Source organism: Saccostrea cucullata, unplaced genomic scaffold, assembly GCF_032062105.1.
Source record: "Saccostrea cucullata isolate Sc308-1 unplaced genomic scaffold, CSIRO_AGI_Scuc_v1 ctg217, whole genome shotgun sequence".
NCBI classification, from domain to species: Eukaryota; Metazoa; Mollusca; class Bivalvia; order Ostreida; family Ostreidae; genus Saccostrea; species Saccostrea cuccullata.
The window spans coordinates 511,834-583,922 of NW_026936638.1; the positions used below are offsets into that span (position 1 = coordinate 511,834).

Genomic DNA, 72,089 nt, shown 5'->3' on the forward strand with positions numbered 1-72,089 from the left:
TTTGACTAAGGATCATAGTTTCGTCTACCTGATCAATATATAGGACTCACGACGGAGTTGACTGGTCAACTGGGGATGCCTACTCCTCTATGGCACCTGATCCCACCTCTGAAATTTCCAGGAGTCCGTGTTTTGTGCCCTATTCACATATTCTTATTGTTTATGGATTTTTTTGCCCCCGTAAACGAAGTTTTGGGGGTATATAGTTTTTGTCGTGTCCGTCTGTCTGTCTGTCTAGCTGTCTCTCTGTCTGTCTGTTTGTCCGCAAAAACTTTAACCTTGCCCATAACTTTTGATTTAGTGGAGCTATGACTTTCATATTTCACATGTGTCTTCCTTGTGACAAAAAAAAGGTCTGTGGTCTCGTTGTCATCACTTCAGTGCTCTGTGATTGATGACAATTAAGGAGACCACAGGCCCTTTTCCTGTGATAACTGGTGTCAAACAAGGATGCTGCACGTCAAGCTTCTTGTTCCTCCTAGTGATAGACTGGGTGATGCAACAGACTGTCAGAGGAAAGAGAACAGGAATTAGATGGGACTTCACCACTATGCTTGATGACCTCGACTTTGCGGACGACATTGACCTCATCAGCAATGGACCATCTTCAGTCTAAGACATCAAAACTGGAAGAAAACTCCGCAAAAGTTGGGTTGAAGCTGAATGCCAAGAAGTGCAAAGTGATGAAGAGTAATAGCAAGAGTGAAAGCAGCCTGATAGTTGGAAACGGCAAAGCCGACGAGGTGGACAGCTTCACATACCTCGGCGCTAATTTCACTAAGGATGGAGGAGGAACTGCTGATATCAGGAAGAGGATAGCACTGGCCGGTGCATCCTTCAGGAGGCTAGCCAACATCTGAAATGCTACAGACATCAACAGAAAGATAAAAATCTCCCTCTTTAAGAGCCTGGTCCTCTCTGTATTATTATACGGATGTGAGACCTGGAAGCTTACCAAGACAGAGGAAAAGGAGATTGACGTCTTTCAGACCAAGTGCCTCAGAAGGATCCTTAAGGTCAGATGGCAGCAGCACATACCTTGAACAAGAAAGTTCTGGAGATGGCAGAAGCAGAAAGTATCAGTGGCGAGGTGAGGTGGAGGAGATGGAACTGGATCGGCCATGTGCTAAGGAAGGATCCCATGGATGACTGTGTTGTGGCCCTCGGGTGGACGCCTGAAGGGAGAAGGAAGCGAGGCCGCCCCAAGAAAACATGGCGACGGATGGTGGAGGTGGAGAGAAGCAATGCTGTCTGGAAATCCTGGAACACGGCATGCTGTGCAGCTTCAGACCGACCCAGTGGAAGTGAATTGTCCAGGCCTTGTGTGCCTCCTGGCACGAAGAGAATTAAGATAAAGTAAGGATTCCTTGTGACAAGACCTTTCTTTGGGTACCTCCAAGTTTGACCTTTTGACCTTGACCCTGGAGTTTGACCCACTTTTGGACAAAAATTCCAAACTTTAACTTTGGTCTTTGGCCATATCTTTTGAACAGTAGATACCAGGACATTTATACTTCACATATGTATTCTTTGTTAAAAGACCTTTCATTAAATACTAACAACAATGACCTTTTGACCCTGGAGATTTCTGTACTTGTGAAAAAACTTTAACCTTAGCCATAACTTTTGACCGGTAAGGGTTAGGGCTTTCATACTTCACATTTATATAATCCTTGTGAAAAGACCCTTCATTAGATACCTAGAACTTTGACCTTTGACCTTAACCTTGGAGTTTAACCTACTTTTAAAAAGCAAACATTGACCATTACTTTTAAAGAGTTAGAGCTAGTGTTTTCATATTTTACGTAAATAACGTATCTTGTGACAAGACTTTTCATTTATTAGCAAGACCCTTGACCTTGACCTTGGAGTTTGACCTACTTTTAAAAATTGTTTTTAACCTTGGCCATAACTTCTGAACGGTTAGGGCTAGGGCTTCCATACTTTACATGTGTACTTTTTGTGGCAAGGCCTTTCATTGGATACCAATGACCTTGGCCTTGAAGATTTTTTCTGTACTTATGAAAAAACTTTAACCTTGGCCTACTTTCGTATTTCACAATTGTATTTCCAGTGAGAATACCCTTCTTTTGGTACCAATATATTAAATTTGCATTTAAGAAAAGTTTAATCTTTGCTATGTTGCCACACGGGGGCATCAGTGTTTCACAAACACATCTTGTTTAAAAGTTAGATCACTGTTCATGTTCTTTGCCTTTTACATTATAGTAAGTTTGGTTGAAATTGACCCTCTGTTTTTAATAAAAAGAAGTCAAAGGTATGAAAAGCTAATAATGTTAATAGATAAACGACAGACGAAAGTAATCAAAGAAGCTCACATGAACCATCATTGTAGGTGAGTTAATAATTTATTTAGTCATAGCAATTCTATTTGTTTACCTTTGTCCTGCACTGAGAAATAGCGACTATATTTATCGACACTATTACAGATAAAAATCTTTTGTAAAATTTTTCAAAATCAACTTCACAAAAACGCACGACTTTTTAACGCTTAATAATATTACTAATGATATATGAAAGAACAGGATTTTTCACATAAAAAAATCAATGATTTCTTCAATAGAAAACAAATACGAAGAATTTCATATCTTGTGTCTGGACAACTTTTAAATACCTTGTTGGAATCATTCCGATGTATACACAGTCTTTCTGAAGTTGAAACTGAACATGTGCTGGAGTCTCTTTGCAATATCTATGTATAAAGGCTTTAGAAATACTGTATTTCAACAACTTGTTGGAATTCCAATGGGCACTAATCACGCACCTTTTTTAAACTAACTGGATTTATATTCTTTTAGTCTAAAACTTATTCAAACACTTCTTCAAGAGAGGAAGAAGACTCTTTGCAACTTTTTCCAATTTGTGAAACACTGATGCCACCATATGGCAGCTTTTGACGAAAGTTTTCGAAGGTTTTGAAGAACAAGAATGTTTTTACACAAAGAAAGGATTGTCTAAATAAATACACTGTATACAGTACCCGTAAGATATGGGAACACTGCAATAATCAACCATTCAAAAATTATGACCAAGGATAATTTTTTTTAAAGTAGATCAAAATCCAAGGTCAAGTTCAAAAAGTTAAAATTGTTGGTATCTTTAAGGGTACTGTAATCTTTGAAAATGTGAAAGCATCAACTGTTCCAAAGACATCAATTTTGCACTAACACGTATTATTTCATCTCTATAAATATGTACTAAACAATTAATCTAGCAATTTTCCAGGTTTTTGAGCGGTCCAAAAATATTGATTTTGGACCGCTGACTGGGATTTTGGACCTCTTGATAAGATGTTGGACCGCCACTAAATTGACATTTTTACGTCACACTGTAGGTTGCAAATGGGTCACCTACTGATATATTATATCAATTATGACAAACTTGGAAGTCAGCGCAAAATATGCTAAAAGAAGGGCACCGCAAAGGAAACATCCCCTCTTAAAAAGAATATATATAAATCAAGGCAGCATTCGACATCAAATTAGGTCACTTCCATTTGGCACAGCAGTCACTCATTCTCCCACAAACAAACACACAATTTTGTTGCTACATCCCCACCAATTCAGTTGTGATGGGTCAGATGGGATAATAATAGGAAAGAGGTATAATAAAACATTAATGACTGTGTTCTCAGTTAAAAAACACCCTGTCAACCCCTCCAATAACGGCCTAATTAATGTTTGGTTCTTGCGTCCGAGCAAACGCACGTTGCTCTCGAACCCAGTCAGTAAAATATTCCCGTATAGCGTACATGAAATTTGCATCAAAATGTCGTAATCTGCATTGCAACATTTAAGTCAACGCAAAATTTAACAGAAAACATTTTTAAAGATTATTGACTGGGTTAGATTCTCGGGCAGAATTTGTTTTACCGAACCCTCGAACCAAACCTTTGCCTAACGGTTCCAGGCAATTATGACTCAAAAGGCACTTGATAATATATAACACAATCAATTAATTTACATTACCTTTGTTAAGCATTTTTACTATTGGTAGTATTTATGAAATATTATTACAATGTATAGTGCTGCTGATAAAAACTAAATCTAGTAATTTCTATTGAAGGAGTTCTTAATTAGCCATTGCGCAGGTGCAGTGTTCTACTGGCAGTTCTCACATGGTCAATGTCTTTGCAAGACAAAGTCTGCTGATGTTCAAGATTATATCTTATCAATTAAATTTGTCGATGATGTCTAGCAAGAGAAACAACAACTACGGTGGGTGTAAAGGTTTATTCACCTTTGGTAAAATAATTGTAAGGTGGTATAAACAAACATACAATTTATGTATGATAATCCTTACTTGTGTAGACGAACAAATTGTTCAACGACAATAAATCGGTGACATATTTTCATTTAAGAAATATATTATAATGATGTACTTGAGGCAAATATTTAAAAAAATGTCTCAATAAATTAATTTATAAAAATGATCATTTTATTTTAGCATATGGTCAATATCATTTAAATTCCAAACGACATCTCAAGTAAATCGTTGGAACGCATAAATAAACTAGGCCATTTACGATAGATTTATTAGTGAATATTTCCATTTCTAATTATTTCCTCTGTGAAAACTCTTTTAAAGTTAGCAGAGTTGATTTCTTGATAATTCTACCGAAATGTAAATTAGGCAGGTCGATAGGTCTTGGGCTAAGGAAGCCTAATATGCATACAAATCTCGTGCGCATCTGTCTCTGATGCTAAGGAGGCCAAATATGCATGTAAATCTCGTGCGGCTGCCCTTGTGTTTAACTGGCGTCAGTGGTCGAGGGTTTTTGAAACTGGCATGGGAGTCCCCCGTGTAATTTAAATCTATTTCTACATTTTTAAAGTCTAAATCTACAATTTTATTTCACAATGAAATGGAAATGGAAATATAAGGAATCACTGTCAAGTTGTATAGTTTGCCAGGAACATCAAATACATGTAGTGGGAAACATGGGATAATTTATGCATAACGGGCTTTGCTGATGCCCCCGTATGACAGCTAATGAAATATTTTCCCAAATGCAAGTAAAGCTCTGGACAATGTCAAGAGATTAAATGAAATATTGGAACACAAAGAAAGTGTATTGTCGAAAGGAATACACTTGTGAAAAATGAAACCCTGTGCGAAAAGTTGTTAATACTAAAGGAAAGATCTTTTCACAATAAATACATGTATACATGTGAGGTATTAAAACCTTAGAACCCACTGCTAAAAAGACTTGACCAAGGTGTAAATTTTACAAAATCAGACCAAACTTCAAGTTAAAGAGATAAAAATATTTGTACCCAAGGAAGGGCCTTCTCAATGGAATATATATAACATATCCATGAATGCCATAGGTCCAACCATTTAAAAGCTATGACCAAGGTTAAAGTTTTTTAAAGGTATACATGTATGAAACATATGAAGATAACGAACAGTATTCAAGATCAAAAGTCCATAGAACAATACAAAATATGAGCAGAGCAAACACGGACCTCCAAAACATCAGAAGTTGAATCAGGTGTCATGGAGGAGTAAGCATCCCAACCGGGATATAACGGAAAAATCCGTCGTCATGCAATTCAGTGTATAAATAATTGACTAACAATTTGTATGAAAATTCTCAGTCAAAATTTGACTCGATGATAAATTGTATATTTGCTGACAAGGTCATTGTATCGACCATAAAACTTACGAAATGATGACTTTAAACGAGACTGCTGAAATTCTTCTTTCATCAACTTGTTTGTCAATAATTTACCTCGCTTTAGAAATTGTTCTTACGTAAAGCATGCTCTTGCGTATCGAATCAACTGAGAGATATAAACTCCACATGCAAGTGAAGAAAATATATTGCTGCATAAGTAAGGAAAGTTGACGATGGAAAAGTTAAAGTCATCACGTTTATCATAAAGCTTGGTTGTTAGATTACCATTAACGTCTCTTTCAAGTAAAATATCCAAATATGAAACAGATGTGTCAGACTCTGTGGTATCTTTTATCTCAAGCTCATTAGGATATATTATATCGACATTAGAATGGAAATTACCATTGTTAATTGAAAATACGAAGCCGATATATCTTAATGTCGAGTTGAAGACCACAGCAAGTGTTTTCTTCTTTTTACGCATAAGATTTTGCACGAATTCTTCTTCATAGGAGTACAAAAATAGGTCTGCTAATAACGGGGCGCACTTGGTACCTACAGGAATTCCAATAGATTGTTGGACGACCTGGTCTCCAAAACAACATAGATATTGTCAATCAGAAACTCAAGTTAAGCAACTTTTTGATGTCGACTTCAGAGTACTTGTGTGTACAATCAGAATGTGTTTTAACAAAATAATTCTGCAAATGAACAATGACAAGGAAAGTAAATTTACGAGTTCCGTTTTTAGTGAAAAAGCAGCTGTCGATGATATCGAAAAGCCTGGACTTTAATGTATAGTGGGGAATGGTTGTATATAAAGTTGAAAAGTCGTAAGTTTTTAAGCTGTTGAAATCTTGTGATTTCAAATTGTATCAAACGTCAAGCCCAAAAGCTTTATATAGATTATTGATAACCAAAGAAATGCCTTTTCAAAAGAAATACATACATGTTCAAATATAGAAATTCTAGCATCCACTGATCCAGAGATATAGCAAATGTTTTTCAATATTAGGCCAAACTCAAGAGATTGAAAATATTTGTACCAAGGTAATGTCATGTCACAAGGAAAACGCATGTGACATATATGAAAGCCCTAGCATCAACCAAAAATTGTGGACAGAGTCAAAGGTCAAAGTTAGAGATACCCCTATAAATCTTATCACAAGCAATGTACAAATGAAGCATGAAAGATCAATCACTAACCGTTCAAAAGTTATGATCAAGATTAAAGTCTGGTAAAAATTTGCAAAAGTGGGACAAATTCCAGGGTCAAAAGGTCAAATATGTCGGTACTAAAGTAAAGATCTTGTCACAAAAAAAAAATACAAATCTGAACTTCGAAGAGTCGACGTCCCGTGTCGCAACTTAGGTGCAGGCACGAAAAAGGATCCCTCAGTGCTACTGAGGGCATACATGGAGGTCAACATTTGCAGCTCTCTGGTGGCGTCTCCATTTGAGTTGAGGCAAACAGAGATTGTCTTCATTGACACATCTTTGAAATACGTGGATCAATAACAGCGAAGAAACTATGCATATTTCTTGGAATTGATAAAAAGTTATTGGTCATCAGTAAAATTATCATTTAAAACTTTCCGATTCTACTCTCAAGTACCTCGAGGATGTTACTAGTGTTTTAAAGATTCCCGATTTACTTGTTGACAATAGTTTCTATGTGGTCTTGGAAGACATGTTGGAATTCCCATGGGTACTAACTGTGTCTTGTAATTTGCAGACCTGTTTTTGTTTTCATATGAGGATCTCACAGTTTTATTTCTATTTCTGATATCCGATTGAACTCAAAATAAAAGAAACCACAGAGTCCGACACATCTGTTTCATATTTGGGTGTGTTATTAGAGAAAACATTGATGGCAAACTGACAACTTAACTTTATGAATAACTTGATGACTTGAAATTTCAATAGTCTTTTCTTCCCTCATTTATGTCCAATAAACCACTATCATTTGCACATGGGGTTAATGTCTCCCAATAGATTTGATAAGCGACAGCATATTCTTAATACGAATAATTTCTAAAACAAGACAGGATATTAACAAATGTGTTGATGATATAAGGATATCAAGAATCTCTTTTAAAGTCAACATTTCAAAAATTCTATGGTCGATCTAATGACTATCTAATGCTATCTGCTGTTAGAATGCTGTTCATCTTAAATTCTTAATGTAATGAGATATATGTCAATAACGAACAATATTCAAGCTCAGAAGTCCATAAAACAATATAGAATAGGAGCAGAGCAAACACGGACCTCCCGAACATCAGAGGTGGGATCAGGTGCCATGGAGGAGTGAGCACACCTGCAGTGTGCTCCTTGTCATGATCGGGAAATAACGGGAAAATTTGTCGTCAATTCAGTGTGTAAATAACGTCCAAACAATCAGTATGAAAAAAGTCAGTAAGCATTTGATTTAATGATAAATTCTATTTGCTGACAAGGTCATTGTGTCGACCATAAAACTTACAAAATGATGACTTTCAACGAGACTGCTGATATTCTTGTTTCATCAACTTGTTTGTAAGTATTTCTCGTTTTAGAAATTAAACATACATAGAGCATGCTCTTGCATATCGAATCAACAGAGAGATATAAACGCCTTATGCTGGTGATGAAGGTATCTTGCTGCATAAGTAATGGTAGTTGACGATTGAAAGTTAAAGTTATCACGTTTATCATAGAGCTTGTAGTTAGATTACCATAAATGTCTTTTTAAGTAAAATATCCATATATGAAACAGATGTGTCAGACTCTTGGTATCCCAAGCTCACCGGGATATATCATATCGACGTTAGAATAAAAATAACCATTGTTAATTGACAATACGACATCGATATATCAAAATGTCGAGTTGTCAAGTGTTTTTTTTCTTTTCATGTATAAGGTTTTGGACAAATTCTGCTTCATACAAAAATAGGTCTGCTGTTTTAGCACCATCGGAAACCTTTGGAACTCCATAGATTGTTGGAAGACCTAGTCTCCAAAAGGAAAAAAAACACATACCGGTAGGTATTGTTAATCAGAAACCCAAACATCTTTTTGATGTCAACTTCATAGTACTTGTGTGTACAATCAGAATGTTTTTTAACAAAATAATTTTGCCAAATACCAATGACAAGTTATTATTTTAAAGAAATGAGCGACTTTGAGAATTCTTTTTATATAGATACGTTTCCATATATGCATATATCCCCACAATACTAACGTATACGATTAGGATTCCTCAAAGTTCTAAGCGTTATTCTGTTGCTTGTATCGATATGAGCGAAAGTTTAATATTGCACATAAATCAATCTTGTGGTTTATCTGGCAACTTAACTTGGCCGTGGAGAGTTTCCTTGTCGATTTTTAACACTAAATCACGTACGGGTCTGATCTTTCCATCTTTGGACTTGCAACAAATCGGAGCATTGATTGCAAGTCTTCTCTCTGCTTCGCATGGTCGGCCAGGTTTATTTGATGTATACACCTCTGTCAATATCTGGAGAATCTTTGTATCAAAATCATTCTTGTAGTACTTGTCAGTTATGATGTAGCATATGGGAAATTTTGGGAGGGATTCTTCTCATATATCTTGTATTTAAAAAATAATGAAAATTCCAAAGAAACAAGAAGACAATATCACAGAGTGATGATATCAGTTAGACTAAATTTGACCGTTTTATATTGGAGGCAAGGTCAGGTCAAGGTCGTTGCTTTTTCCTAGAAAAATAAAAACAAAATACTGTTGCCAATCATGTGATGCCTACTTTTATTTCAAATATCAAATGTTTTTCTTCTTGCATAAAAAGATATTACCATATAGGTTCTATGATACGATATTTCCAAAATGACATTAATAATTTAATTTAAATGGATACTAGTATTGGCTAATCCGCATTTCTCTACTTTTCTCACATTTTTAGGATATATTAGTTATTTTTATGTTTCCTATATCTAATTTTTTCTTATTTTCACATATGGTTAAGTTGTTATATAAAGAAACAAAATGATATAAAAACAAAAACAGTTTTGATCGTTTACTTAGAGAGAAAAAAAACCCTTTTTACGGATTTTTTTTTTTTTTACTCAAATCTGTATATAGATTGGAAGCTTTTAAAATCCACAGGAGTTCGCGTACCTATCAATTATACCGAAATTTTTCATTAAATAAAAAAAATACGTAATACGTATCTTTTTTATTTACCGAACATTTCGGCAAAATTGATAGGTACGCGAACTCCTGTGTTAAAATCCAACATAACTGAAGTTTGATTGGTTGATTCTAAAATAATTTTGAAAAGCAGAACAGAAGGTATTTTCAGTGGTTTCTGACTAGATGAAATATTTATTTATATTTACTTATATATATCATATATTTAGATGTAAGAGATTTAGAAGAGCATATTTTCTTTCTTCGTCACAGTTGGATAATTTTAAATAGAAATGGTAAACTGAGTTTGAAATATAGAAGGGACTAAATTTTTGGCGAATGGTGGGCATTGGTGGCGTATGAAAATACCTTGTTCTGCTTTTCAAAATTATTTTAGAAACAATCAATCAAACTTCGGTTATGTGTATTGTGGTATATTGCTGAGCTAAAGTCAAAGAATTGTAAGCGACCCAGGAACAAGCCTTGTTTAAAACAGAATTATCTCTCTTGAAGTTAGTATTTCTGAGAACCACAATATGTGTAATTTACGAGTACTTTGAAGATCGTTTGTAGAAACCTTAATTAGGCTTTAAAGCCTAAAATAAAGGTTGTTTTTTTTTCAAATGTGCTTAGTTGCTTACCGACCCTCGTAAAATGCATCCGACCAAAACTTTTTTTCAGCAATATTTTGAGATGTTTTTTGGTAAGTTTTATGTTCTCTAATGAAACTGTTCCATTATATATATTTTTGATATTTATTTTTCTCAACTAAGGGACTATTAATAAGTGGAGCTTATTTACATTTAGTAACTCTCTAAAAAAATCTTTATGGTTTATTATAAAACGATAAAAGTCTTAATCCTTAGATGCATGTGACATTAAAATATTACTTCACAAGTAAGGAAAGTTGAGCATGGAAAATCTGGTCATTTCGTCTGTCATTCAAATTAATTATTAGTTGGTTCTTATCGTTTATAGTCATTAAATCATCAAAATATGAAACTTCCAACTTTTCAATTACAAAAAGCTTTACATGGCCTGGATATCGAGTACCTGAAACATAATCCACCATCATGTTCTCGTTCTGCTTCACCCACAACTATAGTCCTGCTGAACACGCTATTACAGGTGACGTAAATATAGTTAATAATGAGGATTTTAAAAGGTCCTAAATATAGTGAACCCCAATCCTTCAACTGGCGTCGGAATTTCATAAATATTATAGATTCTGTTGAAGATTACGCCAGACGATGGGCCAGATATGAAAAAGAAGATGTTGAAACTTTGTCAGAATGGATTAAATATATAAGATCCATGTTAAAATCGCGTATTTTAAAAACTTTGAGGGGCAATATGAACACCATCTATCCTTCTGTGTTCAATAGTCCGGAAGTGAAAACAGAATTAGATAGATAACATGATCAGTACCTACTGGTCCCTGCTGACAAAGCAGGTAACAACATTGTCTTTGTTTGTAAGGCTCATTATATTAATTGTATTTTAGAAGAACCTGGATTTGATTCTACAAGTGGTAATCCAACTTATACTCATATTTCCCTTTCTAAGGAAGAAATTCTTCAAAATCATGTAAGTTTTAAATATTTTTAATATCCCAAAGAACCAAAATGAAGTTGAACTACCATATATATATATATATATATTGGATTCCGAAACTTCATAAGAATCTTTACAAAGATACATAGCGGGTTTCAATAAATGTTCAACCAAGCCTTTTTCTTTACTCCCCACTAAGATATGAAGCGTAGTGAAGGAGAAACTCCAAGAGTACTGTGCAACAAAATATTCAAGAACTGTACTGTGGGACTTGGAGACCGGTCTTTCGGATGAGACCGTATAAACCGAGGCCCCGTGTCGCAGTAGGTGCTTGCAAGATCCCTCACTGCTCAAAGACCTTCAGTGTCGAGCATAGGACAAAATTTGTAGCCCTCCACCGGCAAGTGGTGGCGTCTCTATATGGGTTAACAATTCTCGAGAGGGACGTTAAAGAAATCACAAGATTTAACCAAAATTAACAGTTTTTTAAAAAACTTACGACTTTTCAACTTTATATACAACCATACATTAAAGTCCAGGCTTTTTGATATCATTGACAGCTGCTTTTTCAATAAAAATGGAACCCGGAAATTTACTAACCTTGTCATTGGTAATTTGCAAAATTATTTTGTTAAAAACATTCTGATTGTACAAACAAGTGCTCTGAAGTTGACATCAAAAAAGATGCTTGAGTTTCTGACTGACAATATCTATGTTAAACTTAAACCAGCTCACTTTTAATCTCAATCTCTCTTTTCCACTAAATATTCCTTTGGAAAAGTTAGACTGAGATCAAAAGTGAGCTCGTCTAAGCTTTATGGTCCCCAGACCAGGTCCTCCAACAATCTATTGGAATTTCCATGGATACCAATAGCGTCCCGTTATTCGCAAAACCTATTTTTGTATTCATATGAAGCAGAATTTGTCCAAAATCTGATGCGTGAAAAGAAGAAATCACTTGCTGTGGCCTTCAAACTGACATTCAGATACATCGACGATCGACCTATTGTTCAATTAACAATGGTAATTTCCATTCTTGTGTCGATACGATATATCCTAATGAGCTTGAGATAAAAGATACCACAAAGTTCGACACGTCTGTTTCATATTTTGATATTTTACTTGAAAAAAGACGTTAATGATAATCTGACAACCAAGCTCTATGATAAACGTGATGACTTTAATTTTTCTATCGTCAACTTCCCTTACTTATGCAGCAATATACCCTCATCACCTGCATGCTAGGTTTAAAAAGTATTAAAAAAAATATTAAAAAAAAAAAAAAAGGTTTATACGTATATCTCAGTTGATTCGATACGCAATAGCATGTTCACATATGAACAATTTCTTAAACGAGGTAAATTATTGACAAACAAGTTGATGAAACAAGAATTTCTGCAGTCTCATTTAAAATCAACATTTCTTAAGTTCTATGGTCGATAAAGCAGCAAATACTTTGATAGCAAATACAATTTATCATTGAGTCAAATGCTGACTGACGTTTTTCATACTGATTGTTAGACCATTATTTATACACTGAATTGACGAAGGATTTTCCCGTTATTTTCGGATCATTACAAGGAACATACAGCGGGTATGACCGGTCGACAGGGGATGCTCACTCCTCCATGGCACCTGACCCCACCTCTGATGTGTTGGAGGTCCGTGTTTGCTCTGGTCCTATTAAGTATTGTTTTCTGGACGTTGATCTTGAATACTGTTCGTTATCTCCATGTCTTTATATATTTCACTAATGAGTAATGAAGCAAAAAAATTTTTTTTCTTTCTTTTCAATACGTAATCGTAGAAATATTCTTTTATACATTGTTGTAAAATCCTTAATTTGATATAGTGAAAACTTAAAAATCATCGATATTTTTTTTAAATCTGTATTTTTGTTTTTGTTAAATTTTTTATTTTTATTTTAAATTTTCTTTAAGTTCTTAGAGGTTCTTTGGATTTAGAATCCACATTCGACTTGTACTTCTCAAATGTACTGCAGCACTGAACGTTGGTATCTTTGACAACAGTTAATATTTTTTATAAGGTATAAAGATGGAGGCTTGGTAGAGCAGTTGCTATCTCATCAATGTATCTTTATTTATAAGGGTTTTTTTAAAGTTAAGGAACCATGTATAGGTAAAATATCTAATTCACTTTTCGTTGAGGGAAATAATCAAAGTAATATATTAGGCTAAAATATCATTTTGAAAAAAATACGTCTTAAGAAATTTAACTTTAAGTTACCATTTTCCAAAGGTAGAAACCAAGTTCTTTAAAAATATATTGTAATAATGAGCTTCAAAGAAAATTAGGATATTGTTAAAAGCCTTTTCAGCTGGAACCATAACACATTGTTCTTGTAGTTCTTGTTTTAATCCCAATTTATTGAAAAAGTTAAATTTTAGATGCTAAATTATATTACACGGTTCTTTAGTATATTTCTTAAGCAATTTATATAGGTCTTTCTTATAATATTTCTCGATCCTATCTGTTGCATTATTCCTCAACAGAATTTACTACAATGATAAGAAGTTTTGTCGCCCATTTAAAGTTCTGGTTTTCTTTATTAGGGATCCTTTATAGGGATCTTTTTTATGTCGTCATATTCAGCTCTATTTTCCTTATCTGTAATGGTGAGTCCAGTTTGAATGTAGTGAAATAAAGGTAGAAGAAAATCTATTTATCGTTGTTCGTTTTACACAATTAAGGAAATATTTTGATTAAATTAATTTTTGCTCAGTCAAGGACTTTAGAGATCCTATTATCAAATTATGTAAAACTCAATGCACAAAGGTCAATATATATATATATATATATATATATATATATATATATATATATATATATATATGCATTTGAATTTCTACATCGTGTATCCATTTGAATATTAAATCGCATTGTTAACAAAGTATATTACCTAGACTTAAAAAAATCACCAAAGTTTAGTAATTGATTGACTCGAAATAAAGCATTGTTTTGCAAATGGTAGTTTTGAAGTACATCTTGATACAAGACACATTCTAATATCTGACCTGTCTGATAATGAAATAGCCATTGTGAAGTTCCGGACGACCCAGGCATTTGATTCACGTTTTCGTAACATTTTGATGTATGTCAAGGTTTGGAGCATATTAGATAATTATAAGGGCAAGCATGCGGAAATTCAATTCAATATGAGCTGCATTTTAAGTAATGTCATATTATTATGTTTATATATTGCATGTTTAATCTTCATAATGAATAAGACTAAACAGTAACTTCGAATGAGTCTAAACCTGACTACTTCTTATATTATTGGTCAAACTGAAAGTTCAGGTTAGTGTTTCATACGCTATATAAAACGACAGTTTGTTCTTTTTGAGTATAAACCAACAACCCCCTAACCACCATAACCCTTCAATAAAAATCACCTATTAATTTTAACATTTAGAAAGAAACTTTATGTCACTAAGAATTAGATCATACAAATTATATCTCTCCTTTGTTGAAAACTTTTTTCTTTAGAATTATAAAAAAAAATATTATAAATTTAAAAATTGTACACCTATTCAGATGATGTTTTATTGTATGTTGTTATCATGGATTGCTTCATGCCTTCATGACGACCAAAGCATGTGCTCCAAACTTATGGAAGTAGGTTATCTTTGTCTCCAGTGTTGATATTTAAGGACATTAGTGTTCCCCCTGTCAGAGGTAGGTCGCCGGTAACTAGTGAGGATGTACTCTCTTCTAACTCTCCTGGTTGTGGTAGGTGCTGTTTATGCACAGGTTCCCCGACCTTGCAGTAAGTTTATTTCTTATATATTTCCCAAATTTAATTTTTGAGCGTTTTATCTTTAAAAATCAAATGTTAAATACGATATAGAAAAAATAAGAAATTTTACATGATTGTATAATACTAGTATTCTCAAATTCTTTGCAGCAAAGTTCAGAAAATCAACAATGTAATTTTAGATCTATGATCATCTATATCACTTTTTCTTTAAAAAAAACTTGGGTGCTTCAGATATGGGGTTTGAATGCAACCTTCCACTCTGTTATCAAAGAGTATTACGTGTATGTTGATGTTCTCTTTGTTTGGAAATTTTTGCAATTGTAGGCTTTTCTGTCATTTCAACCTCAGGTTTTGAATTCCCTTGGTTCTATTCTTATATTCTATAAGCAAAGTTCCATTTTTAACATTCTAGTTATTACTCAGAGGATATCAAATCGTAATTGCAAGAAAATCATGTTGCATTATTGCAAGTGTATCATCCTCATTGAAAGATTCCCCTGGTCAAATTAAATTTCAAAATTTAATGATATATTGATTGTAAGTGACCCTTTTCTAGCTTACATAAAATTTGTTTCAAGTTTTTGAACCATGCAGTTGCTTGGGAGTTAATATAACTATTCTGTACTACAGAGTCAAGATTGGCCTTATGCAGCATACTGACAATGACATCTTTCTGTTTCAGATTCTCCACCTCAGTGGGAATGCAGAGAAATTAAAGTAAGTGTTCAATAATAATCCAAAGTTTCTATGAATGTAAAACACAAATCTTGTACATTCCGAAGTCCTACCCCAACGAAAGCATGTTTTGCACACACTTGATATAAAATACTTTTATTGATCAATTCGAAAAGATGAAATCCACTTTTACCATCGTTTGTAGCCACATCCTGGATCCAGAGGATATGACTTGATTCCATATGTAGCATGTATAAGTATCTTCTTCTGTATGTCAGGTTGACCCCTCTCAGAAGTTCCTGGAGCGTCGCCGCCTCTTCTATGACGCCACAAACAGACGTGAAAGAAGATTCGAGGAGATCGAACTTGGAAGCGACAGGAGCTTTTATGATCAGCTCATTTTGTGGAATGAAGTATATCAGTCTTTTTTTAACAATGAAAAGGAAAAGAAAATAATACCACATAAACGAGTTAACTCTGCATTCATTTATTGTTCGTTTTGCATAAGACCACTGAAGTTATGTACATTTGTATAATCTATCTCTTTAAACTTTTATTTCTCCTTTATAGGCCATTGTTAAATTCTTAATACTTATTCAGGCTGAATATGAAGTCGTTAATTTAGATTGTAAAAGTCAAATGAGTGCAAGTAATTAAATGTTTTACATTGCAAGTATAGAATATAATTACATTAAAATGAATTCTTTTTAAAGAACAAAATGTACCAAGTAGATCTCAAGACCAGAAAATGTAATGTTACCGTTCCATATCGACCATTTTTCCAACGTGGGACTTTCCCTGGAGAGAAGTTTGATTATGAGGGCGTGATAGGTGGCGCTGGTCTCCCCAACGAACAAGTCACAATTCAGCAGTTCTCTATGAATACCACAGGAGGTAGGTTGTATGCCTGCAGGCATGTTCATGAAACTTGCCTAAGATTTGTCCTAAGATCATTCCTAAGATACGACTCGGGAAGAAAGTTAGGAACATCCTAAGATCAACTTAAGACATATAATAAGATGTATCTCGACGATAACTTATGAAGATCTTAAGTTAGGACATCGTAACTTACAATGAACACTTGGATATACCTTTACCTTCAGCTGAGAGAGCGACGTGATTTTGTATGAAAATGTATTTGATAATTATACTATAAAGTTTCACTTCACTATGCAGATGCCAGGTACACCCCGGTTTTATTCCCAGATTGTATTCCAATTTAGAATACTCACATCATAATAAAATAAGAATATGAAAAATTCAAGACTTTGACCTTTCCAAAATTTTGATATTTCAGAAGCTCGATTTTCCTTGGTATCATATCCAGACTGCATCCCGATTCAAAACGTTCATATCACAACCAAATATGGATATGAACAATCCAAGTAAGCATACTATTATCATTTAATCTTACAGATTGATGAGGAGGTTGTTCGTTTTATTTAAAAAAAAAAACGTTTGCTTTAACATATTTTGGGGACAAAAACTTTACAATTTCGTATATTGCATATATAATTACTTAATAAACATATACGTATAATATTGTTTGTTTCCCTTTACAGTTATTACGACTTGAGTGTTGGAATTAGCGATCCAATGGCTTTTATTCCACCCAAGGAATGTGGAGCCTAAATATGTTCACTTTTATACTTTTGTACAAAAATAAAATTGTAAAAAAATATATGAACAATGGAAAGTTATTTTTTTATTTCAACTGAAAAAAATGCATTAAAGGGGATATATTCCGTTTTCTTTTGTGAGAGAAATTTTTAACTATTTCATGATTCTACATTTTGAAAAAAAAATCCTGATTTTTTTGCTTTAAAAAAGAAATCAAAGCAATTGTACGTTTGATAATTTCGACTATATAAAATGGATGATATGAGGAATATCTGTTTATTGTAGTAACATATTCTGACGCACCTAGCGAGCATTTAGAGATACAAGTACTACATGTAGCCATATCACAGATATTTTATATAAATTTATTAGCTATGAAAACAATCAGTACTTTATTGTTCCCATTGAATCTTAATCTTAATGCAATGAAATTCATTATTCAAGGTTACTGGGTATACACACATTCATCCTGCATATACAAGTACACTAAAACCTGAATGCTAAACTGCAAATGTTATTGATTAATTTGTTGTGTGTAAGGTATAATATCAGAAAGGAAAAATAGTGTTTAGGTTTAAATGGATTACGTGTTATTCACTGTTTTACTTACTGATCAAATACAAATACTTTATTGAGTATATTTGTATATTCCTTGAGCAATAGTAAATGTAAATCTTTATGAAACTAAACTTCTTTTTTATCAAAAACTTCAAGACATAGGAAATCGACTGTCAACTCCAGTGGTTTTATTGCATTAACATTTTACTTAAACGTGGAAAAAGATTTTACAGAAAAGTAACATAATTCTAAGGGAGAATTCCAGAGTTGTGTTGAGGTACTTGGGTAAAGTAATCCAGAATGAGGGTGAAAGAATTTGGTACTTTTAAAGAATACCCCTTGTACATAGTTCCAATCAAACATTACTTTAAATTGAAAGTTATGTTTTTGAAAATCCAAATTTGATTTACACCACTTGGGTAATTTGTGACATAGTATATCTAAATATTCTCCTTTACAAAAGTTAGTAGTTTTGTGAGGGGTAAAATTAAAACCCTGGTAGAGCATCCACTAGACCTAGGAATGTCCTTTTGTGAGTAAGGATATTGGAAGGGAATTACCGCCAAAAGTCTATGTATCTTGATTTTATTCTTATTCTGCCTACTTCTTTATGCTTTGTTATTATTGTAACTATATGTCACTTTATTGTTTTCATATTCGTCTTTATTACATTCACTTTGACTTTTATCCTTCTTCATTTTGCCCTTACTTCTATGTTGCTTTATTCTTGTAAATTCATTTTACTTTCTTTTAAACTTAAACAGTTTCTTAAATAAATTATTAGCATTATCTCTACTACGAATGTTAATTCAATCACGCAAACAATGAAGCAAATTCAATGAAGACGAATACAAGTTGTCCGAATTTAGTGCCGCATTATAACGCTAGGTGGCAGGGGTGTTCGCTAAGAGTGTTGGTAAAATTAGGTAAGCAAACCCGGGCCGGGGTTATTCGAGTTTTTTCAATTCTCTGCCTTAATACTTTATCAATCAAACTTAAATTTTAAATTGACTGATGTTTGTTATAAGTTCAGGTATGTACACGATACATGCCATTCCCTCGGAAGTCTCGCTAGATGGTAAGATTTCCCCTGGAAGACTGACTACATAGTGATGCTTCCTTCGGAAGACTATGCAGTGGGACTTCCCCCGGGGAAGTTTCAATATATAGCTAGTCTTCCATGGGAAATCTCGCTATATATAGCAATTCGCCCTCATTCCTAGCAACCCCTCCCCCGAATAGTTTTTTTTTTAAATCGTAAAACAATGTTTATATATACTAACGTTTTCAGTTTTTGAAGAAAAGTTATCCGTTCTATATGAATAAATATTTAAATAATATTATTTTAATAGTGTTTTATAATTAAATCATTTTAACCATTTAGTTAAACATAGATAATCTTTACGAGTACATATGGATAATGACTCTTTCTCTCCCCCCCCCCTGGATGCAGTCGCCCGCGTGGCACTGTGGTTACGGCGTCTGCTCTATATAGAGTCACGAAGTACAGTAGTAAGGAGTCGACCAATACGTCGTGGGTTCGAATCCCACTATATGACGTGGAGTTTGGTCCTTCGGATGAGATCTAGATTATATTATCCGAGGTCCCGTGTCGCAGTAGGTGCTGGCACGAAAAAAGACCCCTCACTGCTCAATGGCTATAAGTACCGAGTATATAGGACAAATTTGCAGCTCTCCACCGGCAAGAGGTGGCTTCTCCATTTGAGTGAAAAATTCTCGAAAAGGAAATTATACAATGTACAATCACACCACCAGAGTCTCAATATATATACTGACTTCCGGGTGGACGACCTCCTATTGGGTAAGTTTCATCGGTAGAGGGGAGGGTGGCCACGAAACATTTTCCTAAACGTAACTTTTTACTGCTGGAAAAGTTCAGCGAAAGGCTTGTTGCCCCATCCTTGACACTTTTTGTTGCAGTACTAATAGTCAATTTATATATTAAAAGTCATGTACTTAGTGGCATATGAGTAAAATTTATTACTGAAAAAAGTTGACGACCCCCCCCCCCCTTTCAACACCACCAAATAGAATTTTCGAGTTTTAAGATTTTTTTAGCTCTCCTGGTTGATGACAAACACGGTGCATACTAAAGACATTTCTTTCTTTATTGAAAAGTGCTATTTTAATATAAAATATTAACGCAGAAAAAAATACCAGGGTGTTTCTAGTATGCCTGGGTGCATGTAGTCTGGTTCCGACTTTGCCTTCCATGCATGGATCTAGAGGGGGGTAGGACCCCCTGGAATTTACAAGGTTACTAAAACAAGGAGAAAAAAGTTAACCCCCCTTCTTTTTATGCTTGTTAAGAAATTTCTGGGATTGGATTTTTTTTGACTGGATTCCCCCCCCCCCCCCCGGAAAATAATTCTGGATCCGCGCCTGCCTACCCATAACGCCCCTCACTCCTTTGCAAAGCCCTGTCCCTAGAATCAAGCGCATCAGCAGTTACTATCTGTCGTGAAATAAAGTTCAGTTCAGTGGAAGGTTCTGAAAAACATTCCAATTTATAAGGGTTAACTAGTATCAAAGTATTTAACATTTTTATATCAATTAAACTGATATTCAAATATCCAACAAATAACTTTAGTAGAGTTATATTTTTTCAGGCGAGAGAACAGTGACGTAGCATCGTTTTTGAAAGTGGGGAGGGGGGCAACAAGAGAATAAATATTCAAGCTACCCGGCTGAAAACAACTTGACAAGCGCAAAATAAACCCCAGGAAATTGTCCAAACTTGAAAATACATAAGCGTCGGAACCGGGGAGGGGGGGGGGGGGGGCTTAGCCCCCACTTCTTTCCAAAGATAGACTTAGTATAGACATTGAACAGCCCTGCGTAGGTTTAGCCCCCCCCACACTTTCCATGGACACGATGCAGTAAAGGTTTAAAATGGGGAAAGTGGTGGTATTTGGGAAAAAAAAACCTTTGACACTGGAGTTCGAACCTTCAAACCCAGCCCCCCCCCCCCCCCCCCCCATGAAATAGGATTTTTTTGTTTGGAAAATGGACATTTTTTTTTTTTTGCTTGTCAGATTTTTTTTGAAGGTCTAAAAAAATTCTTACACTTACCCCCCCCCCCCCCCCAACTTTCAATGAAATCCTATTTCGGGGGCGGGGTGGGTTTTGAGTTAGATTCAACTTCTTTTATAGAATCAAATTTAAATTTTCTTCCTACTATACGTACTACATTAATTAACTTATTTGACCCTTACTCTTACAAAAAGTGGGTCGGCCTTTTAATGAACTTATTCAGTATATTATAAAGTTATGTCTGAAAAAAGAGGCCGCTATTCCTGTGTGTCCAGAGAAAATAAATATGGAGTTTCCATCATTGGATCGGATGATCGGATCCGGCCTTCAGAAGTTCGATTGATAAAGTACTAAGGCCAATTGAAGAATCTCAAATAACCCGACCCGGGTTTGCTTACCTAATTTTACCAACACTCGTAGCGAACACCACACCACCTAGCGTTATAATGCCGCACTAAATTTTGACGGTTTGACAACTTCCATTCGTCTTCATTGAATATGCTTCATTGTTAGCGTGATTGAATTAACATTCGTAGTAGAGATAATGCTAATAATTTATTTAAGAAACTGTTTAAGTTTAAAAGAAAGTAGAATGAATTTACAAGAATAAAGCAACATAGAAGTAAAGACAAAATGAAGAATGATAAAAGTCAAAGTGAAATGTTATAAAGACGAATATGAAAACATTAAAGTGACATATAATTACAATAATAACAAAGCATAAAGAAGTAGGCAGAATAAGAATAAAAGCAAGATACATAGACTTTTGGCGGTAATTCCCTTCCATAATTTAAGAATTGTTGGTGAGGATATTTAAGAATTTTTAAAATAGAGTACAGCCAGGATAGATTGAACTTGCCTTGATTGGTTGAATAGACCTTTAAAAATGTGACTTGAAGACTTAGGCATGGGCAATGATATTTTAAAGCTCTTCTAAAAATATTTTTTTCATTCAAAATAATGATGGTTGCATCGATCTGTGACACAGATGAGTTGTCATTTGGAAAAGTATGATGGTCCACTCCATTTTGTATCAAACAATTTTTGATACATTGCTAGAAAGGGACGTTATAAGACAGGGGTTTGCAAAATAGCATGTTAAACGTTGCAAAATTCTGTATTTTCCATTTGTATTTATAACTGTTCTTGCATATTGCACATATCCAAATTTGTACTAGTAGGTGTATTTTTTCAAAATGACATTATTTAATTGTTCATCTTTTTAAAAAAAAAAAAAAATCATCAAATATACACATATTGCAACATTTGAAATGCCATCTCACCTGTTAAGAGCCTATAGCCTGTTTTGAGCTTTAATAGTTGACAAAAATGTAACTCGTTTTAATTGTTGGAACAGATGTTTCTACGTATTTATTTTGTTCTTTATAAAATAAATACACAGTCTTCAGTTTACCATACTATGTTCAAAAATTTTAAACTTAATATCAATAAAACTTGCTAAAGTTTTTCAATATTTTCAAACAGTAAGATACAGGGGTGTATAGTTTTTTGAACTGGGTTTAGCTGTCTGTCTATCTGTTTGTTTGCGAAAAATTAACCATGGTCATAGCTTTCGTTTGATTGGAGATGTAGTTTAATAGTTCATACTTTTATTTCTCGTAACAAAACCTTTCTCTTGATACCAATATACTTAGTATTTGACCTCTTCACGTTGACCGTAGAGTCTGTCTCACTTTTGCCAAAAAAGGATATATCTTGTGACAAGACCTTCCTTTGGATACCAGCAATTTTAAACTTTTGACGTCGACCCTGGGTTTTGATTCTCTGTTGAAAAACTCTAATCTTGACCGTAACCTTTAAAGATTTGGTGCTAGGGTTTTTATATTCCTTATGTGTATTTCCTGTAACAAGGTCTTCCGCTGGGAATTTTGACACTTTGATCTTGACGTTGAAGTTTGAAATTAACCTTATCCATAATTTTTAAAGTAATGTTGCATTTTTTAAAGTAATGTTGCATGAGTTTTTTTTTTTTTTATTTTACAGGTATATTCAATCAGGCAAAAATCCTTTGTCTTGGACAACAACTATTTTGATCTCTTGACTTTGGAGTTTGACCTGCAGTTTAGAAACTCTATCATTTTAATTAAAAGCTTCCAGAGTTTCACTAAAATATCTTGTTCAAATTTGTTTTTAATCTCTCCTTTTTGAATTGTTCTCTGTTTTGCATTCTTACTCCAAAGATTGCATTGCTATAAATGCTCAAGCATAACCAGAGACTTAAATGCGTATATACTTCTAGAGCCGTATGATTATTCCTTAGTCTGATAAACTTTATCTGTCCAAATGTTTCTCCAGATCCTTTTCTGTTTACTGGTCGGCCAAATTATTTCCCAGCAACCTAAGCCCTGTAGTAAGTAAAACATTACTCTACAGTTATTTTTAGTAAATTTCCAGGTTAAAAGCAAAGTATTATAATTTCCTTTAATTTGTTATGTGCTTTTTGTTTTTATAAATAAAGTCTTATTGATTTACTTCCGATTTTGTTATTTTTTCAGCTTCCCCTTCCGTTTGGGAGTGCAATGAAATCAAAGTGAATATAAAATCTTTTTGCATTTTTATTTGTTTTGAGAAGTTAAACCTTTGTTGTTACCTGATTATGATTTGTGTTTGAAAGGTTGATCCATCTGCAAATGTCACCAAAAAACGCCGCTTGTCATACGATTCTAGAAACAAACGTGAGAGAAGAGTGGAGACTATTGATAAAGCTAGCAATATAACTGCCTACGATGAACTGATACTGTGGAATCAGGTAATTCAAACTGAAATGAAAGCCAAACAAACTTTTTATTATTCATTTTCATCTTTACAGTGATTTACAGTGATCATAACTTGGGGTTTTAGAATAAAATGTACAGGCTGGATTTGAAAACCCGGAAATGCAATGTGACAGTCCCACATCGAGGCTGGGTACCACGTGGTACACATCCGGGAGATACCTTTTTTAGCGAAGATTATGTTGGAGCACCTGGTTATCCAAAGGAAAGACTCACTGTTTTACAGTTCGTTTCAAATAAAACTACAGGTAAGGATCCATCAAACATTTTTTACCAAAAATTTACCTTAAAAGTTGATTTTGTAACAGTTATCTTTAGTTTGATGATTGATTGATTGTATACTGTTTAACGTCCCTCTCCAGAATATTTCACTGATATGGAGACGTCACCATTGCCGGTGAAGGGCTGCAAATTTAGGCCTATGCTCGGCACTTAAGGCCTTTGAGCAGGGAGGGATCTTTATCGTGCCACACCTGCTGTGACACGGGGCCTTGGTTTATACGGTCTCATCCGAAGGACCGCCCCATTTAGTCGCCTTTTACGACAAGCAAGGGGGTACTGAGGACCTATTCTATCCCCACGGGGTTCTTTAGTTTGAAATCATTTATTACGTTTTTTTTAAAAATTCTTTTCTATGATACTAGACTTTGCAAATTTACCGTGTTAATCTTTATATTAAGTTCCAGATATGAAGCACACGATTGTGTCCTCACCCGACTGTGTACCCATTCGTACAACCATTTTCAGTTCCACACGTGGATTGGAAATCTCAACGTAATTATTGAGTTATATATACCAGTATATAGTTATATATACCAATCTATCCCAGTTAATATCTGTGGAACGCTTAATTAACATATATTCAATTATTTGAACCTATCTTCAAATAATTGTACCTATCCTCAAATAATGAAACCTTTTTCAAAATGAATTGAAGATAGGTTCTTTCCTCCAAATAATTTAACCTAGGTTCAAATAAATTAAACTTATCTTTAATGGAATTACATCTTCCATTCAATTTAAGATATGTTCAGTTGAAAATAGGTACAATTGGTTTATAGATAGGTACTATTGATTTGAAGATAAGTACAACTGAAATATATCCACAAAAGGGTTTAAAGATAGGTACAGTGCAATAATACATAATTTCAATTCTTTTTCTGTTAAAGTTATTGACAAAAATGACAGCTCCCTCAAATAGGGACTTTAACATGGAGGGAACAACGAGAGGAATTTTTATGGGAGAAGCTCTTATTGTCAGCATCTTTATTATTAATTTTAATTTAATTGCACTTATCTTCAAATCAGTTGTACCTATCTCCAATTGTACATATCTACAAATGAATTAAAGATATAAGTAAAATTGAATTTGGCTATTTTAAATTTATTTTAAGATGAGATGCAATTGATTTGAAGATATGTACAATTAATTGAAGATAGAATCAAATATTTACAGATATACATGTTGATTTGTTGATATATTCATATTTTCGTTTTAGGTCTATGATATATTCCACATATAACCGTATTATTGATTTTTTTTATTTCTTGTCAAAGTTAACTTTTCCCAACTTCGTGTTCACAGCATCTGTACACATTTATTTTCAGTCTTTTATGTCGTCATAACATGTATTTTGTAGGTTTTTTTAAATATCAATAATTGTTTTCACTTACTTAGAATATTTTCTCTCTTTTTTTTTATTTTTATGCTAGTATTTATCAATTCTTTTTTATTTTAGCTTCTTTAAGTTTTCAGTTTAATTCACCTTATAACAAAGCTTTGTAAAGTGTTGTCTGTGTCAAAATTAGTAAATTTTATTACTTATCGGTGGAACAATGTTTTCTCTACGAAACATCTCCAAATTTTGCCTTCTCAAAAGATATTGAATGATAATTACAGAGCAAAAAATAGAGACTTAAGGATCATTGTTACTCTGATAAGAGAGGTTACTCTTAGTGTAATTAAGGTTTAATATTCCTTTATAAAATTGTCAATTTGGAATGTCTTTTATGTCCAATTGCGACCTACAAGGTATGCCAATATAATTTGCCTTGTACTCATTAGAAACACTTCTTTTGAAAAATCACAAGTGTTAAAGTACTTAATATACGTACTTTTCATGAGTGAACAGAGGGTTTGCGAAACTTGAGCATGTTTTTTTTTTTTTAATGTTTACAGGTTCATTTTTAGTTTTGCTTTGTTTAGAAACGGTTTTATAATTCCTTCATTTAAAATTGTGGCATAAAGAAGATATAATTATACGTATATTACTTTAACTTTTTGTAACTTTTATCATACACCAACTCCGCGAATTCAACAAACCGCGATTGTGACAGAGAAGGGAAAATGTGAAAATTACAACGCGTGAAAGTAATCCCGTATACAGTAATAAGTACTATGATCTTGTCAGGTATTTAACAAAATAATATGCGAGCAAAAAGCAAAAGGAACAGATATAAAGGCAAGAAAAACACGGTCTTTTTTGCGAAAAGAAAAAAAAATCATTTGACATTTCTTAATACAAGTCTTATACATGTAGGTTCAATAGCCTATGGGACTTAATGGTTCATAGGTCTTTCATATCTAGGTGAAATACTAGTTGCAGTTTAATGGAGCCCTCTCCGATTTAAGGGTTGAGGGTTTGGAGAGAAAAAAATATCAATTAAAAAAATGGGAGAGGGCTATAGCAGCTAGTTAAATGCTAGGAGTGTACTATAAGATCAGTCTTAACTAAATTACCAATTGCTTATGTTATATTTATTTTCAGTTACTATGATCTCAATATTGGGATATCGGACATGAAAGTATGGAATCCTCCAAAAGAATGTCATTAATAACGCCATAACATTTTTTCAGAATCGTGTCATTTTTGTGCTTAATAAAAAAATATACCAATGATCTTTTTCATTTCATATTGCAATATATAAGATAAGAAAACAAAATTCGCTAATAATTGTGTCACAGTGATTGCTTTTTAATACACTGCAATATTTGATAAGTAAAACTGTTCAATTTATTTATACCAACTTTAAAATTGTATTAAATAAATTTAAAGTCGGATAACGATTTATACGTATTGCAACACATGACATCAAATGACCGGATAAGAATCGCTCACACGTGTACAAATTCAGAAATGTGTCTGGTAATATAGCAGTTCTAGAGTTCTTATCTCTCCGGCAGCAAACTAGAACAAAAGAGCGGACTGTCGCTTGTTTTATCTCAGTTTTCGGCTCACTAGTTACCAGAAAGATGTTTCTCGCCGTTGTCTGTATGTTGGTGTGTGCAGTTTCTGCACAAGCCCCCGTTCCCTGCAGTAAGTAAATTAATAAAATTACAATTAATGTAGAGAATAATACCATATTTGTAACAATCCCTTTTATTACTTTTGAGCTTGGATACTGTTCTTTATTTCACTATATAAGGCATGTTTTGAAAAATGTATTCAGCAGAGATGTTCATAAAGAGAAAAAAACTATTATCAGACTAAGTCATATTCCCTGCATTAAGAATTTTCCCAGCTCATAAAAAGCTTATCATTTATCAATTTCGTTACTTTACCTATACGTATAGATACATGCATGTATTAGATTTTTGTCAGTCAAACACCGTACTGTTTTGGGTTAAATGTTTGTAAAATGTCAAAGAAGACGACTTTTTTAAAAATTTGTTTCTTGCAGGTTCACCACCACAATGGGAAGGCCGGGAGATAAGGGTAAGATTCTGTATTTTCTTCAACGCAGGCGTACTACAAAAGTTCAAGCAAGTTTGAAGCATTGAAATGGAACAGATTTCACGATAAACTTAAAGGAAATATATTCTGATTATAAAGTATTAATATATAGTGTGCTGTGTGATTGGCTTTCAAGACTATTTTCCATCTAGTTAAGTTTCTACCTAATGATAACTTGAGTGCTAAAATTATATAAAATAAATTGAAATTTATATTTCTAGAAAATCAAAAAGAAACAGATTAAAATTCTAGATTTCTGCAAAGTATAATATGAACAATGTAACATGTTGGTAAAAAAAGCTTTAACCAAACACATCATTTAATTTTAATGTTCAAGAGTTTTCCGAAAGACCGACAAAATCCAATCTTCCTACCATGAACTGATCACCAACGCATGCCGAAGACGGTAGGGGAGGGACAAAAAAAATCTCTAATTACAGAATTCATGACCATTATTGTTTGATCAGGTTGACCCCTCACAGAAGTACGAAGAGAAACGATTTTTGGCTTATGATGAAACACAGCAGAGAGAAAGAATCATGACAGAAATAGAAATTGGGTCGGAGAAGAAACTTTACGATATCCTTATCTTACACCGTGAGGTAGGTCATACCAAATTTGCAATGACACGTTCTGTCTTTATTCTGTTTTTAAAATATCACTTAATTTCCATGTACAACTAAAATTAAATGTTAAATTCACCACCTCTCAAAAGGTAACAGATTCAGATCATCTAATTTTATTTGGATTGACTATAACACTGCTTGATTGACTATATCACACCGCTTAAAACCTTTGTGTCCTTAGTCGTTTGACTGCATTAGCTGCTTATATCATAATACTTAAGAGTTTGCTTTTCCTCACAACCCATGCTTCAGATTGTACCGAACTTAGATTTAATGCCCTAGAAGAGTCCTTGCTAAATCTCAGACAAGAGTTATGTTGAGTTTATGATCACTAATCTCTGACCTTAAATTAGTTAAACGTTTAAAAATTCTACATACGAAAAAGGGTAACATCAATCAAAGTTATTGCTACAGGAGATAACTTTGTTTATGGTGAAAACCCATTAAAACGTACAAATTGGGTAAGTTTTTAGAACGAAAATGAAACTATTCAGACAGATGTTTCTTTAGTGAAAGTTATTTCAAATCATAACCTCGTTAAAAATATATAAGCTCAAATCAGTTTTTTTCATTTGACGAAATTTATTTTACCCATTTTTTTCCGCTTGATGGCAAAATATAAATTCTGAGAAGTAAAATTACAAGTATAAAACTTTTTTAAGGAACGCTAGCTTTTGAAAATGAAGGTCATATTCAAAGATGTATCACAGCTTTTGATTAAAACTCCTGTGAAAAAGGGTGTGCACCCCTTATCGAGCCATATGTTTAACTTATGTTCCAAACTTCATAATTATTTTCAAATATCAAACTATCTGTAAATTTATGCAATTTTTTTTCACCTGTAGAATAAAATGTATGCTGTGGACTTTTTAACTAAGAAATGTAATATTACTACCATCAACCGTCCTTTCCGCCCAAGGGGTGTCATTCCCGGATCAAAATTCGAGGGCGAGGTTGTCATAGGGGCTGCAGCAATCCCCAATGAGTCTGTCACTGTCCTGGCATTCTCTGGAAACTTTACTGGAGGTATACCTTTATCTACAAACTCATTAGATTATTTGATTTTGTAAACACCGATATGCTTTTATTATTAAAAAAAATCCTAAGACCTGTTAAAGATCTTTGAAAAGTTTTTAAAATGTGCTAAGATTTGTTTCTAAATTATACAATGAATTATTATTACATCAAATCAATCAAAGAGGTAATTTGTAATTTAGAAACTGAAGAAACGTATATATGTCGACTTAAATAATGTAGTTGGTGACGATCTAGAAACCTAGATGCAATAATTTTGTTTTTCTGCCTTTTGTTTCTATATTTGATCCCTTTTTTGACTTACAGAGGCTTATACTGGGCTGGTCTCTTCACCAGACTGTTTCCCCATCCAAAACATTCACTTCTCACAGAAATATGGATTTGAACAATCTACGTATGAGTTATTTTTGTAGATTTTTAAGCCAAACATTTAAAATTATTTTGTTCATTCTTCTGAATTTTCATTGAATGTAATCTCAAATCAATGTTATGTTATAATCAAGTGCATACTTATCTTTGACAAGTTTGTCCATTTCATTAGACATGATGTCTTTGTTGTAAACGAAAAAGTAATATATATCTACATGTACCTTTCATTTGCATTTATTTTTCCTTTTTGTAGATACTATGACATCAAAGTTGGAATATCAGATCCACAACTCTTCCTCCCACCTAGAGAATGTACCACACCCCCACCAGGGTATTAAAAAAACGTCATCAGAATTTCACAGATGTTAGGAAATTATATTACCCCTCATGTCTTCATCAACTCAAAGAATTTAAGCGACACGTTTATATTGTAGATCCCAAGAAGTAGATATAAAACTTTTTTATAATGGCTGTTCATTTTTTGTTACATTTAAAAGAGATATACTAACAATTCGTAATTTTGCATATTTTTAGCAATGCAGTTTAAGAAAAAAAATTATTTTTGTTCGTTCAAAAATTACTTTTTCAATTAATAATAAGAACGTCATCTAAAAATAAGAAAAGAACGTAATACATTTTGTCACTAGTTTTAACCCCTCAAGGCATTCTCTGTTACCATTTACGCATGTCTTAGGTCTTTGTACTCATGAACAGAAAATCTCAGCGTACTCATCTGACATATCTGATAATGTACACTCTTCATTTGATTGTTTCCAAGCGTTTTTGGAATAAAAGATATCATAATGGCGGAGATCTGGCGAATATGGGTGATGGTTCAACTCTGTATACTTTCTTTTCTTCAAAATCTTATTTATTTCTCTAAGCAGCCGCATTGCCAGGTATAGGATAATTATTCTGGGGACGGTATTTGGATTTTCTTTGCAGGAAATCTGCCTTAATTTCCTTAATGCACTTTGAACATAAAAGTAACCCTTGATAGTCCTTCATTTGGATGTACATATTTTCCTGGACCTTCTAAAATACAGGAAAACCAATAAAGCATTTTTGGAGCCCCTGCTTCTCTTTATAGTCATAATAAAAAGACACCTTTTTTCACTGTTTCCCCATTTTAAATACTGATCTCATTTTTCTGGTACAAAAAGTGTACAAGTCCTATGTTTTGTCACCCATCATGCAAGTTTATCAAGTATTCTATTTTGTCAAGAATATTGTTTTTGACCGTTGGCACATTTAAACCGTGTTTTCTCTCAGACATTTGTAAGAAACAACGGCATCAATGGGATAAAAATATTATTATCTTTTTCCTTATTCAGAATTCTATAACATGCTGTGGTTATGAAATGCAGGTAAACTTCGTTATCTCGACATCGACGGGACAGTAGGAAAATGTCGAGATATCCGAGGTGTCGAGATATCAGAGTTGAGACTCGACGTCCTTAATTTTACTGCTTAGTAAAACCATAGATTTAAACTGAACAGACGTGTTACTACCTACACGTCTTCAATTATACTGTAGCTCGTTTGTTTCAGCTATCCCTTTATATTTATTAGAAAATCTAAGAAGTTAATATATATTCCATTTGTTGTTTATGAAATGCTTTCTTTTTTATGGAAACCTTCTCATTTTTACTAAAAACCGTTTTCCATTCAGCATTCGATCCGCGTGCCACTAGCTCTGTCAGAACAGGATACGAAATGCGCTCTATAAACTCCAAACCGGAACGGTACAAAGTCGACTTCCGAGATACCGATAAAAAATTAATGCGTATATTTTTTAAAATCATTTCATTTCACTTCCTTTTTCATTTCATAATCATTCATAATTAATTTTCATTTTATTTTCAAGCCCAAATTTAGTTGGAATTGCACATTTAACAAATTTTATGGTGTTACCATATTACGGCTGTTGCAAGTCGTGCTTGTCGTTGTTTTGATTGCTTCCTGTTGAATGCATTTTACAATTTTTAAGTTTAATTGAATTCAATGTGTGTATTGGTCATTGTTATTCAGTGACTTCAGTGGCTTTTTTTTAAATAAAATATTTAGGTTTTGTTAGAATTCGACATTAATAAACGGTTGTACATTTACGCAGAATCGAGATTATTTATCAATGATATTACCCAAGCTGAATATTAAACAATTAACGTATTAGAGACGCCGAAGGGGCTTGGGATTCCTCTACAAACACAGTTCTACAGAGCAGTATGTAGTCAAAACATGGGTGTGAAAGGTGTGAATATCTGACGACGGCGAGATACCCGGAGTCGTCCGTGCGTGACGAGCGACCAGCTGACAAACAATTAGGTTAAGAAGAGCAGAAAATTGCCCCCATGTCGAAATAAACCAGGTAAATTTTGCTATTGGGACTGTGAAATACGTCGAGATAAGCGGGTAGTCGACATTACCGAGGTCGACATATCAGAGTTTTTGCAAATCATTTATATAGTGAATAATGCCGGGACCGCGGACGGACCTCGACATATCCAAGGTTGTCGACATATCCGATGTCGAGATACCGAAGTTTACCTGTGTTTAGGTTTTTTTTTAAACAATGGATGCATTCACAATTCTTCTATTGGTACAAATATCGATTTAGTGCCAATGGCTTGTCTTTGGCACCGATGTTAAACAGTGGTACAGTTGGTTACCTTTAAACTGTGAACAGCATATTGGATAAACCAATGACAAAACAACCAAAGGATGTGCCAATGGTTGTCAAAGGTTAATAATGGTACCACTTGGTTATTAATGGTCACTTATGGTAATCAATGGTTACCAACGGCAAATGTTGAGTTGTTCGCCATTTTCCAGAAATAACAAATTCAATAAGAAGTTTGTTGCACTGCTTAAACAAAATGAAATAACTTTTATGGACATAACTTATATGAAAACGTGCAATAATTATCTTCAGATGATATTCTTTTGCCAAAGCAAGTGTTCATTTGTTTCAAATTTGCAATACTATCCGTATGTAGAGAAATAACAGTATTTTCCCTAAATCGTAGTTAAATTCATCTGAAGTGTTATTACTGATGAGTTAACTTCACTCATTCTACCATGAATGGTCCTGGTAGCCATCTTTGGGGTGACTCTTATAAATGAAAAATCTCCCCGTTGGAAAATCTGTCATAGATGTGGTTGACCTGCAGAATAAAGGTAACCAATAAAAGTTACCAATGGTAAACATTGGTAACAGTGTTTTGTCATTGGTAAATTACACCCCCAATATCAACCAATGGGAGAATTGTGAACGCACCCATGTTTCTTCAGCATTTTCAGATATCGTGGCATCAACGTCGATATTTTGTTGTGTTTCCACAAAATTCAATCGACTAGTATGACTGTAATATTTTAACTCCTCTTTTTTCTTTAAAAATATTGTACCCATCTTAAAACTATACTGCACCAAAGATTTTATGAGCTCTACTCCGATTTATGTATAAGGCAGAGTTTTCATATTTGCTCTCTCGTTTTCACCTTCTTTGCAGAGATCATTTATATCAAGTTCTCAGCTCAGTGTAATGAGCTTGCTTACATTAGTGAATTCTATTTCGAGGACAATCAGAAAAATATTTTGTTTTTTCTGTAATTATGAGCGTTTTCATAGAACTTTCCAACTACATGTATAAACAAATAAAATTTGATACTTCTACATTCATTATGATACACTGTATATTGCACTACTTACTGAACGACCCTCGTATTTAGAAACAGATTTCACGAATACTACAGTATTAATCGCAAGACATTTCAAATATCTGTGTGTGACAACTTTTCTGGTTCTCGCTTGCTTCTTGTCAACTTTGTTATGAAAAAAGACGTTCTCCTGATGCTCAAACAAATGATCTTAATACGTTTTCTTTACAAACAATAGTTTGTCTTATTTTGATTGCTGATTACAAACCGAGATAATTTATTCCGTATTTCGCATCATTCATGAATTAAGTGTTTCTTCAATTATCTTGAAGTTGACAACGATGTGAAGTTATTTGAGTATATTAAATTATCCAGAATATGACAGGGGCACCTTGTCAATTATTTTAGGGCATTGAGTGTATTTATTTAAATACAGAATTTTGAAAATGTCAAGTACCTTGTAATGTTATGAGACATTTTCTGCTCATGCTTTAAGTTAGAAAACCTGTAAGAAACTAAATAAGTCTGTTATTTACATTATAAATATACACATACATGTATATGAAGAATTTTTTTTTACTTTATGGCGAATTTATTTTTCAATATTCAGAAATCCCATTATAAGTTCTGCTAAAAAAATTAATTAATTTAGAGTTTTGGGGTAAAAAGGTTCATCAAAACAGCTTTAACTTAATCTTCTGAATGTTTGCATTTGGCATGTGTAAATTGCAACGTATTTCTACAAACATATTGACAATGAAAATTGAATTTGATGCTGATGGATATGAAAAAAAAAAAAAAAAAGAATTGCCGTTGGCTGCACAGAGATCATTTCATCAAGGCCATCTCTTTAACTGACAATTGCGAACTTGATATGCGAAATCATTGAAAAACGTTTTAGACTTCCATTAGCTAAACAATAAGATATTTCGTAACTGGTGAAATTTAAAGCATTTTCCGAGGACGAAAGAGTATGAGATCACGTAGAGCAAATTCAGATTAAAAAAAGGTTTTTATTCTATGTCCATTTTCTAATTATGTTAAACAAATATGTTGTTTCAAATTAAATGATCTATTTATATTTTTATTATTGATATTGTCGGTATATTTAAATATAATTATTTATTTATTTACTTTTTATTATGAGTCTGGATCTAAAAAAAAAACCTTACCTTACCTTTCTAAGAAATTAAACTGACGCGTTTTTATCAAAAGAAACCATGTGATACCATTTGATTGAGGGATGTACTTGGTACCAGCTGGAAAAGTACATGTGGTATTCTTTCATACTTTAAAGGAATTTCTGTACATGATCTTGTTTTCATGCTTAAATATTCGTTTTGTTTCCATGGATGCTCTACATCTAATCTGTTGATGATATTTTTTTCACCTTGAAATTTATCATTTCTCAGATCAATCACAACTTTGGTTCAGGTAGAAAGTTTCACTGACAAGTATAGTATTTTACTTTATTTAATATCAGTTACAAACCATAGCACAAAATGAAATATTAATTGATAACTCGTGTTAACCTACCTGTACACTGTACAATCTTGCGCTAACCAATATTATTATATTCTTACGAGGGGTGATCAAAAAGTTCGCGAACTATCTCGATATCTACAAAACCACAATTCAGATTAGGATAAAATTTGGTACACATATAGCCATACACAAGTTCTATTAATAGCATATGTTGAATAAAGTTTTACTCCTTGTTTGTGACGTCACAATATGAAAATGACGTCACTATGTAGGTCACTTGTGACGAAAAATGGTTTTTTCAGTCGTACTCGTTCAACAAACGACTGTACAATTTATTGTATATCTTAGAAAGCCCTTTGCTGTAGCGTATAATAATTTGCATATTGTTTATTAAGACAAATGACTTACTAAAAATTCAGTCAATGATTGAATTGATCGTTTAAGTGAAGGAAGGCAGGCGGTTAAAAATGATACCTGTCATGTTGCCCTGTGAAAGCAAGTTTGAAAAGATATGTGTTTTTAATTAAGCAGTTTGCTATCAAAGACCTCCATTTTACACTTTGAAAAATAGTTGAATATTTGAACAATAACATAATTATTACATGTAAATACCTAAGATATCGTTTACTTTAGATTTTAAACATATCAGATATGATAAAAAGGAGGCACCCATTCTCTATCCACCTCGAATAAACGTCTCTCGAGAGACAGAAGATTTGTGTTTTAATGGTCGCCATGCTTATTTTTGGAAAGGATTTTCTTATCCATCCATTCTGTTGTCGAGATTTGACCATTTTTGACAAATGAACTGTTCTTGTTATAAAAATTAACTTACATAGAAAGAAATATAAAACTCAGAAAAATCTTTCAGCTTTTGTGACAGAACGCTACGGGAGAGGTCACGTGACCGCCAATATCACGTGATTCGCGCATGTGCAGAACGGTGGCTGATGTTCATTAAAATTGGAGAAGACTAACTTGAAACCTAATCAACACTGAAACCAAATATTGTTTCTTTTATGAAAGTTATTCAATTAGTTCGCGAACTTTTTGATCACCCCTCGTATAAAGAATATAAAAGGGAAACTTTGACGTTTAAAAAATGAAGGGGAAAAAACTTTAGAAATGACAACTTGCTGCTACAATAAAAATAATCTAACTTACTAGCATTATATATATATAAAAAATAATGTAGATGGATTTCAATTGAATTTAACGTATATATTATAGACATTGAGGTAAAATATTACAAAACATTCGACGAAAAATATTACCTTTCAACCAATGAAAAACTTCAAGTTAAAACAAAGTTCAGTTCAAACTGTTGTCACATTTGCCTCGTCTATCTTGATATATTTGCCGTTAAGGTCTACATTCGAATCGATACAACTTTTCTGTGTATAACAAATCGTCTTCAAATCAAGCCTTTTCTGAGTTTCTTTAACACTGATTCTGTTTTCGTTCTTCTGTCTATCCTCTGTAGAATTTGTTGATGCTTCCCTAAGAATTTCCTCACTCTTCGTGCGATTATAACACTTTACCAATGCGGTAAATGCTGCTCGGAAATCTTTCCTCATCCAACAATAAACGACTGGATTGACTCCAGAATTACACATTGCTATAAAAACAGTCATACTTTTTATAGATTCAATAAGATCCTTTTCAAGATTGAGATACTTAAGCGGTCCGGCAACCATAAACGGTATCCAAAAAAGGAAAAATAGGAACAAAATCAGGGCCATTGTTTTGGCTGATTTTGCATCCTTCTCAAACTTCCGATCTAAGCTGGACTTCATACTTTTTTTGTATTTATCTATTCTTTTTCTATGTTTCTGAGCTACAATGAAAATACGGATGTACATGTACAAAGTCGCTGCCAGACACAAAAATATGGCTCCAAATGTACTGCTCATAGAATATGCCTTTGGCAAGACCTTGAAAAAATCGCATTCCTTTGTTTCCTCGCTGTAATTGTTGACGAAGAAGGGAAGAACAAATAAAGACAAATTGTAAATCCATAGAGCAAAAATGACAACGAAGGCCTTCTTCCTGGTCATTATGGATGGATACTTCAAAGGATGAATTATTGCAATATACCTGTCCGCTGCAATGGCCACAAGACTTGTGAGAGAGGCGCTCATTGAACAGACGACAGAAGAATATTTGCAAATGCAGAGGTACTTGATTGAAGCCAATCTGTCCCCATCAAAGTAAAAGGCTACATAAACTGGTAAGGCCAAAACTGCTAGGAGGCAGTCTGCAGCAGACAAGGAGCCGATGAAAAGGTTCGTGACATTTCGAAATCGAAATTTAAATTTAACCAGGGATAGCAAGACGAGTAGATTCCCTGTCAAAATGAATGGAATAATGGCTATGGATAAAATTCCTAGGGAGAATATTGTCTTCTCTCGCAAGTCCGAGTAGTCACCAGATGACATGGTTTCGTTTCGAGAATCCGACATGAAAATAACAAAATAAGGATGATTTTGATAAAACACTCAGGTCCAGTGCGTAATCTGCGATGTAATCTGAGGCACAAATTAAATGAAACAAAAATCCAGGACGAAATCTTTCATATAAAAGGAAACCTTTGCAGAAAAAAGCCTTTGAAAATTATCCAATTATAACACTAAAATTTAGAAAGATTCTAGTGCCTCACTTTCAGCAATCATCGATTTAGTGTGTATCAACGAATTCAACACCTGTTTTCTTATATTTCCAAAGTAATTATTTTCTTTCTAGAGCTAAATGCCTAATCTTTCACTGGCATCCGTTCTCTGCCATCTATCTTTTAGTGCGTATGCATCTGCACATTTACAGATTTAAAGTTCCCTGAGAAATTGATCAATTTGCACGAAGCAAATCAACAGAAACGCTATGTCGTCGTTAACATACTAAGGAGGAGCTTGACATTTCCCAAATATGAATGTAACTCTGTCGAGTCTAATGGTACTTATAGGAAGCCCCTACAGTTGTCATCTAAAGCAGATTGGGATGGGGAAATAAATGATTCATAACATAAGGTTATTTGGTGATATGGATACAGAAGAAATAATCAAAGTTCAAAATATTTTAATACATTAACAACATAATCAATCAGTTGTACGAGGGCCATTCAAAAATTACGCGGACTGTGCTATTATTTACTCTTACAGACGTCATATAGTTATGAAATTTCACAGAAATATGTATCTTAAAGATTCCAATAAATTTTGGCCAAAATTGCTGCATTTTAAAAAAATTCTACTAAAATTATCGGTAGATAAGGTAACTCAAACTAACAGGTACTCTTGGGAAAATGTTGAGAAAATGAAAGCTCAATCACATATTTTTTATAATGCCTGTGACGTCGAAGATTTTGCTGCTCCGTGACTTAATGATATGTCCTGAAAAATCACTCAAAATTGATACCAATTTACAACATTTTGATATGAAATTTTGGAGACCATATAAGTAAAGATTCTTTTATAGTATGTGTGACATTTTGCCCGATTATGTCGCAAAGTAAAAATTTGATCCTTACGTCGCGGGTTCGATCCCACTATGGGACGTGGAGACCGGTCATTCTTATGAGACCGTATAAACCGAGGTCTCATATCGCAGTAGGTGCTGCGACGAAAAAGACCCCCCCTGCTCATTGGCCCTCAATGCCGAGTATAGGACAAATTTTGCAGCTATCCATCGGCAAGTGGTGGCGTCTCCACATGAATGAAAAATTCTCGAATGGGACATTAAACAATATATAATCAATTAATCATATGAAGCAGAACTTGTCCAAAATCTTATATGTGAGAAGAAGGAAACACTTGCTGTGGCCTTCAACTCGACATTTATATACATATATATATTGACGACGTTTCATAAATTAACAATGGTTATTTCCATTCTTATGTCGATACTTTATATTCAGGTGAGCTTGAGATGAAAGATACCTCCAAGCGTCACACACTTGTTTCATATTTGGATATTTTACTTGAAAAAGACGTTAATGGTAGTCTAACAACCAAGCTCTATGATAAACATGATGAATTTTACTTTTCAATAGTCAATTTCCCTAACTTATGCAGCAAGAAACCTTTATAACCTGCACACAGACTTTATATCTCTTAGATGATTCGATACGCAAGAGCATGCTCTCAAATGTATAATTTCTAAAACGGGGTAGATTATTAACAAACAAGTTGATGAAACAAGAATATTGACAGTCTCGTTAAAAGTCATTATTTACACACTGAATCGACATAGAATTTTTCCTTTATTTTCCATTCATGACAAGGAGCATAAGGCGGTTGTGACCTGTCGGCAGGGGATGCTCACTCCTCCATGGCACCTGATCCCGCCTCTGATGTTTTGGAGGTCAGTGTTTGCTCTGCTCCTTTTTTGTGTTGTTTTATGGACTTTTGAGTTTGAATACTGTTATTTCCATATATTTTATCTCGGTAAATTTTAATCAGAGGTATAGGTGAGTTTCAGAAGAGATGTTTACTCTCAATATGATTGGAAGACAGTATGATATGCTATTAAACATCTTATATTTCTTCGATAAAAACGTAATATAGGATGTGCTCAACTGTTCTTGTAAAGGGTAATGGATGAGAGGGTACTCAAAAGTGTTATGGACCTTCAAAATGGAAATACATGTATTTTCAACGAATGAATGTTAGAAAGTTACTAGTCATTTAAGTGAATCTTTTAAATGGTTAAAAACACATACGAGTAAATCACTGCAGACACTAATTTAAAAACGTACCATTTCCTTTCATGGCTTATGATATATATCAGCCGAACAAAATTGGGCGAGCAACGACAATATTCTGGCTTTTTATTTCGTACCTTAATTTAAGAATCCTCTCTACACTGCACACTAAAGAGTTCTGATTCTATGGTATTTTTTAGCAGTTAGAGTGATCCGCCCTTAGATCTAAATTCCTAAAATTAGAAATTCACAGTTTATTACACAATCTGTAATCAATTCAGGTATTCTTAACATTTTAAAAGGCCAAGATAAATTAATTGAACATGTTATTTACACATGTATTTTCTCTACTGAAGTAAACAACAGTGATTTATATGGCACGCCATATTCATAAAAATGAGATAAACCTAGTTTCACATTTGATAAACTAGGTTTATCGACTGTAAACTATAGTTTACAAACCGTAAACTATAGTTAACGATTCGTTAAGTATAGTTAACGATTCGTTAAGTATAGTTTTCATCTGTAAAACTATATTTAACGGTTGTTAACTATAGTTTACGAATGATAATCTAAGTTTATCTGTCTGTAATAAGCGTTAACAATAGTTTTTGTTGATAAACATAGATTCACGTTTGTAAACTATAGTTTACAATCGTAAACTATAGTTAAGAGTTGTTAATCATAGTTTCACAAATCGTGAAACTATATTTATCAGATCGTTAACTATAGTTAACGGTTTGTAAACTATAGTTTACAAATCGTGAAACTGTATTTATCAGATAATCTATGTTTTGCAATCGCAAATGATTGTTTTCAGTGTTAAGTATAGTTTACGGTTGTGAAACATAGATTATCGCGTAAACTATGGTTTACGGATGTAAAAGATAGATTAACGTTGTTAACTATAGTTTACAGTCCGTAAACTATAGTTTACAACCGATAAACCTAGTTTATCGACTGTGAAACTATGTTTAGCTCTTTTTTGTGAATTTGGCGTGCCATAGATTTATATTCACTGATACTGTGTTGTGTTTGATTATTTTTCCTGGGGGTAAATTCCACGCATCATATGTTGAAAATCATATAAATAAGCTCAATACTAACACCTTTATAGAATATATTTTCCTCAATATCCAAAAAACATTTTGTGCTGGTGTAGAGAGGGTCCTTAAGGATACATCAAACAATAAAAGCAAGATATGTAGTCCATATCCAAAGTGAAAAGTTTCTGCTCGGTGGTTGCAATTATTCTAACTTTGAAGATCAAGCTCATAAAACAACAAGGCCTGAGCAAGAGAAAATTTATGTATTTGCGATCTTTAACAAGAGAAAAAAAGAGTCCTCGTTAAAATTCAATAGAATCCAAATCTTTGAAATGTGAGTGATATCGTGTGACAGAAATCGAATCCTCTCATTATATGATGCATGCTGAAGGAATATTAATTTCATTTTTATGATTGCAAGACGAATCAGTGTAAGACATCTCTATCCATAAATATTGACATTACCTGCATCATTAGTGTACACTGAACATGTGTCAAGGCGCTTTAAATATTAGTGCTATATCGGTGATTACCGGGTATATGATGAGGGATGCAACTACTAGTATGCCCACGCGGCTTGACATCATTGTATTCATTGGTGATTAATTTCTACAGTTTAAATCATGTGTTTTAATTCACAAACTAAAAAAACTTACATCTGTATTAAAATGAAAATGTTAAAGAAATTTCTAAAATGTTAAGATCCCATTCCATTTCTCTCGGCAATGCATACCACTCAAGCATGTAAAAAACATCGGTTATGTATGCAAATATAATTGACATATTAAATACCTTAAGTAATTATTCGAATAATTCGTTCATTCGTGTACGCAGATTTGTTTGTTTGTCTCTCTGTTTTTGATGTCCCTCTCGAGAATTTTTCACTCACATGGAGACGCCACCACCACTTACTAATGGAGAGCTGCAATTTTTGTCCTATGCTCAGCACTTTGGGCCATTGAGCAGGGAGGAATATTTTTCGCGCCAGCACCCTCTGCGACATGGGACTTCGAATTATACGGTCTCATCAGAAGGACCGGTCTCCACGTCCCACAGAGGGAGTATGTAGATTAAATTACAGTGTACTTATATATTTGTTCTAATATTTGATATATTTAGATTTAGTATTAAAACTTATTTTCTTAAGATTTTATTTGGAGAGCCAAGAAACGAAATCTTAATGAAACAAACGTCCCTTTATCTTTCAAAATTAGTATTGTTGATCAAACAACAAAGGATGACATTTGCATAAATTTGCATAAGTTATTCATCAGAAATATGTAAATGGGGGAAATTTCAAACTAATTAAAGAAAAGGGAAGAAATTTTATACAAAAGTTATGCAAATGAAGGATTTTTTTGTGGAAATTTATGCAAATAATGGATTTTTTTGCAAATTTATGCAAACGAAGGAAATTTCTATGCAATTTTAACACAAAATATTTAAATCAAGTATATTTTAGACAAGTATATGTAAATTTATACAAATTCATGTAAATTAAGGAAATATAAGGCAAAAGAAGAAAATTTTAGGCTTATTTTGGAAAATACATATTAATTAATGTTAATTTATGCAAATATTTGCTAATCAGGGAATTTTTATACAAAAAAGGAAATGTTAGGCTAATTTTTCAAATGTATGTTAGTTTATGCAAATTAAGGAGATTTTATGAAATATAAAATATTGCGCTGTTCATGCAAATGTATTTTAATCAATTTATTTTAATTTTTTCCTTCATTGATGCTATTTTGGTTTTTTCTGAAAGTAATTTATGATAATTGCTGTTATTAATGTTTTATGCTATGTTAATTTATTGATATATTCTAAAAATTTAAATCGGGGTAAATACTTGGTAACAAGCAAACTTATGAAAATATGAAAATATGTTGTTTATTATTTAAATTAATGTAAAGGTATGGTAATTCACGCAGATTTATGGTATTTTAGTCTGAGGTATGTTAGGTTTTTTTTAATTGGTGGTTATCTTTGACAAATTTTATTTCAGTTTTAATAATTATGCATTTGAGCAAAATTGTGGTTAATTAAGCTATTCATGCAAATTTTAAATAAACCATGCAAATGTATTTTAATGAATATAAAAAATGAAAATGTTAAGATAAAGAAAGTAAGCGATCTCAAGAAATAAAGTACAGGTACTGTGAGAAGTACGCTCACTAAATGATAAGCCTCCCATATGGTTATAATGGCAAAGTCCATGTTTTGTTCTGGGAAACACGAACTAAGTGTCAGATCAAAAAGGACTAGTGCTAATTGTAACGGGGACCGTTACAGATGTTCCCCAAACGCTCCCCAACTCCCTTTTGGTGCCATATTCCCTGTAAGCTTCATTAAATAAGACAAACTCGATGCATTTGAGACTTTAATAACGTTTACCCAGAAGTGTACAAAGTTCATTCACATTTTGCGTGCGTATGTGAATGCATGTGCGTAATGACCATATCATCTATATATTTTTATATACTAAATATTAAAGCATTTAATCCAAAAGTAATAAAAAGATACCCTCATTCAAGTGTTCTTTTTTTATTTTGCTCATTTCACGTGCACGCACGTGCATACATGAGCATGGTGATCATATCTTCTTGTAGATGTCCGTTACATCTATCTATGTTCTAAATCCCACCCTGTTTGGTTGAAAACCAAGGGAGTTATAGCTGTTTAAAGTTTCAGCCAATCAGAATGCAGCGCACGTACATGCACGTGTATGCATGTGCATGGTGACCATACCTTCTTGTAGTAGTCCAGTATATCTATCTATGTTCCAAATCCCATCCTGTTTGGTTGAAAATCAAGGGAGTTATAGCTATTTAAAGTTTAAGCCAATCAGATTGCAGCGCACGTGCATGCACGTGTTTTCATGATAATTGCTATATATCTTTTTGTAGGATATCCTAATGCATGGCTATTTTCAAAATTTCAAAGGATTTCGTCAAAAAATAAGAAAGATATTGAGACTTTAGTTTCAGCCAATCAGAGCAAAGCGCACGTGCATGCGCGTGAGATCTTGCTATTTTGACCATGTCATATTGTCTATGCTTCTAATATATCCTTATATTATAAGTTTCAAAGCATTTCATCAAAAATTTAAAAAGTTACGCCTATATCAATTAAATCGGTCATTTCACATGTTGCACGTGCACGCTCTTGCAAGCACGTGCGCGGAAAATGACCTTCGTTCCACAAATCTACATAACATGTCTACTGACCCTAAAAACATTTCACCTTAGTCGGATGTATAGTTTACGAGATCATTCCCGGACAAAAAAGTACCCAGGAAGAAGAAGAAGAAGAAAAATAATAATAACTAGATGCGTTCTTGTTGCTAAAGCAACAAGCGGTCTTCCGACCGACTTTTCGTTAGAGATCTATGCTGCATGATCCCATGAGATAGATTTCAGAATGTATTTTTTTCCCTTTACGTTTATTTACATCAGTCTCTCGGCATATATCATGATTATTACAGATAAACCTTAAAATGTTTTTAAATATAGCTTTTAAAAATCGGCAAAATATTTCATACATGTTATAAAAGTGAGAAAAGTCGTTTACAATTGAAAAATGATAGAAACAAAGAAAAAATTTGGGAACGCCCACGGCGGGATTCGAACCCCCGACAGTGGGACAAAGTTTGGTTCGGTCATATCTTTTCAATAAATGCTCGCATCAAGATTCTGAACACATATTTAGAATTCTCATTAAGCACACTATAAACCCTGTAAATCCTAGAGAAAAATATTGAAAAACAAAAAAGTTGAAAAATGGGACTTTCTGAATTCACTTCCGTTTGCGACCGGAAGTGCCGACGACGAAAAATAAAGGTCGTATCCCAAAATGGAGTTCGATGTTCTATCACCTCAGCGAATTTCACTTTCATATCTTTAGCCATTCTCGAGAAAACTGCTGGACAAAATGCCTTTTAAAAAATACAAAAATCCCCCAAAATCGCAAACGAAAGTGAATTTTGAAAAAATGAAAAACACGTCTGGAGATATTCTCATGATGCATAATTCCTGTGAAAATCTTTGAAATTCGTCCACGCACAGCTGAGATATCGCCCTAACTATGAAAAAAAGAAAAATAATAATAATAAAAAACAGACGAATAACAGTAAGGTCTTCCGATGGAAGTCGGAAGACCTTAACTAGAAACGAAACTCGTTGCGAGCAACGAGAGGTCTTCCGTCCGATTCAGAAAAAAAACCGTAAAATCAAACTGAAAAAGTGATTTTAAAAATCGGACACACGGGGGACCGAACCCGGGTCGCCAACGTGAAAATCCATTGCGGTACTCATTACACCATTGGGAACCCGCTTCAAATTTAACATTCGAATATCGCGAGATTGCTTATTTTGATTCCAACATACATAACATTTCTTTTAAAATTCAGTTTGGAATTGTAAAATGACAGCCAGCTTGCTAAACTTTGCTCAAGATGATCACATCGGAATCTGTTACTTGAGTTTTAACAGTAACTTTTAGGTAGATAATCTATTAGTGATGAACAGATGATACTGTTTTCTTTCTTTTTTTCGATATGTATTCAACTTTTTATTCCATGCAACTCCATAAACAGGCATGCCAATGTTATATATTTCTACACTCTTGTCACCATTTGTCTACTAATTAAGTCGGGTCACGATACATTATTTCATGCCAAACGTCACAAGTAGTTCTTAACGCTATTCCTTTGAAATATTTGATCTATTTGATGGATTTGATAGCTTCAATGAAAATTAGAAATGTATGTTCTTATAACCGGAATTTCGAGCGTTAGAAAGTATATTTTAATTATCACATTATACAAATATAATATCGTATACAGCCAAGTAACACTAAAGTGTTTTCCACGAATTTTGTATCCTGTTTTCCCCCAAAGTGGAGATGAGTTACACGTTCATGAAAAGACTGGAATGTTTCACTGAAAAAAAAATCACTCGCCCTCCGACGGTCAATTAATGTGATACTATTTATGTTCAATAACTTGCATTTATTACAAGAATATTTGTACCCGGTATAACCTTTAATAAACAATCTTTTAAAAAAATGTTTTTCTTATTTTTGTCTTTTCTATTCATTTAATATGTCACAAGCCTGCGTGGAAAAATAAACAGAAGTCAAGTAATACTTCAGAAACATAGTGAATATTAAGTCAGGCAAGTTTCTTGAAAAGCTATTACTTATAACCATGGTTTAGGATAAGTTTTCCCTGGTGCAAAACAAAAGATTGTTGTCATCGTATTTCCACTTGTAGTCATGTTGTATTCTACTTTGAGATGCAGACAAAAGCAATTTCAATAGACGTTTGAGGAAAACTCATATTAAAACAATACTCAATGCAACGTGACTGCGATGTAGCAATCTAAAGAATCCTTTACATTTCATAAATCTTTTTGGTAGAAGTTTCGTTCATCTAAACGCTCAGCTGACCTTCTAGAACCCGACTTGCTTAATGGCGGAGTTCACGGAGACGCCCCGCCATCTTGGACACGCTTCAGATTTTTAAATGCGAATATCTAGTGTGTGGATTGATCAATTCTAAAATAAATTATATATTAGGCCTTTCCAGTAGGGTCTCCATTAACATTAATTATATCAAAGAAAAATATTGAAAAACAAAAAAGTTGAAAAAGTGCACATTTTGAATTCACTTCCTGTAGCGACCGGAAGTACTGACGACGCAAACGAAGGCAAAATTGCACATCTATAAGTCATGGTCTATCATCTCTAATAAGTCTCCAGTTAATATCTTTAGCCATTTTCGAGAACACTCGAAGACAAAATTGCATTTTAAAATCAGGAAATTGCCCATAACTTGGCACTGGTACCGAATTTTCCAACAAACGGAATTTTATATAAAATTCATTTAATGACCTATAATTCCTGAAATTTTCATTGAAGTCCACCGTATAGTTTACGAGAAATCGCCTGCACAAAATTTTGTCTAAAAAAAAAGAATAATAATAATAATAATAATAATAATAAGAAACAATAGAATCACTATAAGGTCTTCCGTGAAGACGGAAGACCTTAATAATAATAAGAAACAGAGTAAAAACAATATGTTCCCCAACTTCGTTTGGGGAACATAAAAATAGGTGGTGCACAATGGTATGCAATAAAGAATCTGTGAAAGTATCATTAAATTTTATTCAATTGTATACCATAGGAGGAGTTGAGGATAAGAGATGGGCACACTTCAATATTATAGAAAAAATTGCCGAGCTCATATTTTGTTCTGGGAAACCCAAAATATGTGTCCGATCAAAATGTAAAATAGAAGGTGCACAATGGCACTATATATGACACAGATTTTGTAAAAGTATTATTAAATTTCATTCAGTGGTAAAAGAGGAGTTGCAGATAAGAGATGGGTACCCCATAGCTTAACAGAGACGGGGGTTATTTCTCACAGTAATACTAGTTGATTCTGGTTTTATCTGAAAATTGAAGCTATCTAAAAATGCTGCATCTGAATGTTTAAATGTTACATCAGCAGAAAAAAGAAAAAGGTCGACTGGAAGCAGGTATACCTCTGTCTACTATTGCAAGAGGTTTTAATGTTACGCACAGTACCACATCTAACCTATACAAGATGCCCAAGGGCCTTGAATCTCTTCTGATAAATTGTACACTCTGTCACTTCTGTTTGAAGCCTTTAAGTATCCTACACATGTAACTAAAGCCTTGGAATTGCAAAAGTAGGTCATCATTGCTTATTTTTGGTCAAAACACTCTGAGAGCCCAGGATAATCTACTGACAAAGTGTGATGATTCTAAACCCCTTAAATATAAAGATATATTCATGAGATTTCAAAAGTAGGTCAGAGTAACCTGCATTTTGGTAAACTCTGCGACCCCCAAAAGCCTCAAATACAATGCCTCTAAAGACTCTTATCATTTGAAATATTCAAACAATGCCTAGAAATTCCAAAAGTAGGCCACCATAACCATCTTTTCATTTTATACATTCTGAGGACGCAAATTGCGTCAGCTGAAAAGAGAGAATTTCAAAAGTAGGTCACCATGACCTACGTTTTAGTTGACCTTCTCTGAAGACCCAAAATGCATCAACTGACAAATTTTGACGATTCTTTGCCAGTTAAGATTGAAGATATTTAAATATAGCTATGAATACCATAAGTAGGTCATTGTAACCTACTTTTTGATTGAAATTTTCTGAGGACTCAAGATTCATTAAATGACAAAGATTGATGATTCTAAGCAATTCAGGAAATGAAATATTTTAATACAACCTTAAAATTTTTAAAATAGATCACTGTGACCTACTTTTTCTTCGATATTTTCCAAGGACCTAAGATACATCAATTCATACACATATTTGCTTCCGTTAGATGTTGTTTTAGGCTATCATTTGTATCTGTTGGAGGCAAACCAGATACTGATCTTTAATGACCTTGAACTGTCTATGATTTTAAAATTCTTGAATAATAATGACTTTTAGGTTGTATTCCTATTGTCAACCATATTTCTATACTTTCAATATATCATTTGACTAAATAATCCTTATGTTTAATGTGTCACTTAAATTCTACTATGTTTCTTTCTTTTTTTTTTTTTGAAGAGTATACTTTAAACTAAGCTCCAATGTTGCAGTAGGTGCTGGCATGAAAAAGACACCTTACTGCCCAATGGCCCAGAGTGATGATTACAGGCAGTCTTACGTGGGCAAGTGGTGGCGTCTCCAACTGTGTGAAAAATTCTCAAAACAAACATAAAACAACAAGCAAACCTTGCCAAAGACTGCTTGGAGAGGTTCTTGTCTTCTTTAAAAATTGTTCCACATGTCTCTTGTCAACATATTTGATTATAAATTACTCATTTATAATGTCAAAAATTACCTCAAAATATCTTTTAAAAACATTTTTAAAAAAAAATGTTCCTAAATACATTTTTAAAAAATATTTAAATATGGCTTCTTAAAAAACAAAGCAAAATACTTTTTAAAAAGGAATCACTTAATTTCTGGAAGAATATAAATTTGGACAAACTGGCAACTAAATTAACTGTACAGTAACTGTCTCTTCTTATAATTCTTTTTATTTCCCTCCAAATATCCTATAAATGTTGTGCTTTCATTCAGAAATATCTTACTTTAAACAAATAGACCTCAGGAGAAAATATACCATCCAAGTAAGAGCATGTAAAAACAAGATGTGTTTGTGAAACACTATCCGCCTGGCGGTAACAAAGTTCAAAAAAACTTTTTTGCAGATAAGTCCCAGTCATTTGAAAGAACTTCATTAGTGGAGTATGCATACCAAACATAAAGTATCTCTCATGGTTTAAAAGTTATGGTGAAAAGTCTAAAAAGCTTTTTTTAGCATATAGGTCACAGTGAAGGTCACAAGGTCATGACCTTTATGTATTTTGAAAGAGCTTTATTAGTGGAGTATGCATACCAAATATGAAGTCTCTATCTCTCATGGTTCAATTGTTATGGTGAAAATTCGAAAAAAGCTATTTTTAGGATATATGTCACAGTCAAGGTCACAAGGTCATTGACCTTGGTGCAGTTTGGTGCAGTTTGAGAGAGCTTCATTGGTCAAGTATGCATACCAAATATGAAGTCTCTATCTCTCATGGTTCAAAAGTTATGGCAAAGGTTCAAGTTGACAACAGACAGACAGACAAACAGATAAACAGACAAACAGACAGGACAACAAGAGGCCCATGGGCCACATCGTGCACCTGAGAAGCTTTGACCATTCCGTTCTTTACCAGATTTCCCCCTTGTAATACATATTGTGACCCCACCCTAGCCCACTGATCATAATTTAGACAATTTGAAATTTGCACTACCATAGGATGCTTTGATTCCCCATTGTAAAACTTAGATTCCCCATTGTGACCCCGCCCAACCCCTGGGGTCATAATTTGAACAATTTAGAATCTACACTACCCAAGGATGCTTCCACATAAGTTTAAGCTTTTCTGGCCCAGTGGTTCTTGAGTAGAAGATTTTCAAAGATTTTTCCTATATATTTCTATGTAAAACTTTGATTCCCCATTGTGGCCCCGCCCAACCCCCCAGGGTCATGATTTGAACAATTTAGAATCTACACTTTCCCAGGATGCTTCCACATAAGTTTTAGCTTTTCCGACCCAGTGGTTCTTGAGAACAAGATTTTCAAAAAATTTTCCTATATATTTCTATGTAAAACTTTGATTCCCCTAAGTGGCCCCGCCCAACCCCCGGGGGTCATGATTTGAACAATTTAGAATCTACACTCCCCCAGGATGCTTCCACATAAGTTTTAGCTTTTCTGGTCCAGTGGTTCTTGAGAAGAAGACTTTCAAAAATTTTTCCGATATATTTCTATGTAAAACTTTGATTCCCCTATGTGGCCCCGCCCTACCCCCGGAGATCATGATTTTAACAATTTAGAATCTACACTATCCCAGGATGCTTCCATGTAAGTTTCAGCTTTTCTGGCCCAGTGGTTCTTGAGAAGAAAATTTTCAAAGATTTTTCCTATATATTTCTATAAAAAAAATTGATTTCCCATTGTGGCCGCGCCCTACCCCGGGGGGTCATGATCTTAAAGAATTGAAAATCTACACTACCCCAGGATCCTTCCACATAAGTTTCAGCTTTTCTGGCCCAGTGGTTCTTGAGAAGAAAATTTTCAAAGATTTTTCCTATATATTTCTATGTAAAACTTTGATTCCCCATTGTGGCCCCGCCCTACCCCTGGGGGTCATGATTTTAACAATTTAGAATCTACACTACCCCAGGTTACTTCCACATAAGTTTCAGCTTTTCTGGCCCAGTAGTTCTTGAGAAGAAGATTTTTTAATGACCCACCCTATTTTTGTCTTTTCTTGATTATCTCCCCTTGTAAGGGGAGTTGGCCCTTCATCTTAACAATTTAAATTCCCCTTCAGCCAAGGATGCTTTGTACCAAGTTTGGTCAAAATTGGCCCAGTGGTTCTTAAGAAGAAGACAGACAGACAGCTAGACAGCTAGACGGACGACGGACAAAATGTGATCAGAAAAGCTCACTTGAGCCTTCGCACCCCTACTAATGTTATTGTGATTTAAATTCAAGACACGTGGTTTAGGTTTACCTATTCAAAGGTTATAGGGTAGAACCGGTTTTATAAATAAAATTGGCAGTAAACAGGAAATTGCTATAGTCTGTTTCTTCTGAAAACATCCCTGTGAAAAATGTGTTTCCACAAATTTCTGAAAGACTATCATGATTTTCAACAGAAATGGGTGGCTTGGGGGGGGGGGGGTTAAATAACAATTAATACGTCTTATAGTTAGCTGCAAAAATTACAGCTCACTAGAACTCACTGGTAAAAAAAATGTGTAATATCATCTACACTGACAACCCTTTGTTTGCCTTATATGGCTATTGCTATTAATGCGCACAGAGGATCTAACCACGAGCAATGGACCAAATGTAGACTGAATACGTTTACGCCAAATAGATGTTTACACGTGGTTCAGGTCAATCTATGAATTACAGATCATGTCAATGGAGAGCAAAATAAAAAAAATTCTAATGAACAAAATGCAAACATTAGAAACTATGAAAAATATCACGGGCGTTTTTAATTTGTTGTTAACTAGAGAAAAATATGTTTTTAAATAAAATGTAGACGTAGTTAGTGTCAAGTTCAGAACACCAGCACTTCAAGGGTAAGGAAAACGAGCAGCTTCTCATATGCATTTAAATGGACAAAACATTTTTTTCACAAAACTATACTCGCGAAAACATGTGATGGCCAGGGAATCCACCAGACAATTGTATTCACCGATAGTACAATAAAGGAATTTATCAAGCGTAAAATTCCTGTAGTATTCGTAGTAACCCATAATGCAATTCTCATTCAGCTGATTTGTCAGCTAAAGTCACGTTGATGCCTCATTTGCTAATCTGACGCCAAAAAATATAGTCCCGGTTTCCATGCAAAATATTTGTCCAAAAATTAATTTTAATTCATGACAGCAATAAAAATTGTATCATAGAGAATACTTATAATTTAAACTTGAATGAATTCAAGAAAGATCGATTGAAGTACATTTCTACAGAATGATGTTATAGGGTGGTGAAAACTAAAACGCAACATAACTTTTCTGTTTACCATGTCTCCACGTGCTAGTCACTTCCTAGCCACATTTCCGTGAATAATTTACCCTATCTCGCTGAAGTCTCGCTAACTCTCGCCAGAGCCACTGTCAGAGCTACTCTGAACTCATTGGGTTTTATAATCTGCAGGACACCGAAAAATAAAAGGTTCCGAACACATTAGTAGGGGTGCTTCGGCTCAGGTGAGCTAAAAACAATATACGCCTCGGATCCATCCATCCTACTCCAGCATGCTAGAGGTTCACGGCGAGATACTTTTGACTTGGCGCCGCGTAACCTCTAGCATCCATTGTAAAAATATTCTCGCCGCTGAAACCCCAAGTGGAAAAAAAATATTTTATTAAGAAATAAGGCTTTGTATATTAACGAATGGTACGAAATAATAAAAATACTTAATATTTACGATAAAACTTGCGCATAAAACACTGTTAACCTCTCGTATTAGCAATAAATCCATTATTTTTTAAATCGAAGCAGAAATATTGAAACAAGTCGTCTGTTTAAAATTCGAAAATGGAATTCAGAAAATCTTACGAAACGAAACCAGTGTAAAGCAACGAAAATTTCGTTTTCTGACAAGCAATCCGCAAAATTAATGTGAAGTCAAATCGAAAGTACATCTGATGACAGATTGGAATAATGACAATTTTCATTAATTAACAACAAGGTTAGCTTTTTTAAAAAAGCTGAGTGTCAGCCACTGGAATACAGAAAGTTTCTTTCTTGTTTTGTAAAGGTTTATGATTTGATCTATCCATCATGTTGTGTTCCTTAAATGTAATAAATGCCATTGTAAGAAAAGTTAAATTATTGTAATCGTTTTCTTATTTGTAACATAATGCCCACAGGTACTTGGGTCGTGGTTTATAAATATTTATAATGTACCTTATTGATATGTAAAAAAAAGTAAAGGTATGCAGGCTCCGTAATGGCGTCTGCTCAACCACAGGAGTCTGAAGTTTTAATCATCAAAAAAAAAAAAAAAAAAAAAATCCGGAAAAAAATTTTCCTACCCTTAACTAAAAAAAAACCCCCCAGGATGGCAACGTGTTTTGGGGGGACCCACCTAAACAAATAGATCTGGGCTTGGCTAGAAAAATCTCGCGACTAATTCAGTTTCCGGAACGTTTTTGTTATTTATTCAATGTGAAAAATTCAATCTGCTTGACGACTACGGGCCGTTCCTAGCCCTTTTTCCACTTTGACAGCTCATCCTGGACTCCATGCCACTAAACCGGAAGAGAATCTCGCAGTGTATATTTGACGTTTATAAAAACTTGTTCAAATGAAATAAAATAAATAATTGTTCAACGTAATTTTATTCAGTTATTTTAAATATATTTAACAGAACTTTAAAAAGTTATTTATTCTTTTTCTTACTTGTACGACGATGTGTACCAGGGACAGATAATTCAGTTTTAACAATCGCCAATTTTAAATCAATGAAAAGCCATGTCGACAAAGAGCCAAACAGTTAGACTAAGCACCATTATAAAGCATTATTTTGTTTGAAAAATATATCTTTTTATTGATCACGTATGGTAACATAAAATTGTACATGAAGTTTTACATGCATTTTTTTGGTTCTTTTTCTTCAATTACGTCATTTATTCACCTCGGAGTTCACTTCCGGTTTAGTGGCATGGAGTCCAGGATGAGCTGTCAAACTGGAAAAAAGGCTATGAACAGCCCGTAGTCGTCAAGCAGATTTGATTCCTCAACTTGAATAAATAACACAAACACTCCAGATACTGAATTACAGACCCTAAAACGTGCTACTACACCACTGGAACGGTACGGTTCGGTACGCTTTGAGCACGGAACGGTACGCTTTGTGCACGGTACGGTTCGTTTTGAGGACGGTACGTTTCGTTTCTTGCACGGAACGGTTCGCTTTGCGGACGGTACGGTACGCTTTGAGAACGGAACGGTTCGCTTTGTGCACGGAACGGTACGCTTTGTGGACGGTACGTTTCGTTTCTTGCACGGAACGGTTCGTTTTGTGGACGGTACGCTTTGGGAAACGGTATGCAAATGAAGTGGGCGGAGCCTGTTAGCTTTGGTATCTGATTGGCTGGTATACATTAGTTCATTTTAAATGACTTTTGGAGTACTTAATGCACGTTTATAATATTTTTTCCGTTATTAAAGAATGTAATTTAGTTATTGTTTAAATAAATTTAAGTATCAATGAGTTAAATTCTATTTATTACGGCAGTCCAAATATTGTTTTACGTGTACATGTATGTAAATATGTTTACTTAGTCATGTATGCTATGTCTCGGTTTCAATTGAAAAATTAATTTACGCTGCAGTAGAGTTGGAGGATAAATGGCTGAAAAAATTGTCCCATTAATCTTTTTAGCATCATAAAAATTTCTGCACGCGTATATTTTTCGTATGCTGGGGCTTAATTGTAAAAAAGAAAATATATAATTTATACATGTATATGATAATTATTCTCTTTGAAAAAAAAAAGCCGCAATGTAATTTTAAAAAGGAATATATATATATACTTGATCTATATAATTTCATAGCACTAAACGCGTATTTATATAAATTATTTTTAATTGATTGATCTATTATAGAAAAACAACATGACTAATCGTACTTTTATTTTTACTGATAAGAAAATTAAAGAACATCGTTTCTCTATTTTAAAATTGTAGATTTATCATTTATACTTTTGCTTCAGAGAAGAAATATAAATTAATTTTTTTTCTTTTATACATGTATTTTAATGCACGTACTGTACAATCTAGTATTCTGTCTTCATTAGTGTGCCAAACGCATTATCGACAAGATTATTACACTGTATTAAATAATAATTATATTTATTTATCAATCTATTTATTCATTCATTCATTTTATCTATCTGTCTGTCTCTTTATTCTTAAATAAACGATTAAAAATTATTTGTCATGTAAGCACGTGCCGGCACGTGGCATTGTTGCAAACCTTATGAGGGATCTATACTACACAAACTTGTTGACCAGCTACAACCCTCTCTCCTCAAACACCCCCCTACACAAAACAGTGACAGGGGTAGTGGTGTGGCTTCGAAGGAGTACCTGATTTGGTGTACATGTAACACACAAGTCCAGTGACAAGTTGACCCCCTCTCCCAAAAAAGACAATAGACTGGGCTAAAGGTCTTCAGTTGGTTGGCCGATATAAAACCGTCGTTTAATTACTTCACAACCACTCCAGCTGTTTCTGCAGAAGAAGAATCTGTAAGTACATCTATTTTTTTTTTTTTTAGTACAGTGTATTTAAAATGCGAACAGAGTACCTTATTTTCATGTTGGTATATACATTGAACATTGCATATTTGTAATTCACAGTACGATTTTTAGTCTATAGTGCTTGAGGTATCAGTTTGTACAAATAATTACATTGTAAAAAAGAGAAGTACCAAATCTTTAGTGTTTCAATTTATCCCTTATACTATTAGTAGTCATTTTATAGTTAAAGCCATATTTGGCGTATGTACAATGAAAATTATTGGACTAAAATCATAAGAACTTATTGTTTGTATCATTACTTTATATAAAGATATAACTTTTCCGTAAATTACAAAATCTAAATCAATTGCGTTAAAAAGATATCAGAATTTAATTTGGATTCTCGGAATTTTCTCCGACTCGGAAGGAAATACAAAAGATTCAAATAACACATTACAGAGAAGTTAAATCGCATTATTAGATGAAACGAGGTGTTCTCCCTGTTCAGAATTGTATGAAAAGCTTTAATTTAAATGTATCAACTATATTTCTTTACTTAATTTTGTATTTTTCAAAAATATTTTTTTTTTGATCAGTTACGCCATATATGGCTTTAACAAGTCCCTTTACATAATCCATATTTTAAATTTTCTTTGATGTTGTTTAGTTTGTATTTCTATACGCTTTTGAAATAAAAAAAAATATGAGTGATATAGGTCCGTAACTGTAAAAAACAACACCCCTTACCACAACCCCCCCCCCTAATTTCGAATTGATTTACAAGTATCTAATCAAATGTCCTCTGTAGCAGCTGACTTAATAAATATAATTTAAATATATAAATTATTGTAGAAAATATACCCTCAAGAAAAATTCTATACATGAAGTATAATAGCATTTCTTCTAAAATTTGAATAATTAGTTTTCGAAAACAGTATGAAAAATGTTGCGAAAAAATGAGACTTTTAGTTACATGTATATGCTTTGTTGAATTATAATCAACAATGTCTGAGATATAATTTTAATTGAACAGTTTGCTTATAAACTGTTTTGTTTGTAATTTCACTTCTGGCAGCTTTTTTTCATCCCGCAAAACATCATTTTTTTCGTTCTTTGAAAATCATAATTTATTTCTTAATTATGAGAACACTTAGGATTTTTAGATCTTGAAACTCCATTCAAAAGTCAATAATTGGTTATCTAATTTTATAATTATTTTCATTATATTAATTACAAATCCGATCTGGGTCGAAAATTAAGCTAAAATTTATATTTATACGCATTTGTTTTCAAACTTTCATTTCCTTTGATTTGCACTTGGGGGTGTTAATTGTGGTTAGGCTTGAACTTCAGTACCATTTTTTTCTCTCCAAAAACCAATGTCTATACTTAGTTTATATTTGGGGGGAAAAGTGGAGGGGCTACCCCCCCCCAGTTCCTAGACCCCCCCCCCCATGGTTCCGACGGTATGAATTAGGTCTCTGATAAATTAAAATGTCATAATACAATTCATATGTACGTACTTATTAGGAAGAAACAAAATATATTATATTTTCTGTACAAAAATATTTAAAATATTGCTGCAAATCTGTAGTGTTATGGTTTTATATATTTGTCCTTTACCATACTGTAACGCTATACAGATCCCGTAATGCCAAAAAGATGCAATTTACGGCGCAATATTTTTTGCGCTCTTTGGGGGAGAATTTTCCCCTTTTTCTTGCATCGGTAAATCAACTACATGTACCCATCACTCCCTAACTGTAGACACATTCTACAGCCAATTTGTATATTTCATACACCTCCCAACCATACATATATAGTTGTATCTACAGGCAATATGCACTGAGACTAACAATTTATACAATCATGCGAGTTAATCACTCATAGACGACTATTAAGGGTTGGGAAGTGGATAAAACATACATATTAGTTAAAATATGTGCCTAGAATAAGGCAATGAAGGTTGTTAATTAGTCAATGCTGGAAAGTGAAGAAATTTTCCCCCAAAGTGCGCAAAAAAAAAATTTCCACCGTAAATTGCACCTTTTTTGCATTACGGGATCTGTAGCGTGTTGGTCAGAGACAAATATATATAAAACCATAACGCTACAGATCTGCTTGCAGCTACTCATAATATAGATGTCCTTGAATTTCAAATCTGTAATAGAATAATAAAATTAACAACTTTTATTCTCCTCTTCTGCAGCTTATCACAGGAAAATTGAACACGTGTAAATGCATATATGCAGTAAGGTTCTGGCTAAACTGACCTACTTTAGAATTTAATTTTAAGAAGCGTATTTAGCGGTATATTGCAACAATTTTAAAAACTATAAATTTTAGTTTGAATTGAACCAGTAAGGTAATGTTCCTACATTTAGACTGGATCCTTTCCCTCTTTCAGTTTATCTATTTTTTTCTTATTTACATGTATATTAACTTTCTCCAAAATCTTTGCACCACTTTCTTGTTTTTGTCCCCCCCCCGTCTCCCTCGTTACAAATCGCCTGTGTTCCCTATGGACCGTTCATAGATCTAACTAAACACGTACTCTGTCCCTAAACTTTATAATTAAATTTCATGTTGTAAATTCCATGACGTGCGCAAATATATAGGGGAGTGGATATTTCATCGGGATCGACATCCCAAAATGGCACATGGTAAGATTGACACTTACACACATGAGACTAGTAATAGTAGTTAGTCATTACAGCTGCAGAACATAGGCGTATTGATAAATATTTTGTGATTAACAGTAATGTGTTATCAAGTGGAGATGAAGGGATGGCGCTTTATCGTAAGTTCTGCAGAATCGACGATATATTTTTTTAAAATCTTATCATTTACATTAGGCTTGGTCCGAAAAATTCCTGGCATGTAAAATAAAAAAAAATTAAAAAGCCTGGAAAATGTAAGATTTTTTGGAATACATTTACATATGTAATATATTGATATTGTTTTAGTATTGCATAATTATGTATAATAACTGAGAATAATAATTATTTTAAAAACGCTGGGAGCCAGTCCCTGGGCACAGTCAGACTTAAAAAAAATAGGCTTACAGTTTAGAACTTGAGATACTTTGAACAATGAGCTCACTAAATGATACCCACTCCTCCCATATGAATATAATGGCAGTGTCCATGTTTTGCTATAGGAAACCCAAATTATGTGTCAGATCAAAAAGTGAAAATGGCAATATGTACATGTAATAGAAAAAGAATATGTGAAAGACTGATCAGATTTCATTCAGTGGTATGAGAGGGTACATGTAGCTGAAAAGAGATGGATACCCCAAAGCTAAACAGACAGACAGACCTACAGCTGGACTGGGGGTGTTTTAATAAATTGAAAGCACTTGTACTTGTTTGCATATGTACTTGTACATGTACTATATAATAGACTCAAATAAGATGTAACAGGAATCTACATAACATTTCACACGAAAATATATCAAAATTTCATTTCATCTTAAAGTTACAGAAACTTCAAATTTTTGGACAGTTTGATTGACATTTCCTTGCACTTTCACAATTCAAAAAAAAAAAAAAAAATAATTCTAAATTTTTTTGAAAAGTGGCATATATAAATGCTTTAATTCATCGTACTCAGTAGATATGTTCGAAAGCAAAACATACACACAGAATATTTTCAGTTTAAGGGGCTGTTGTGATGAGCAGATTTTAAGCCATTAGATGTGTAATAGACCACTTCTGGTTTAAATGTTGAGGTGTTTGACATATCGACAGTTTTCAGAACATCTATCTTCATAAACTAAAATGGTGCATCATCAAGACAGCCTAGGATGCTGTCATAAAACTTACATCACAGTAAAGTAATATTTCTAATCAATCGAAAGAATTGATAATGTTATAATATTAAAAAAAAAAAAAATTAAAAAAAAAAAACATGTTCAGTTTTTATATTTTGGTTGGAAAAAAGATCCAGTCAAAAAGATATTATCTTCATATGTTTTGGAGAAAACTTATATAGGCCATGCCTGATGTCCAATCCAATTATGTAAGCTTACTTTACATAATAAAATATTGTTTAAATTAAATCTTCATATGTATACACAATACAAGGGTTTTTCCAACTTCTAAAATTAGCACCGATTTTCAAAATGTGCAAAACTGTGGCTGTGCTATATGTGTGTGTTATCAATGATTTCTAGTAAAATAACTGAGCAAACAGACTTAAAATATCTAGATATTCATGCAACATACATTAATCTGACATTCAGTCATCAAACATAAACATGGTAAAATATCTGAGATGTTAAAAATAGATTGATCAGTAAAAAATGTAATTACATATGATAAGAATAAAATTAAAATAGAAAATGATATCAGTTATAATAACAAATAATTTATTCTGGGTAAGGTCGGGGTGAATTTCAATTATATGTGTGTGTTTTTTAAATTTATTTTTTGCACAACTTTAGAAATGCATGGGCATTTAAAATATTTATTTATACATATTATATTTATAATGTATATGTGAGGCACAATATTGTTTAAGGTCAAAATCATTGTGAAGAGGTCAATTGACCCTGAAGTGAAATGAACTGAGTATGAGAATCATCTTTTGTTTATATATGCTCAAGCTCATTATTTCATTCATTACATGTATATCATACCCTCTACCATTAACAAAAAATGACTTACATTTTTAGGGGGTACATCACTCTGATGTAATAGATGAATATTGAGGATGGAAAAATTCTTTGTTGTGGTTATATATTACAAATACATCACACAAAATTTTCAATTTTTTTTTTATTGGTAGAATATACATGTTATAAATGGGTTCATAACAATAATTGCTAAAATTGTCACTGAAAGTAGACAAGTCCTTGACTCAATTACAAGTATTCTTATAATTCTTATCTGATGAAATTGAACTAAAAAGAATGCATACCTACAATCTATAGTGCTAAGTGTTACAATTGAATACATTAAACAACTGTTCTCTGGCTAAATAGAATAGATTTAAAAATTATATCTCTACCCTTTGTTTGTTGAGGGTGCATCCCTGAGGAGAGGGTTCAATTATATTAATAAGCATAACATGTATGGACAAAATTACACGAAACTAACGGGAAATATTTTTGAAAGTATTGTTCATTATAACTATTAATTTAGTCATATGCAAGGTATAAGCTTTTACACCCCCTAATACCTAAACAATTGAACTCACCAGGTGAGTTGTAAAACCTTAGCAATAACAGAGCTCGTGCTTAGTTCACAAAAACTGTGTAAGTTCCACCTGTAAGTTCCACAGATGTGTCCAAATTGCTAAACTCTGTAAACAGTAATAGGTGTGCTGAACGACTATTCATGGGAAGGGGTTTTGCTTTTGAACATTTCTACTCAGAATATAATGAATTTTCTGGATTAAATTTTCAATATATTTTATTAATACACAAGATTGTCACTTTTCCTCAGCTTAAAGTATTAACACTCATCCATAAATTTGTTACATTTCAATAACTTTAAGATGAAATAAGATTTTTTATTTATATATTCATGTGCAATGTCATTACAATACCTGTACAATATAAGGGGGTTTTCTTGGCGAGTGTAAAATTAGGGGCTTTGCTTGCTCAAAGGTATGCCAATAATTTTGGCTTAATATATTATAGTTAAGCAGACACAGTGATGCAGCTCTTTGTATATGAACACTTTATACATATGAATAAGATGTGTTTGTGAATCACTATGCACCCGGCTGCTGTCGGGCTGCGACAAAGTTAAAAATATATATATTTTTAGGACATAGGTCACAGTCAAGATCATAAGGTCATTGATCTTGGTGTCAGTATGCATACCAAATATAAAGTCTCTATATCTCCAGAAGTTATAGTGAATGTTCAAAAAAGCTAATTTCATCAGGTATGACACAGTCAAGGTCACTGACCTTGGTCTCATTTAAAAGAGCTTAATCAGTGGTATATGCATACCAAGTATAAATTTCTTTTATGGTTCAGGTTAGAATGTTAGAGTTTGCAGACAAATAGCTAAACAGAAAGAAAGAACAAAAACAGTATACACCTATGATCTTTCAATCCGGGCGAATAAAAAGTACTGGCTAATTTAGCAAATAAACTTTTAGCGGGCTACCATTAAAACACCAAAATTAACACCCAGCTAAAATAGCCCACTAATATGGTATACATCTTGATATTATACAGAAAAATATTGACTTCAAATCTGTGTTTATGCACCTTTAGAATATTTGACCAAAATTAGCCTCAGATTCATTAAAAATGAACCATAACAGATGTATGGACTGCATACTCAGTATATTTAGACACAAAGTTCATAATTTAATATCAGCATAAAGTTGTTTCCCTTTGTTTTAACTTCAATAAAAATCAATTAAAAAAATCTTAATTTGGTTAGAAATATTTTTTCAGTTGTTTTTCTATTCCTTATGATCAAGTACATCTTTCTCTCATCGCATTTATTGATATTCTTAATTACTTGTTTCCAAAGACTTCAAAGAATAATTTTAGTTTAGTTAGGTAATAAAAATTTTGAAAATTTCTCTCAGTTAATCCTTTTCTATTCCAAAATTATATTATTAAATAAAATCAGAATAGTTTTTAAACGATTTATATTTTAGGTGTGCAAATTAGGTCCAAATATGGGTCCGGTACCTTAATGCATGCAACAAGTTGACCCAGCTACCAATGAAATCATAACTAATTTTGTAAGGTCAGCATGTTCAGTAACCATTTTCATGAAATAATATGAACTCTAAAAGACTCAGAGATAAATTCTCCAGTTTTCCAACCTTTTCATTGATACCGATCATACTGAAGACAGATTATAAATTGAAAGTTAATTCTATAAACCTGGAGGTTAGGATCACAGGCACCAAACTAAGGGGTCAAAAATTCAAGCGAGTTTGGTGCCTGTGGTTAGGATAGTCTATTGAGTACTCAGAAGTACTGAAAGCCGTGCTCATTTACATGGTAATGAACAAAGACTGCAATGACAGTTTAAAAACAAGCTGATTCAGACATTGAAAAGATGATTATATAATTATATCTATATATGTCATATATAGCATTAAAAAGCTTTAAAATTTATTAAAATGTAGCTAGAATTTAACAGCGTAAAATATTTGTCACACGTATCATTTGGGGGTTTTATATACCAACAGAAGTAAATAAACACTAATGCAGCAAGATTATTTAAGGTCAAACAATTATGCACAGATGGGTCCTCAGCGGGGAGTTTTGCATCAAAGCGTACATCAAGTCATTATTAATGAAGTTCCCCGCATTTGTATAAGCCTGATAAGTACACCCTTTATTTATAGAATATGACGCAGACAGGGATACCTCAGGAAAACCTTTTGCATACTTTAACCAAATGATTAATCATCGAAACCGATATAAAGTATATTATTATAATTATTTTTTAACAATTTCAGATAACTATGAAAATAATTCAGTGTTTGTATTGCTTCAAAGGTGATTGCGCAGACGTACTATATTCTAACTCGTAAATTTAATTTGACGGTGAAGAAGCAGCATTTTCTGTTGCTCACCGTCGCAATAGCCGGGCATTTCTCTATGAGAAATGAGCCCGGCTAAAAATCTGAAAAAAATCTGGATATACACCTATTTGAAGACAGTTTAAAATTAGCATAACCCTTAGCAAAATCAAAACTAAAAATTAAAGCACAATTTCTCTTCAGGTGTTTGTATTTTTTATGCACCCAGATCTATAGATCCTAGGCATATATTGTTTTTGTCCTATCTGTCTGTCTGCGTGTTTGTTTGTCTGCAAACTTAAACCTTCGCCATAACTTTAATTGAAAGATGAAAGGTAAAGACTTCTTATTTGGAAAGCATACTTAACGAATTAGATTCTTTCAAATAACACCAACGACAATGACCTTATAAATGCTAGAAATAGCTTTAATCTGCAAACTTTAACCTTCCCCATAACTCTCGAAATTTGAAAGATAGAGACTTCATATTTGGACTTGGTATGTATACTCCAAAAATAACATTCTTTCAAATGCCATCAAGATCAATGTCTTGGTGACCTTGACTGTGACCTTATGCTAAAAATAGCTTTTTTGTATTTTTTGCACCATAAGAAATAGAGATTTCATATTTGTGCGTACGCCACTGATCAAGTTGTTTTAAATGACACCAAAGTCAATCACCTTGAGTGTTACCTATATGCTAAAAATACGTGTAGCGTTTCTGAATTTTGTTGCCGCACCGGGTGCATAGTTTTTCACCAACACATCTTGTATTATTCCAAAAAGCTAAAGTTACTGGATTGAGTTGGGGATCAGTTTTAACAAAATTAGGATTTTAGAAAAAAAGCCTTTATGTATGATAGTTTACATGTATGATACAATGTAGTATAGTTGCATTTAATAAGCACATTATTGTAAACTATCATACATAAAGACAATGTTGATTTACATTATTTCAGGCTGAACAAAAAAATCTTTAATTTAATGCTGTAAATTGATTTTCCATAGGCATTTTGGGTATTAAAACCCTAACAGCCATTTATACCTATTACAACCATAGGTCCAAACTTCACGTTTACTTTGAAGGAATAAAATATATATGTCTTTAATAATATTTTTTCCTAAAAATCATTACTGAAAAAAGGATCACACAAAACAAATGTTATCTTAAAAACACTGACCACATACTAAGTTAGATGAGGCACATTTGTTTGTTTGTTTGTTTATTCAGGAAATGGCACATATCATATGTAGCATAAGATAGACAAAAAAGAACAAAATTGGCACATGGAATCCAAAGAAATCATAAGTTTTCTTTAAAAATACAACTGTAATAAAACACTAGCATTATATCATAAAAAACAAGTACTTAAGAAGAACAATTAATAATTCAGAATCTCTAAAAAAATAAGAATGGCGGGTAACTAAATAAGTTTTGTACTACATGTAAGCAATTTACCGGAGGATGACCCATGAAAGCAATAATGTGCTTATTTCCAATGGGGTCCTCATAGATTGTAATAGTAATTTACCTACTTAGCACTAAATGCTATGATATAAATAAGAATAAATAAAACATAAATAAATAAGATAATATGTATGTTTAAAGAAACTAATATAATTGTATAATTTTCCTTACAACAACTCGACTTGTAATTTTTTCCCCAGAATTGAAATTGGTGATTAATTTGTTTTCCTTACATCACAGAAAAATGGCTTCACCTGCATATGCATTGGTACTTTTTGATGTTGATGGATGCACTGCTATCGTGGAAACCAAGAAATTGGTTCTTGGGTGAAACGAACTTGTCAGGGGCCTACAGTGTCATATGAAACTTGGTACAGAGAAGCTGAACGTCGAGATCCTGCAAATATCAGGTACTGTTTCAAGATTTTTCACATTTTTCAACCATTGTCGACATAAAGTTATCCTATGTCAGTATGTGTAGTCTTGCTTCTTTGAATCTGCTCTGTACATGTATATGTAAGATGGTCTGCAACGTACAAGATTGAACCCCACGTCTTTTTTTATGCCCCTGTAAATGAATCTTATGGAGTATATATCCCTTCCTGAATTAATATTGAACATAATGACCAAATTGAAGCTTTCCTATAAGTTATTATATATATATTTTTTTTTTTTTTTACATTTTTTGATTTATCTCCCCTTGGAGTAAGCAAGTTCTCTTAATCCATTTTACCCAAGGTCTTTCTCTTTGTCAAGTTTGGTTGACATTGGTTACTTTGTTTTGAAAAAAAAGATAGATGAAATTGTCAAAAGTTAATGGTTAATTAATCAAAAGTTCACTTTAGCCGTCTGAAGGTTTGCATTTTGATTCTGCTAATATTGGGAATATTCCTAATTAACCCTGTAACATAATTGTGGGGAATTCAGTTTTAGCGTAAAAGTGTAACTGTTATACTGGGAATGTTGTCCTTTTACCAGATTGCAATAATCAGAGGGAGGATTAAATTAATTTAGGGATTTGAGTGTGTTTTCTCCTTATTGTATTATTATAAGTAGGGAGTCTTAGGGGAGGGCATAGTCTACAAATGTAATAACAAATTCATAGGAAAAAAAAATGGAAAAGGGTGTTCTTTTAACTTCAGTAGAAGTCAGGTGCAGGTGAGTTAACATTTCAGAACATCAAATTAGCATGAAAGTTCACAATCTACATGTATTTTCCTTAGGTTTACAGTACATTGAGTTCACATGCAGTTGTATAAAATGTAGATCCCCTATAGAACATTGGATTCCACACAATCAGAAAGCTACAAACTTTTAATTCATATAATAATTTATACTATTTTTGCACTATAGATTCAAAGAGACAGCTTAACACATTTGAAGATGACTGGAGCACATCCCATCGCTCTATCGCATTGGATCGAGAGAAGAAGAAAAGACGAAACCAACCTGATGGATACCTTTCTGTATGGCCACAGGATATGGTAACTATTCAAAATTTATGTTTATTTTACCACTTTTCCACTATTTTACCAATTCTATAAAAATGTTAAATTATTCAAACTGTGGTTATTGTACATGTTGTAGGGATAATACTTTTCACAAACTATCTATCTGAACCTGTAATAAATCCAAATAATACCATGATAATCATGATAATAGGAACAATGATAATTTAAACGAATAAAATTTAGATCCATTCCAATTCCATAGCATTGGAGGGTACTATGTAGATTTATAGAAACTATTTTTATACTTTTACCTGCAGGCATGTATTAAATGTGATTTTTTTTTTATCAGGAGGATGTTGTGGGTGAGGAAGTTCAGCCTGCTCCAGTGGAACAGACCAATGATGTAAGTATTTTATGTGACCTTCTCAAAAGTATAGCAACAATCTGAAATTTTTTCACATTTTTAACCACATCTCCAGAATCATACAGCTTATTTTCATTCAACTTGTCACAAAACACATCTTTGAGTCAAGGAAAATTGAATGGCCATGCAGCATTTCTAAGGAAGATAATTATTGAATTACATTTTTGTTTGGTTCTTTGAAAAAGAATTTTCAAGAAGTACTACACGAATAAAAAGCAACCATAGAACATACATTTTTCTTCATTTTATTTTTATTTTTAATCTTCTCCATTAGCCTGAAAACATAGTTGGCAGAAAGATTTATTTTTTTTATCCTTAACAGAATGACCAACCTAATGAAGCAGCCCCAACCAGAAAAACAAAAGGAAAGGCAAAAGAGAAAACAGTAAGTATAAACAAAATTTTATATTAAAGCCTTTCTGGTCTTTTCTGATCACATTTCATCTGTCTGTCCGTCTGTCTGTAAACTTTTCACATTTTCAACTTCTTCTCAAGAACCACTGGGCCAATTTCAACCAAACTTGCCACAAAGTATCATTGGGTGAAGGTGATTCAGGTTTATTCAAATGAAGGGCCACGCACTTATTCAAGGGGAGATAATTGGGAATAAATGAAAATTTAGTGGTATATTTTAAAAATCTTCTTCTCAAGAACCACTGTGCCAGGAAAGATGAAACTTAAGGGGAAACATCCTCAGGTAGTGTCGATTCAAGTTTGTTCAAATCATGACCCGCGGGGGTAGGGAGGGGCCAAAATGGCTGACAAAGGTTTTACATAGAAATACATAGGAAAATTCTTTAAAAATCTTCTTCTCAAGAATGACAAAGCCATAATTCATCATATTTATATGGAAGCATGCTCAGATAGTGTAAATTCTAGTTTGTTCAAATCATGACCTCCGGGTAAGGGCGGGGCCAAAATGGCTGACCAAGATTTTACATAGAGGTTTATAGGAAAATTCTTTAAAAATTTTCTTCTCAAGAATGACAGAGCGATTATTCATCATATTTATATGGAAGCATGTTCAGGTAGTGTAGATTCAAGTTTGTTCAAATCACATTCCCGAGGGTAGGGCGGGGCCAAAATGGACGACCAAAGTTTTACATAGAAATAAATAGGAAAATTCTTTAAAAATCTTCTTGTCAGTCATTTTCTAAAAAACAGCAAATCCATGATTGGTCAAGGGACTACTTTTGGATTTAAATTTACAATAAAAAGCCATTTTATACTAGTCTTACCCTTGGTGCTCAGGTGAGCGATGTGGCCCATGGGCCTCTTGTTTAATTTAAATTTTCAACAATAAACTGAATTCTGCTTTTTTCCAAGCTACAGTGCTCAGGTGAGCGGTATGGCCCATGGGCCTCTTGTTTAAACTTTATTGTCACCAGGTGCATATTGTTTCACAAGTACATCTTGTTTTTTGTCTATGTTGTACTGTACTATAAGTCTATAATCTATTATTGTTATAAACTATGACCCCACAGTCAATAACACTTTGTTACAAAACAGACAAGAGGATAATCAAAGAAAATGTAATGAGCATGAAATTTAATGTTATTTAGTTGAATACTGAATTTATTTCACAAGTGAAATAAGTTTTTTTTTTTCATGAGTGTAGATTACATATTTACCTTTAGAAATCAAAATTTAATCCCAAAGGATAGTTCTATTTTTAAAGTATTCTCTTAAGGAGGAAAGCCACACCAACTTTTCATTTTATAGCTCTCTAGTCATCCTTTTTAACAATGGTTGCAGCATTGATAGGTCGGCATTAGCCTTTAAATATTTTATATGAATTTCATTTTTGTATTTTTTCAGAGAAAATGAAAACAATTATTTACATCCAAATTCGATGCTTTTGTGTAAAAATTTTGCTGCAATTGAATGCATCATATGAATACCTAATTAAATAAATAAATAAAAGCCATATCGATATGAAAAAAATTTTTAATTAAAAAATATTTATGAAAATAAAACACATAATTTTTGAATATTTTTTAAACTTGTGGTTAAAATTTTCTTAATATCAGTCACAACTGGAGAGAACATGTTAGTTTATCATACATGAAAAAAAAGTTAAAAGAAATGGCCAAAATTTAGAGAAATTATTTTTTTTGGCCAATCTTGATCAAAATTAAACTGATCCCAACCATTATTTTGAAAATATTGGAAATAAATAACATTTCCCCAAGAACACTAGTCTGATTGGGTGTAATAAGGGTTAAAACATTATTGACCCTGACATAATAAAATAAGATTTTTTCATTGTAAATATATGAATAGGCGTTTTATTAATTTTGTGTTAATTTTGATCTGGATCTGTTTAATTTTGATCGGTCTAGGTCCAAATACATGTATTAAAAAAAAAATTAATTTCTAAATTTGGTTCATATGTGGTGTTTTCAACCCTTGGTTAAAAAAAATTCTCAAATAAAGTGTTCTATTTTCATAAATTATTTAAAAAAAAAAATTAAAGAGTCTAACCAGACTTTCCTAACATATTTTATTAGATTTTCATATGATGCATTCATTTACAGCAAACTCCATGGACCATTGTTAGAAATCAAGTCTTTAGAATTTACATTCATCTGTCAATTTTTAGGGTTCCAAAGGCAGGAAAATTACAGTGCTCCATGAGGGTTCCGGCGACTTTTCATCAGATACAACATCACCAAAACGTGCTCCCTGCTTTTTGGAGGAAGTTAATGGTGATGAGCGAGATCTAATCAATCTCCAGATTAGGCAACATCAAGAAGGACTACGGAATGTGTCAGTCCAGACAGAGAAGGTTGTGGTCCTTGGAACAGAAGATGTGTTGCCACCTCTGATGGCAGAGACTTTCAGTGCAATGACCAAGACCTTGGGCCAAATTCAAAAGGAACAACAGGCAACAAAGGCCCTAATTCAGGATTTAATGGGGGAAATAAAGACACTGAAGGAAAATCAGCTGTCCAGACCATCACTGGGAGGTCTTTTGTCCACAAGTGATTTGCCCGAGTTGACGGTCAACACATCAATGGACAAGTTGGTGGAGACAGTCCAAGAACTGGAAGAATCTCTCTCAACCAAACCACCACAACGGACTAGTGAGCCAGAGACAGAGAATGATGATAAAGAGGAGCCACTTCCTAAACTGGTGAAGAGACCACGGCAAAACAAGACTGCAAGTGCTACACATAGTATACCACTCGCAACATCAAGTGCCAGAAAACAGAATACCACAAGTCCAGTTGATACGTCAGCCAAAACCAGCCACAGTTTTCCCTCCACTACGACAAGTGCTTCATCAGCAACAACAGTGTCAACTCACAGCTCAACATCTACCACAAGTTCCCCATCAGCCGTCACCAATACAACCATGTCACCTTACAGCTCAACATCTACCACAAGTTCCCCATCAGCCATCACCAATACAACCATGTCACCTCACAGCTCAACATCTACCACAAGTTCCCCATCAGCCATCACCAATACAACCATGTCACCTCACAGCTCAACATCTACCACAAGTTCCCAATCAGCCATCACCAATACAACCATGTCACCTCACAGCTCAACATCTACCACAAGTTCCCCATCAGCCATCACCAATACAGCAACGATGTCAACTCGCAGCTCAACATCTACAACAACCAGTTCCCCATCAGCCATCAACAATACAACAGTGTCAACTCGCACCTCGCTATCTACTACATCCAGTTCCCCATCAGCAAACACTGATACAGCAACGGTTTCATCTCCTCAAGACCCAACATCCACCGCAAGTTCTCCATCTTTGGCAATACGTGCTTCACCTCCAACTAAAAGTGTCATGTCAACCTTCAGTAGCCCTCCATCCATCAACAGTACATCGTACAGCACCAATGCCCAAAATACTTCGTCTGCCACCACCAGTATCAGCAACACTCCACCAGCTTCTTCTTTAACAACAATTAACATGTCGCAAGCAGCTGCTATTTTACCAGCTTCCATGATCGAGTCCTCCCCAAGTCCATCCACAAACAAGAAGACAATAAGATTCAACTGCTTTCCTGGACCTATCATTGAGATAGATGGACCACAAGATGTTTGCGGAACACCAGAAGATGCTGAGTTCAGAATTAGGCAAAAAACATTGATGTCAACATCTTCTGCTGCATGTTCAAAGCCCAACTTTGGCTGGATTTTAGTCCAGAAGATTTACAGCAAAGAAGAGCTGATCGGAAGAAATTTCTTCGGCAACAGAAAAAACATCCCTGCCATTTCACCAAGAAGGCGCCATGCCATAGAACACGCTGTAGCCGAAATGTATGGTTCCAATGAAGCCCATTTAAAAGAGGTTATATCTGGAATCAACACCGGACTCCGAAAAATGCGAAGTAGACGACTACCATTCACATCTTTGGAGAATATTTAACTAAATAAAAAAGTTGTGAAGTGGAACATTTAAGTCTAGTGGATGCTTGTCATGTGGTTAATTTTGAGATATAAAGTTATTGATTAAGATATAAACTTATTATTGTGAAACCAGCTGTTGATTATCAAGCTTGTGTATTTATCAACACTAATGGACCATAAGTACTAGAATTAATAGATGTTGTAATCAATAATAACCAGTGAACATATTTTTTTTTTCCATGTAAATTATTAGAGAAAAATATTTATTTCAAAAATTCGTTGACATTCATGGGCAATATGTTATGGTCAATAATAGCTTTAATGCTGATTAACAATGTGTATATGGTTTATATAAAAAAAAATAGGGAATGACAGCAAGTGGAAAGTTTTATGTTGAGTAGAAAACTCTAGATATTGCTTGTTTCCTTGACACAAATGGACAGTATGCACAATGTACATATGTGTTTATTATCAGTTTCATCCAGAAAATGACTCTTTGATAACATAATTTGATATCATATATACATATTATATATACATGTACATATATATAATAAATATTGCTTTATGTCATTGAATAAAAAAGAAAACTATGAGTAACATTTCTTTGAAAATGAAAAGGTCTCTGGGCTTTAAAAGTCGTGTGCAGTTACTGTACATGTACGCCTGATTTTTTGGTGGCTGTTTAAGTCTCCCCAGTTTCGCAAGTCTTTGCACAAGTCCTTCTTTTTATAGAGTTTAAAACTGAGTAGGTCCCCCAGCATTCAGAATCACATGTGGAATGACTTTGTGAACATGGTCTATATACCTCCCGCACTTTTCCGCTGTTAGAGTCTCCCAGAATTCACGGATTCCTTGCACCAATTCATCCTTCTTCTTTGGTTTCACGACAGACCTCAAATAGGTTTTCATGGCTGACCAAACATTCTCAATTGGATTGAGATCAGGGGAAGAAGCAGGTGTTACCATCACGGATTCGGAAAGTCCGTTGTCTTGCATCCACTGCTTTGTTGATTTGCTGGTATGCTTCCTGTCGTTGTCCTTAAAAAATATGTTCGTATTAAATACAGATAACTTCCATCGTTTAAGTATGCTCTTCATACATGTAGACTGAACAGAAAATTAAAAAGTAGGAAAGCTTGGTCAGTTACTGCGTTTTAATTTAAATGCAAATGAGGTTTCTTTTTTTCCATTTCAATTAACTACACAGATGAAATGTATAAGTACTGCATGTTTAAGGACCGTACACTGCGGATCTAGAAGGCAACCACCCTGAAATAGCTGTTATTTAATGTACATACTAAATGAAGTAAAAGGGACCTTGGAAGCTCTACCCCTGAAAAAGCAGCCCCCTTCTCAAAAATGCAGATCTGTGTTGTTGGTCTGATAGGTTCTAGGTATGCAACTTAAAGGTCAATGACTTGCACTTTCCACCCCAATGAAATAGTTAGGTAATTTAGCCCCCTCCCTTTTATTGCTTGTTCAGAAATACCTGGGTTGGACTGGGGTGTTCCCCCCACCCCATAATATAATTCCTGGTTCAGCACCTGCTGCAGACTTAAAAGTACATGTATAAAATTCCATTTAACCTTTATGCAGTGATAAGAATTTAGATGCAGAACTTTTTAATTAACTACACAATAACTTAAATTATCTAGGATAGGTTTAATCATATTTAATATCTCTTGATTTAATTAAGTGGTCATTGATTATAATTTAATAGTAAATTTATGCACTAAAAAATATTTTGTGAGAATTGAGAAAGGATGTGGGTATATTTAAGCCCTTTTTTTTGGTAATGATACGAATTTATCAAATATTCCTATAAAGTCCCCTCCCCTCTTGTTTTCTTTTCAATTCTATTGAACTAGTCGCTGGAAAATTTGTTTCTTTACCTGATAGAGTCTGAAACCATCTGGGAACTTGGCAGCGGCAAATGGGAGAAGGTTGTCCTTCAAGATTTTTTGATAAATTTCAGAGTCCATGATTCCCGTGAAAACACAAATGTCAGTTCTCCCTCTG

The 72,089-nt window shown here is 33.5% G+C and overlaps 5 protein-coding genes across 5 annotated transcripts; 4 read left to right on the forward strand and 1 right to left on the reverse strand.

Moving 5' to 3' along the window:
* Positions 1–15,021: 15,021 nt before the first annotated feature.
* Positions 15,022–17,482, forward strand: LOC134246053 (mammalian ependymin-related protein 1-like). Its single transcript, XM_062728314.1, has 6 exons — positions 15,022–15,132; positions 15,806–15,840; positions 16,077–16,211; positions 16,512–16,692; positions 17,096–17,183; positions 17,361–17,482. The coding sequence occupies exons 1-6, from the start codon at positions 15,066–15,068 to the stop codon at positions 17,428–17,430; spliced, it is 576 nt and encodes a 191-aa protein (XP_062584298.1). The 5' UTR covers positions 15,022–15,065; the 3' UTR covers positions 17,431–17,482.
* Positions 17,483–21,993: 4,511 nt separating this feature from the next.
* Positions 21,994–26,706, forward strand: LOC134246035 (mammalian ependymin-related protein 1-like). Its single transcript, XM_062728298.1, has 5 exons — positions 21,994–22,038; positions 23,666–23,800; positions 23,893–24,073; positions 24,512–24,599; positions 26,594–26,706. The coding sequence occupies exons 1-5, from the start codon at positions 21,994–21,996 to the stop codon at positions 26,658–26,660; spliced, it is 516 nt and encodes a 171-aa protein (XP_062584282.1). The 3' UTR covers positions 26,661–26,706.
* A 219-nt stretch (positions 26,707–26,925) lies between these two features.
* Positions 26,926–30,034, forward strand: LOC134246036 (mammalian ependymin-related protein 1-like; the record flags this gene model as incomplete). Its single annotated transcript, XM_062728299.1, has 6 exons — positions 26,926–27,142; positions 27,507–27,541; positions 28,027–28,161; positions 29,031–29,211; positions 29,527–29,614; positions 29,843–30,034. Coding segments are annotated over 6 exons (741 nt in total), but the record flags the coding sequence as incomplete, so codon positions are not given.
* A 5,915-nt stretch (positions 30,035–35,949) lies between these two features.
* Positions 35,950–37,294, reverse strand: LOC134246054 (octopamine receptor Oamb-like). The gene has a single exon (XM_062728315.1). The coding sequence runs from the start codon at positions 37,191–37,193 to the stop codon at positions 36,048–36,050; it is 1,146 nt and encodes a 381-aa protein (XP_062584299.1). The 5' UTR covers positions 37,194–37,294; the 3' UTR covers positions 35,950–36,047.
* A 26,342-nt stretch (positions 37,295–63,636) lies between these two features.
* Positions 63,637–70,135, forward strand: LOC134246084 (serine-rich adhesin for platelets-like). Its single transcript, XM_062728354.1, has 5 exons — positions 63,637–64,225; positions 65,169–65,299; positions 65,616–65,669; positions 66,013–66,075; positions 68,293–70,135. Exons 1-5 carry the CDS (start codon positions 64,177–64,179, stop codon positions 70,084–70,086), a joined length of 2,091 nt encoding a protein of 696 aa, XP_062584338.1. The 5' UTR covers positions 63,637–64,176; the 3' UTR covers positions 70,087–70,135.
* Positions 70,136–72,089: the final 1,954 nt, after the last annotated feature.

Bases quoted from the DNA above. Each gene is read 5' to 3' on its own strand.
- LOC134246084 (XM_062728354.1), top strand. From the start codon at position 64,177: ATGAAACTTGGTACAGAGAAGCTGAACGTCGAGATCCTGCAAATATCA. The intron at 65,670-66,012 runs GTAAGTATTTTA...TATCCTTAACAG, and splicing joins CAGTGGAACAGACCAATGAT to AATGACCAACCTAATGAAGC. The intron at 66,076-68,292 runs GTAAGTATAAAC...GTCAATTTTTAG, and splicing joins GAAAGGCAAAAGAGAAAACA to GGTTCCAAAGGCAGGAAAAT.
- LOC134246035 (XM_062728298.1), top strand. From the start codon at position 21,994: ATGGTTGCATCGATCTGTGACACAGATGAGTTGTCATTTGGAAAA. The intron at 23,801-23,892 runs GTAATTCAAACT...TTGGGGTTTTAG, and splicing joins AACTGATACTGTGGAATCAG to AATAAAATGTACAGGCTGGA. The intron at 24,600-26,593 runs GTAATTATTGAG...ATTTATTTTCAG, and splicing joins CGTGGATTGGAAATCTCAAC to TTACTATGATCTCAATATTG.
- LOC134246054 (XM_062728315.1), bottom strand. From the start codon at position 37,193: ATGTCGGATTCTCGAAACGAAACCATGTCATCTGGTGACTACTCGGAC.
- LOC134246053 (XM_062728314.1), top strand. From the start codon at position 15,066: ATGTACTCTCTTCTAACTCTCCTGGTTGTGGTAGGTGCTGTTTATGCA. The intron at 16,212-16,511 runs GTATATCAGTCT...TTCTTTTTAAAG, and splicing joins AGCTCATTTTGTGGAATGAA to AACAAAATGTACCAAGTAGA. The intron at 17,184-17,360 runs GTAAGCATACTA...TTCCCTTTACAG, and splicing joins TATGGATATGAACAATCCAA to TTATTACGACTTGAGTGTTG.